We start from the raw sequence: 72,089 nt of genomic DNA on the forward strand, positions 1-72,089 counted from the left end.
TTCCTAATAAGTCAGTGGGTTTTAATTGAAAGTATGAGGAGTTTTGCAATGAGTAAAGGGCAGGAGCCTTATGGACTTTGTTCCATCTATTTTGACTGCTCGGAGGCTTTTTTTTTTTTGTTATTGCCAAGTTCTTGTGAGGAAAGGTGAGTGAATTAGTGACTAGAGGGCTAGGTTTGGAGTCAGGAAAGTACTCTTCCTAAATTCTTAATAACTCTGTAAAATCTGGGCAGATTACTTAATTCTATTTACCTCAGTTTCTTCAGCCTGAAAATTAGCTGAGAAGAAAACGGCGAACCACACCAATCTCGTTGACAAGAAAAACCTGAATAAGGTCATGACAAATCAGAAATGACTTAAAAAAAATGACTGAATAACAAGTTCTTGATGGTGTTTGCGATACTCGAGGTTTTATCACAGAGGAAGCCTCTAAATATGTGAGTTATTACCATATCCACATCAACATAGTAACATTAGTCTGGACAGTCGACCAGGTGATGGGAATATCATCCTTATATAGAAATGAACATCATAATGGTCTTTATTAAACTGAGATCCCTGGTACCCATAAAATCTATCAGATGATGTTCAGCTAATACCAATAGGTCCTTCTACTAATCCTATGGCATAGGTTCCAAAGATGGTATGCAGAGCACTCTCTGTGTGTGATTTGTGTTCTCATAGATTTGACTCACTTCTGTATATATTTGAGAAATAAGGCTCTGTGAAAGATGGTCATCTTTCTGAGAATCTTTATTTATGACCTTTCTTCAGATAGATATAGATAGAAAAGGAGTACATTCCTCCAGAACAATATTCAAGGTTTGTCTATGTTCCTTGTCATACTAGATTAACTTGGTATATACATAAAAATAAAATTTAAATGAATTCCTCTTATGCTTTATCACCTTGCTTTTCTGATTGGTGACTGATTATCTCTGTAGGCAGTTAGGTGGAACAATGAGTGAATTGCTAGACTTGAACTAAGTACAAAACTAGAATCAAATATTTACAAGGTATATGATTCCTGGGCAAGTCACTTAATCTCCAAGTTTCTCAGTTTCCTTATCTGTAATATAGGTAGAATGACAGCAGCTATCTTGCAGGGTTGCTGTGAGAATAAAATGAGAGTATTAAGTACTTTGCAAACTTAAATAAACGTAGTTATTATCAGAAACATTTTCAGAAAAGTCTATCATGTGCTTTACTTTCCTCTGTCCTCTTCAGTCATCTGAGCTACACCTTTCCAATCACTTAATGGCCTCAGAGCCTGTGGCTCAGAAAAACTTCCACCCTAGGATTCTATCCTGTTCACTCCCTCCAAATCCTGAAATCTTAAACAATAATCAAAGAAACTTGGCCATTGTTCTTAGGTGTCTCAGTGGATAGAATGCTGAGCCTACATTCTGGGAGACACATTTTTCCAAGTTCAAATCTCATCTCAGATACTTTCTATATAAACCATGCTGGTCAAGTCACTTAACTGTGTTTGCCTCAATTTTTTAAACTGTAAAATGAGCTGGAGAGGGGAAAGGCAAATCACTTCAATATTTTTTTCCAAGAAGCCCCTATTTGGATCACAAAGATTTGGACAGGTCTGAAATGACTGAATAATAACAACATAGTACTTGGCATATAACCCTTTAATAACTGAATTTTTATTTATTCATTCACTCATTCAATTTAAGGAAAAGGACAAAGGGTTTAATTACTGCTTAACTACTTGATGATTTATTAAAAGAGATGAAAAATTACTAAGCAATGTAGAAAAAATAAGCCTGGAAAGAAACAAAGAAAAATATATTTGGAGTAGAGAAACAGAAATTAAGTAAGTGGGAAAAGATTAGCATAATTTAGCAGAGAAGGGCTGATATAGACTCCTTGATAACAGGTATTGTCTTTATCTTTCTTTGTATCCACATTGCCTAGGGTCTTGATGGTGAACTTATGGCACACCTACCAAAAAGGGCATGCAGAGCCCTCTCTGTGCCCCCGTATGCAGTCCCTTGCCAGAATTTGTTACTAGAAAGGCAGAGGGACTTGGGGTGGAGCTGCTCCCCTCCCCATCTCCATGCCCCTGGGGACATTCTTTGCTTCCCTGGCACCTCTGCTCAGTGTTTCCTCCTTCCCCTGTCTGGGGTAAGGAGGGCGGGATAATTGGGGGGGTGGGTTTTTTGGGGAGGTATGGCACTTGGTCTGGGGAGGGATGTATGGGGGGCAATGCTCCCTTTCTAAAACGTTCTCCATCACTGACTTAGGGTTAGCTCACACATTGCAAACAAAATAAATTCTATTAATGGCAACTGAGTAGCAAAATGAATAGAATGTCAGACCTGGGGCCAGGAAAATTTGTCATTCTGAGTTCAAATCTAACCCCTGATACTTACTAACTGTGCTACCTGGGGCAAGACACTTTATCCTATTTTCCTCAGTTTTCTCATCTGGAAAATAAGGTAAATAAAGAAATGAAAAACCACTCTAGAATCATTGCCAAGAATAGAGTCTTAAAAAGTTGGCAATAACTGAAACAAATGAAAATGAAAAATGGATGGTATTGGGACAGTTAGGTAGCTCAGTGGATAGAGAGAAAGACCTAGAGTAGCTATGGTGAACCTTTTAGGGACCCCATGCCGGGACCTGGACATGCCCAGACTTTGTGCCTTGCTCAGCCTGCCTATGTTGGAGGGGCAGGGCTAGGCTCCCAGGCCTACCTCCTCCAGCCACCTCCTGGGGCCATGGGGATCTGTCCCTGCACCTAGCTGCATGGGGGTCCCAGAGCTTGGGAGGCAGGCTGGCTCCTGGCTGCTTGCTTTGTTAAGGTCTGGGTTTTCACCCACCACCAAGGAAGTCTGGACAATGTAATCAAGCAAGGAGAAAGCCTTTATTGGGAAAACTTATATGCGCATCAGTGGGAACCTCTACCATCAGAGTTCCAAGTTGCTTCTGACAGGCTGGGGTTTAAATACTTTTTCATGAAGAACCTTTGTTGGAAAGTTGCTTTTTGCACCTGGGGTCTCAGTGCTGGAGTTTATCAGGGACCTTGGACAGGCCCCAGCACAAGCCTGGAGCTTATCTGTCTGTGGGGCCTTGGCATTTTTCCTCGTTGAATTTCTCTGGGCAACTTCCAATTTTGATCTCCCTCATTTCCAACTTCTTTTCCTCTTAGGGGGGAAGAGGGGGTGCCTACCCACTGAGGCTAGATCTCCCTCAGCTTGGGGTGGTAGAAACTCACCCCCACATCCAGCCTCCAGGGGACTGCCAATTGGTCTTCAACCTACCTACATGGGGGTGGGATGGGAGATGGAGAGAGTATAGTCGCCTTTGTGGGGCAGGGTCACTAGTGGTGGGCTGGAAAGGAAGGAAGGAAGTAGAGATCTTTTAGGGGGTGGGGCCTCCTGGGTGGGGAGGGAGGAGACTCCCCCTTCCCCCATCCCTCACCCTGCCCCCAACTCCTAGTCCCTGATGGGGAGATAGAAAGGAAGGCCTTGAGAGCTCAGCTGGGGAGAGAGTAAACCCAGAGGGGCAGGCATGGGGAGGCGTGGCAGAGAGGGGGAGGGGAGCAGCTGTGCCCACAGAGATGCCTCCAAGTGCCACCTTTGACACAGGTAGTTCTCCATCGCGGGCCTAGAGACAGGAGGTCCTGGATTCAAATTTGGTCTCGTACTTAGTATTGCTGCAAAGACAGAAGGTAAGGGTTTTAAAAATAAATGCTAGTTTACTGATGGACTAACTTGTTTTAAGCAATAGATAAATCTTCTCAGGTAGAGTAGGTGTACCTTCTGAGGAAGAGGCAATAAAGGCAACTCTTCGGCCGAACAAGAAAATCCACATTTTCCCCGTAAATCGCACAGAAGTTTTATAATTATATGCACTCAAGCCTCCTCACTATTTTGGTCAAGACCCATTTTGTTGTTGTTATTGGGGTAGGAACTTGCATAAAGCATTTCCACTTTCCAGTGTCCATCAGCTGTTGGCTATGGAGCCGAGAAGTTAAAGGACTTGTTCAGGGTCCCACAGCCAGTTTGGCACAATCTGAGGGCATGTTGTCTTTCTGACAACTGTATATGGGATAGAATGGGTGACTTGTTGAGGCTTATCTACTAATACCAATTAATGTTTTGTTTTGTTTTTAAACCCTTACCTTCTGTCTTAGAATCGATAATAAGCATTGATTCCAAGGCAAAAGAGTGGTAAGGATTAGGCAATTGGGGTTCAGTGACTCACCTAGCATCTCAGAGCAAGGAAGTATCTGAGGTCAAATTTGAACCCAGGACCTCCCCTCTCTAGGCCTCAATTTACTATGCCACCTAGCAGCCTGACCCATTCATGTTCAAGAAAATACTATTACTATTAAAAATGCCTGGAGTGTTTTTAATTATTATAAAATCCCAAGGACAAAAGTAGAGGCATATGGACTGAGATTTCTTTTTTTAAAATCTCTTTCTTTTCTTAAAATGAAAGTTTGGGGATTTCAAGGAGAAAGGAGAATATGGGTACAACAGTTACCTAAGTAAATGGCACTGAACAACAGGGTGCTTAATATACTAGATTGATAGGGTTGTGAAGGTGGACAATACATCACAGGAGGACTGAGAAGAATGCTTTTGGCCTGAGACTTCCAATCTGATCAACAAGGTTTTCACCTGAAAATGGAGAAGAAAAGAAAAATGCCCAGAAATAAACTGAAAAAGAACATACTAGTGGAAAGAAGGAGAAGCAAAATGGTGGGGGATGGGGGGGATGAGAAGGAATGACTTTAACTATAGTGGAGAAGAAAAGGCAGTTGGTCTGGGCAGCAGCCCATCAGCCTGTGGGGGTCCTGAGAGCTGGGACTGTTTTCTTTTTTGTTTGGTTTGGGTTTCGCCTGTCTCTGTGCCCCAAATGTTCAGCATAGTGCCTGGAACATAGTAGGCTCTTCCTGAATGTGACTCCAGTGATTGTCTTTTTTAAGTATCTCTGACAAAAGAACTAACCTAGTTATAAAAGCAGAGCTAGCTCAGGCTGGTGTTTTGAATGATAGAAAGTAGAAATAATTTCTCAGGCACTTACTTCTCTTTCTTTTGCAAAGAACTGAAGACACGAACATAAAAGAAAGACAGTCCCTGCCCTCAAAGGATTTCCAATAGGAAAATATAAGATGTGCTGAGAAGTTGTGACCAGAAAAGGCAGATTATACTAAACTACACTAACTACATTGTCAGGAGGAAGAATAAAAGTACTGGGTGAGAACCACAGTGTGAAAAAAGTCTTTAGCTCTGAGAAATATGACTGTGGATGACCAACCAAAACTATCCATTGCCTCTATTTCTAGCTCCTTTGTTTTTGGAGAAAAGGAAAAGGGGGGAGTGGGGTAAAGAATTAATATAGTGCTTTCTGTGTGCTGAGCAGTGTTAGCCATTTTCTTTTTTAAACAAATACTATCTTATTTGGTCCTCACAATAATGCTGTGAGGAAGGTGCTAATACTACCATTTTAGAGTTGAGTAAACTGAGATAAATAGAATTTAAATGGTTTGCCCAGGGGGGAAACTGGGTGGCTCAGTGGATTGAGAGCCAGGCCTAGAGATGGGAAGTCCTAGGTTCAAATCTGGCCTCAGACACTTCCCAGCTGTGTGACCCTGGACAAGTCACTTGACCCCCATTGCCTATAACTTACCACTCTTCTGCCTTGGAGCCAATACACAGTATTGGTTCCAAGACAGAAGGTAAGGGTTTTAAAGGGAAAAAAAATGGTTTGCCCAGAGTCACACAATTAGGAAATGGCTGGGGCTGGAGCTGTACTCAAGTCTTCATGACTAGCCCCAGTTCTTTATCCATTGTACTACCAACTGTCTCTATATAATACATGAAAGCTAACACCACCACTTCTTAATTATTTTTAAACCATCATAGGATCTAGGGATAGAGAGGTAGTATATTTAAACGTTTTCTTCCCTTCTCCTCCTGCCAAAACTAGTAAACATCTAGCTCCCATTCCTCTAATCCCAACTCCCTCTAATTGGGAAGGTGAATCTGCTGTGAAAATCTGGTTTATTTGTTATCTCTCTTTGAACTCTCATACATAGCTTACTGGGCTTATTTATCCCTCTTTTTTACCTCATTTACCTTTTTTTGCCATCAGAAACTACTCAAGAAATTTTAGTTCTTTCTAGAAGACACCAAATTTCTGATTCTCCTTTTTAGTTCAGGTTTCTCTTCCATTCCTCATGCTAATCCCAAAAGAAGACAGGTTCAGCTCCTCTACTTCTGCCAATAATTGCAATCACTTCTTTCTCTTTCAAAAATTTGTCACATTGATCCATCCTTCCTTATAACTATGTTTGGTTTGAGTTTTTATCATACTTAAAAATACAAAATCAAAAAAAGGAAGCTATCATTTAATCTTAAAATTCTGAGTCTTGTGTTTCTCCTTTCCAAATCAAATTCCTTAAAAGTGAAGTTCAGATCTATGGCTTCTCCTTTCTTACCACCTATCTTCAATGCCTTATAATCAGGTTCCTGAACCAACACTAATAAAACTGATCTATTCAACGTTATCATAGAGTAGATAATATACAGTCCATAGATTATAAAGACCAATTAGATGAATGATTGTCATTGAATGAATAATGTTGAAAGTATCATCCAAACTGAAGTCTCTAAAATAATGCTACAAAGTTATATATTGCTCGTTGTTCTTAAGAATGGATTGGATAGAATTATAGACAGCATGCTGAATACTGAATGAAAGGAAGGCCAGTTAACATGTTGGATAGCATAGTCAAAATGCAAAAATAACTTGATATCCTGGAATAATGACCCATACCTAATTAGATGAAACTAAATAAAGGCAAGTGAAAACCTTTCTCCTTGAGATGATGTGGTAAACTGGAAGTACAGGTAGAATTTGGAATCAGAAGACTCCCTTTTGAATCCCACATCAAACCTTTAAAAGAAGAGTCACTATGGTCAACTACTTCAGTTTTGTGAACCTGTTTCCTTTTCTATAAAATTGATCTCATTCCTTCTTAGGATTCATTTAGATGACTTAGTGGCTGGATCTATAATCTGTAGTCTTTGAGTTTGAATATGACTTCAGACACTAGCAGTGTGACCCTGGAAATTTTACTTAAATGCTACTGCCTGAGTTTTTAGATTTTTAAAATGAAGATGATAAAAGCATCTACTTCCTAGAGTTATGAAGATAAAATGAGTTAATATTTGTAATGTTCTTTGCAAACTTTAAAGCACTATAAAGTTTTTTTATTTTATTTTATTATCATTTAGGAGATGATAATTAAAATAATTAAATTACATTATCAGAATAAACTATATAAATATAAAACAGCTATAGTTTGATTACAATTTGTATAAAAAACACTGCGTTCTTGCCATACTCAGGCCACATCTAGAGAATTATGCCTAATAGGGAGCATCGCATTTTAATAGAGAAATCAGTGCAATCATACAATGAGATGGCTTAATGGTTATACACTCAAAAGAGCTAGTTCAGAGTTGTATAACAGACTGGTATTTATATGACTAAGATGTGGGACATGATTGTTCTCTTCAATCATTTGAAGTGTTTTCAGGGGATTCAATTTATTTTATGTGTCCCTAGTGAGCAAAACTTGTACTAGTGAGCTTAGCATTTTTGCTAAAGATAAGGAAAATCTTTATAACAATTAAAGATATCGGAAATGGACTGTTGGGTGTAATTAGATGGCAGAGTGGATAAAGTGCTGGGCTTGGAGTCAGGAAGACTCATATTTATGAGTTGAAATCTGGTTTTAGGTACTTTTTGGCCATGTGACTCAACACAAGCCAATTAACCCTGTTTTCCTCAGTTTCCTCATTTGTAAAATGAACCAGAGAAAGAAATGGCAAAACACTTCAGAATTTTTTTCCAAGAAAACCCCAAATGGTATCATCAAGAGTTGGAAATGACTGAAAAAAAGACTAAATAATAACAAAATGGACTGTATTGCCTCATGAGTGAAGCAGAACTTGAATGATGAAGTAGCAAATTGAAGAATGATTTCTTCCATTAGGTGAATGATTGGATTTCAAGACCATTTTTTCTTAAAGCTATTTATGATTCTATGAATGAAATGAACCGTGTTGGCCAAAGGAAGAAGGAGGATACTATTTTCTCTCTGTGACTGTCTGTCTCTCTGTATCTATCACTGTCTCTCACCTCTATCAACTCATGAATAAATTTCTTATTCGTCTTTTGCATTATAAGAAATGGAGCCTTGTACACAATTTTATTGCATCATATTGGGCTCTGGTGTTTCTATTATAAGTTGTACTAACAGCAATCGATAGTGAAGAAGATTGATATTGGGTGACAGAGTTTGTTAGCCTTAGATCACTGCTTCAGAATGAGCCTGACTTGAAAATGACTGTCATCTCATAACTGTTCTCTTCTATTCCATAAGCAGTAAGTAGATGTGGCTATTCCTAAGGGACAGGCTCCTACAGGAGGTACATAATAATAAATAGAAGTCAGCACAAGGGAGGCTCTGGATAGAATGGCCAAAAAACTGAACTCTGTGATTATCCCTAGAAGTGGTCCCATCTGTTCTCTATTATATTTACTGTGCTATAGGGAAAAACCTTGCATGCCTTTATCTACTTGATAGCTCTACTACACAGGGTATGCTTTCCTTACTGAATAAATTCAACAAGAGACGGGGCCCTGGACAAGAAATAGAAATCATGGATCCTGTCATATTCTTTTGTTTGTCATCCCAAAGAATGCACCACTCATTCTGTTTTCTCCATGGGAACCTGACTCCTAAAAGTTGGCTTATTACTTCAGAATCACCAAACCAGTTATTTGAGTTACTGATAATGCAGATAGGAGAAGGGCTCTATCTTTTGAATAATATGACCATATAGAACTGCTAGTAGATAATATAGAGTCATCAAGGTTGATTCAGAAATGTGTTACTTTTATCTTCCCTAGGAATTAGAGGGATTTAATTGGATTCAAAATGCAGCAATTAATAGTTTAATGGAAACTGAGGAAGCTTCTAGTGATCCCCCAGGGATCAGGATTGGACCTGTTCTTGTTAATATTGTTATCATTGAATAAAGATATAAATGAAATCTTTCCAAATTTTCACATGAAACTAATTTATGAAGGAAAATATTGAATGCCATTGTCAGGATCCAAACAAGTTGATCATAAAGTTTTGAACATAATTAAATGAATATGTGAATCAGTTTGGATCAATGCCAGTTCTTTTGATTTTTTTAATAAAAATGCATCCTTAGAGGTATAAAAAAAGGGGATGTGTGGCTTGATAGCAATTCATATGGAAAAGATCTAGGTCTTTCAGTGGATTCTGATAGGAATGTTAGTCAACAGTATGATGTGAGCCTACAAAACAAATGAAGTATTAGGCTGCATTAAAAGAGGTGTTGTGAGAACTAGGGAGGTGATAGTCTCCTTATATTCTGCCCTCATAAATCATATATTGATTATTGTGATCAGTTCTGGATACCGCATTTTAGGAAGGACATTGATAAGAGAGAGAGCTTTTGGAGAAACAACCAAAACAAGAAAAAGCCTCAAGTTTATGCCATATAGAAGTAACTAGACATATTTAGACTGGGGAAGAGAAGACTTTTGGGAGACATGATAAGGATCTTCTATAGGTACACAATGGGCACCAAACTTGGGGCTCACAGGCTAAAAACAGAATCCTCTACTGTGGTATGAACCAGATTATAATGTAATTGGGATATATTTAACAAAATGAATAAAAACCTAGATGTTTATGCTTGAGTTTGAGACAACTGGCCTAGATGACTCATTGGGAATATTGTTGAGAGATTTTTCTTTAGTTATGAGTTAAATTAGATAGCCTCTAGAGTCCTGACTGGCTTTGAGAGTTTTTGTTTTTTTTTTCCTTGTACTTAATCTTTCTTTTAAAAAGATGGCAGGTAGTATGATAGAGGTTGAACACGTAGTATCACAATATATATTTTCATGTTGTGAGAGAAGACACATATTGCTTATATGGAGGAAAATTCATGGATAAAATAAAGTGAAGAATAGTATGTTTCAATCTTCATTCACACTCCATCTGTTCCTTCTATGACAGGAATATTTTTTTATCTTGAAATTCTTGGAGTTGTTCTTGATCTTTGCCTTACTGATAATAGTTTAGTCATACGGCTATGGATAGTTTTAATTTCTACATCAGAGAATAACCTGTTCATATCCTTTGACCATTTATTAAATGGGGGATACTTAATATTATTATAACTCTGACTCAGTTCCCTATATAATTGAGAAATGAGTCTTGTGTCAGAGACATGTGCTATAATTCCACCCCCATCCCACCTTGCCATTTGTTGTTTTCCTTCTAATCTTCATTGCATTGGTTTTGTTTGTGCAAAAATTTTTTTTATTTTATGTAATCAAGATTGCCTATTTCATTTTTTGCTATGTTCTTTATATCTTGTTTAGTCAAAAATTCTTTTCTTTTCCATAAGTCTGACAAGTAAACTTTTTCACGTTCCCCAAAATTTATTTATGATTTCACCCTTTTTTTTTCCTAGATGAAGGATCCATTTTGAGTTTACCTTGGTGAGTGGTGTGATAAATTGGTCTATGCCTGGTTTCTCCATTTTGCTTTCCAGTTTTCCTAGTAGTTTTTGTCAAATGGTGAGTTCTTCCCCTAATAGCTTGGATATTTGGGTTTATCTAATACTAGGTTATTATGATCACTCTCTGTGTTGATTTCCTGATCTATTCCATTGATCTACTACTCTATTTCTTAGAGAGTACTAAATTGTTTTCATGATTACAACTTTATAGAATTCTTTTAAATCTGTCACTTTCAGGTTTCCTTCCTTAATTTTTTCCATTGATGTTCTTGACTTTTTGTTCTTCCATATGAATTTTGTTATTATTTTCTAGTTCTTGGAAATGATTTTTGAGTAGTTTCATTGATATAATACTGAATAAGTAATTTGGGTAGGATTGTCATTTTTTTATTAGATTGGCTTGGCCTATCCAATAGAAATAATTTATTTTTCCAGTTTTTTAGGTTTGAAATTTTTATGATATTTTTGCTGTGTTCATTTTGGTAGGTATTCCTACAGTTATTTTATATCATCTAGAATTATTTTGAATGGAATTTCCTTTTCTATTTCTTGCTGTTGGACTTTGTTGATGGTAAGTAGAAAAACTGAAGGCAATCCTTCATTTTCCAGTTCTTTTACCACCATAAACAGTGTGGCTATGGATATTTTTGTACAGGTATTTTTCCTTATTATTTTTCGGGGTAAAAACCTAGTAGTGGTATTGCTGGATTAAAGAGCATATGTAAGGAAGATATTGTAACACAAGACGGATTTGCAAGAAAAAGCAAGAGATTAGAATTTTGGTGAACTGCCAATCAACCAGATCAAGAGAAGATTCCAATAAAATCTGGATGGCGAATTGGGAAGCCCAGCAGGTTGTCTTCACTTTTGCTTTCCTCTGAGTGTGGGAAGGATGCGGGATAGTCAGTTTCCCTCTTGGTCATTGATTGTTGCCATGACTAAGTACTGAGAGGACTTTTGAAGTCTAGCTCAGAAGGAACTTAGTCAAACCTGTTTCCTGTCAATATCCCCCTTTAGAGAAATTAAATTTGTTTCCTGAGTTGAATACCTTGTGAAAATCTTCAATCAACAGGAAATCATAGGAGATTAGGGAAACCTATTTTCCTCTTTCCCCCACCCTCTCTTGACCTCTTCTCCTTCAAAGAATAAACCCCTGTAGTTAAAAGATTTAAATTGTAGGATTGCTTATTGGGGAAACACTTGAAGCTTACTATTCTTGAGAAGATCCTTTAGATTCAGTTGGGGAAGGGACAGGAAGTAGTGTGGGGAGGAGTGTAAGATCTAGCCTTGCCCCTTAGCTAGCTTCCTGCTGTCCCTGTCCTTATTACCACAAATATCCTAATATTGCCCTCTATTACACATATAATCTTTTAAAGCCCTTTGGGCATAATTCCAAATTGAATGGTTGGATCAATTCACAACTCCACCAGCAGTGTTTTAGTGTCCCAATTTTGCCACATCCCCTCAAACAATCTTTTCCTTTACTGTCATATTGGCCAATCTTTTATGTGTGAGGCGGTACCTCAGAGTTGTTTGGATTTGCATTTCTCCAAACAGGAGTGATTTAGAACACTTTTTCATGTGATTATTGATAGTTTTGATTTCTTTATCTGAAAACTGCCTATTCATATCCCTTGACCATTTTCTAATTGGGGAATAGCTTGGTTGCTTGTACAACTGACTTAGTTCCTTATAGATGAGAGAAATTAGACCTTTGTCAGAGATTTTTGTTATAATTTTTTTCCCCAATTTGTTGCTTCCCTTCTAATTTTGGTTGTATTGGTTTTGTTTGTACAAAACCTTTTCAATTTAATATAATCAAAGTAATTCATTTTACATTTTGTAATGTTCTCTATCTCCTGCTTTTTCTTATGTTCCTGCCTTTCCCATGGATCTGACAGGTACACTATTCTGTGTTCACTTAATTTGTTTATATTTTCCCTTTTTATATTTAAGTCATTTACCCATTTTGAATTTATTTTGTTATAGGGTGTGAGATGTTGATCTAAACTTAATTTTTTCTAATACTATTTTCCAGTTATCCCAGGTGTTTTTGTCAAATAATGGGTTCTTGTCCCCAAAACCGGGATCTTTGAGTTTGTTGAACACTATCTTGCTGAGGTCATTTAACCCAAGTCTATTCCGTTGATCCATACTTCTATCTCTTAGCCAGTACTCTATTGTTTTAATAATCATTGCTTTATAGCACAGTTTGAAATCTGGTACTGCTAGGTCTCTATCTTTCATGTTTTTTTTCCCATTATTTCCCTTGATATTCTTTATCTTTTGTTCTTCCAAATGAACTTTGTAATAAATTTTCAAATTCTATAAAAAAGTGTTTTGATAGTTTGATAGGTATAGCACTAAACAAATTAAATTAGATTATGTAGGATTGCAATTTTTATTATATTACCTCATCCTACTCATAATCAATTAATATTTTTTCTAATCATTTAGATAGTTTTATTTGTGTGAAGAGTTTTATAATTATGTTCATATAATTCCTGAATTTGTCTTGACAAGTAGATTCCCAGAGATTTTATATTGTCTAGAGTGATTTTAAATGACGTTTCTTTTTCTAATTCTTGCTGCTGTGTTTTGTTGGAAATATATAGGAATGCTGATGATTCATGTGGGTTTATTTTGTATCCTATAACTTTGCTATAGTTTTTATTTATTTCCACTAGCTTTTTAGTTGATTTTCCCAGATTCACTGGGTATACCATCATGTCATCTGCAAAGAGTGATAGTTTAGTTTCCTCATTTCCTACTTTTACCCTTTCAATTTCTTTTTTTTCTCAAATTGCTACTGCTAGCAATTCTAGTATTAAATAGTAGTGGTTATGATGGGCATCCCTGCTTCTCTTCTGATCCTATTTGGAATGCATCTAACTCATCCCCATTGCAGGTTATATTTGCTGATGGTTTTAAATAAATAATGCTTATTATTTTGAGAAAATGTCCTCTTATTCCTATACTTTCTAGAGTTTTCAATAGGAATGGGTATTGTATATTGTCAAAGACTTTTTCTATAGCTATTGGATAATCATGTGGTTCCTATTAGTTTGGTTTTATATGGTTAATTATATGGTTTATATGGTTTTTATATGGTTTTCCCATTATTGAACCAGCCTTGCATTCCTTGTATAAAATCCACTTGGTCATAGTGAATAATCTTTGTGATAACTTGCTGTAGTCTTTTAGCTAGCGTTTTATTTAATATTTTTGCATCTATGTTCATTAAGGAGAGTTGTCTGGTTTTCTTTCTCTGTTTTTGATATTCCTGGTTTGGTAATCAGTATCATATTTGTATCATAAAAAGAAATGGGTAAGACTCCTTCTTTGCCTATTTTGTCAAATCATTTGTAGAGTATTGGGATTCATTGTTCTTTAAATGTCTGATAAAATTCACTTGCAAATCTATCAGGCTCTGAGGATTTTTTCTTAGGGAGTTCCTTGATGGCTTGTTCAATTTCTTTTTCTGATATGTGATTATTTAAGTATTCTATTTCCTAAGTATTCTATTTCTTCTTCTGTTAATCTAGGCAATTTATCTTTTAAAATATCCATCCATTTTGCCTATTTTGTCATATTTATTTTCATATACTTGGGCTTAATAGCTCTTAATGATTGCCTTAATTTTCTCTTCATTAGTCAGATCTCCCTTTTCATTTATGATATTGTTAATTTGGCTTTCTTTTCTCTTTTTCTTAGTTAGATTAACCAATACTTTATCCATTTTATTTGTTTTTTTCAAAATACCAGTTCCTAGTCTTATTTATTAGTTCAATAGTTCTTTTGCTTTCAATTTTATTTATTTCTCTTTTGATCTCTAGGATTTCTAATTTGGTCTTTATCTGAGGACTTTTAATTTATTCTTTTTCTAGGTTTTTAGTATATGCTCAATTCATTCACGTTGTCTTTCTCTTTTTTGTTAGTATAGGTACTCAGGGATATAAATTTTCCTCCGAGAGATATGGCTTTGACTGTATCCCACAAATTTTTATATGTTGTTTCCTCATTGTCATTCACTCCAGTGAAATCAGTAATTATTTCTATGATTTGTTCTTTAACCCATCACTTTTAGAGAATCAAATTATTTAATTTCCAATGAATTTTTAATTTGCCTCTCTATGTACTCTTACTAATTTTTTATTTCATTGTGATCTGAAAAAATTGCATTTTTTAATTTATGCTTTACTGCATTTGTTTGCAATGTTTTTATGCCCTAGTTCATGGTTGATCTTTGGCAATGCACCATGAGTTGCTGAAAAGAAGGCATATTCATATTTATTACTATTCACTTTTCTGCACATATCTGTTAACTCTAATTTTTCTAACATTTAATTCACATCTCTTACTTCTTATTTATTTATTTATTTAGGGGCAAGGGTTGATGTCTCCCACTAATATAGTTTTACCATCTATTTTTTCCTTAAGATCCAATAGTTTTTCCTTTAAAAATCTGGATACAGGGGGCAGCTGGGTAGCTCAGTGAATTGAGAGCCAGGCCTAGAGATGGGAGGTCCTAGGTTCAAATCTGGCCTCAGACACTTCTCAGCTGTGTGACCCTGGGCAAGTCAGTTGACCCCCATTGCCTATAATTTACCACTCTTCTGCCTTGGAGCCAAAACACAGTATTGACTCTAAGATGGAAGGTAAGGGTTTTTTTTTTTTTTTTAACCCTTACCTTCTGTCTTGGAGTCTGTCTGTATTGGAGTCAATACTGTGTATTGGCTCCAAGGCAGAAGAGTGGTAAGGGCTAGGCAATGGGGGTAAAGTGACTTGCCCAGGGTCACAAGGCTGGGAAGTGTCTGAGGTCATATTTGAACCTAGGACCTCCAGTCTCTAGGCCTGACTCTCAATCCACTGTGCTACCCAGCTGCCCCCTGGAATGTAAGGGTTTAAAAAAAAACCTGGATACTATATCATTTGGTACATATATGTTGAGTAATGTTATTTCTTCATTGTGTATATTGCCTTTTATTAGGATGTAATTACCTTCCCTGTCTCTTTTAACTAGATCTATTTTTACTTTGGCATTTTTAGATATCATAATTAGGACTCCTTCCTTCTCTTTCTTAGTTGATGCCCATTAAATTCTGCTCTAGCCTCTTACCATTATCCTGTTTGTGTGTCTACTTTCCTCAGGTTTGTTTCTTATAAACATCATATGGTTGGGTTTTTGTTTTTAATCCACTCTACTATCTACTTCTATTTTATGTGTGAGTTCATTCCATTCACATTCAGAGGTATGATTATCATCTGTTTATTCCCCATTTTGATTTTGATTTTGATTTCATAGTTTAATCCTGCCCTTTCTTCTATCACTATTTTCCTTTTCACCAGTGTTTTGCTTTTAATCAGTCCCCCTTTTGCCTACCCTTATTTTACCCTCCTTCCCACCCTTTCCTTTTTTTTCCCCCCTTTTATTTCTCTTTAGGATTTTTTGGTTGCCATAGTTGGGGGAGAAGTAGTCCCTTGTACAACTTTTCTCCTTTATAGCATGGGGATCCCCTTTCCTTGCCTACCTTTCACATTGTGTCCAGTAGAAGAACCCTTTTACTAGTCCTGTTTTGACCTCTGTTCTTTTGAGAAACTTTGTAATGATTGGTTTGGAAGAAATTTCTGAGCAGCTCCAAGTTTTTCCTGCTACTAAGCCACCACATTAGCTCTACCCTGGGCATAATAGATTCTGTTTCAACTCTTTACTTTTACTTTTTTATGTCTCCCTGCTTTAAATGTGTTTCCTGTAGACAGCATATATTAGGACTTTGTCTTTTAAACCACTCTACTAAATTTTCAGTTTTATAGGTGAGTTTATCTCCTTCATATTTACAGTTGATTACTATGTATTTCTCACAATATCATTTTCCCTCTGTTTCCCATTTTCTCTTTCTTTTTGGTCCTTCTCTGTTCACAAATGTTTTGTATCTGACCACCAACTTTCATAATTTACTCTGCTTTTTGTCCATCCTCTACTCCCTTCATTCCTGCATCATTTCCCCATCTCCTCCTCTTACATATGAAATAATTTACCAGTTTCATTCTTTCCTTTTCTCTTCTCCTCATTTATTCTTCTCTCCTGTCATTTGGTTTTTTTAAGGGAGATATTAGCTCATTCGATTCTGCTTGCTTTCTTCTTTCTTTCTATGTATAATGGTTCCTTGGTACTTGTAATTAATTAATTCCAGAAGACAGGTTGAATATCAAAAATGTAGAGTATCAAATTCATTTTTCCCATAAAGAATAAAGTACATTAAATTAATCTATTTCAGACACCCAGGAATTCATATTTTATTAGGCAGTCTATGCATTTATTTATTGAGTTGCATTTTACTAAGTAAACATTAATAATACATAGATGTAAATAAAAATATAATTAGATTTAAATAAATAATCTTAATTTTACCTATATTGAGAGGAGCTGAAGGCCTAAGGGGAAGAAATGTTATTGTATAGAAAAGGAGTCCCTTTCTATAATATCTGAGGACAACTGCCCTTCTAGAGTTTTTTCCTCTTTTCTGTCCCTTATCAAATCTGAATCTTGCTTGAGATTCACAAGGTGTAAGTTTCACAAGAAACCTATAAATAACCCTATCTAATGATTGTTTTTGTCTGATTTTCAAAATTCTTGTAAAGCGGGAAATGGTCTGGCCTTTTAACAAATTTACAAAGCTTGTTAAAGCTTAGTTTGGGTAATATTTTTCCACAAATTTTTGTACTTCCACTCATTTTGCACACATTTCTTTGACTGATGAAGTGGAGACATCTATCCCCTTCCTCCTCACATGAAGAAAACTCCCCAGCACTAGCTGTTGCTACTCCCTTTAAGTTCCTTCAGCTTCTCAGTTTTGACCTCCATTTTATATTCTAAATTAACACTTGATTCTTCACGTTGGCTGGTGTGGGCATATGCTTCCCAAGATCATGATGCCAACAAGTTATAGCAAGTTCATTGAGTGCCAAGCAAACATCAAATACTGTGGCAATTTTTTCTCATCCAAATGCATCAGATACCAAATTTGATGATTTCTAAAACTGTTGAGTATCAGTTTTACTGTATCTTGCTGCTTATTGTGCTACTAGTGATCAAGTTCTTAGGTATCTTAAGGATTTTCGATATCTTAAATACTTAAAGCACCTTAAGTATTTCAAGTATCATAGATATCTTAATTATTTTAATTATCACTTCCCAGGTATGAATGTACTCAATTCAACCTTATTAAAAACCCTAAATTTTCAGTTTTCTGTTTACCTTTTTATGAATTTTCTTTTTAATTTTTTTTGTCAGCAATACTTAGAAGTCTTCTATTTCATTAAACCTCAGTCCTTCCCCACTTCCCAAGGAGTATATTCAGTTTATCTGAGTATGTAATTATGGGGAATAGCCCTAGGTTCTTTGCTCTTAGGAATATCACATTCCATCTATTCTAGTCCTTTAATGTAGAAGCTTCTAGATCATGTGTAATCCTGACTGTGGCTCCACAGTATTTTAATTGTTTTCTTCTGACTACTTGCAGTACATTTCACTTGGCCAAAGAGTTCTGGAATTTGAGTACAATAGTCCTAGGATATTTTATTTTAGGGTCTCTTTCATGGGATGATAGGTGGATTTTGTCAACTTCTATTTTCCCCTACTGTTTGAGATCAGGCAGTTTCAGTTTTTCCTGATTATTTATTGTAATATGGTTTCCAGGCTCTTTTTTTCATCATAGATTTCAGGTATTCTGATGATTCTTGGGATGGTTATTGAGCTATTTTCTGGATCCATTATTTTTCTATTGAGGCAGAGCATATTTTCTTCTATTTTTTTTTTTGCTTTTGTCTTACTGTTTCCTAATGCTTTATTAGTTTCCATTTGCTTAATTCCAATTTTTAGGAAGTTATTTTTGTCCTTAGTCTTTTGTGTTTGCTTTTCCATTTGGTACATTCTAGTCTTTAGAGAATTGTTTTCTTCAGTCGTTTTTTTTGTTTTTTTTGTTTTTTTGTTTTGGCTTCTAGTACTATTTGACTCATTCTAGTCTTTCGGAAATTATTTTCTTCACTAATTTTTTGGTCTCTATTTCCATTTTCCATTCTCTTGATTCTTTCTCTCATTTCTTTTATTGCTTGATTTCTTCATTTCTTTTCAAATTCTTTCAAGAGTTCTTTTGGGACCTAACATCCATTCTCACTTTCCTTTGTGGCTTCACATGTTTCCTTTTTGCCATTGTTGTCTTCTTCTTCATTTATATTTTGACCTTCCTTGTCATTAAAGTAACTTTCTTAGGTTAGGTTTTTTTCTTTGTCTTGATCTTTTTTTTTTTAGTTATTATTCCTCTTCCCCCACCCCCATTACATTGTCTATCTGTTGAAATTCTGTTCTGTTCCTGGATTAGAAGGGATTCTATTTCAAGATTGTTGCATAGCCTTCTATGGTACTTTGGGTTGACAGTAATGTGTTTGGGTCCCTCAGTGTTTACATTGAGGAAGTGACCTTGCTGGCTTCTTTTGGGGAGTCTTCTAGCTATTTGTCCAGCTGGATTCCATTCCCTCTACTTTTGTTTTACCTATAGTCTCCTGTACTAGGTTGTTCCCTACTCTGCTTGTTTATTGACTCAGGGCACATGGACTGTCCCCCACTCTGCTGTTTTGTTCCTTCAGGACATATGGACAGATATAAGATTTATAAGGTTGGCATTAAACCACTCCTCCATTTTGCCATTTTTTTACCTCAAGTCTTTGGCAGGGTGTTGGATGGCTTCCCCTCTGCCCTTTCATTACCTCAGGGCACATGGAAGCATATAGGACTGGCATTGGAATGCTCCTCAATACTTCTGTTTCCTTTCCTCAGGATATTTGGCAGAAGTATTGCATGTTTTGCTGGTCCCCTTACCTCCACTCCCTGCTCAATGACACACTCTTTGTGCTCCTATATCTTGTCAACCCAGAAAAAGTATATCCCCCCTCATTTCCTTTGTTTGGAAGCATTTCACTATCTATTTTTGCATGTTTGGAGGGTTTATATGAGCTGAACTTCTCATACTCTGTCATCTTAGCTCCTAACATGCACCTATGATTTAATTCTTATTTACACATGCTATTATTATTCTATTTACACATGAGCTCTTGAGTCAAAAATCCTATATTGAAATATCATTTCTCTTTTTTACTACCAGTGTGATTTCAGACAAGTCACAACCTCCCTGGACTATGGATTCCTTATCTTTAAAATGAGGGAGGGTTTGTTTAAATTTCACTTTGAAAAAAAAAAAGGCATTTTTGTGTCATTCAACAGTGACAAAATAAGTTTTATTTAGATATGGCATAGAAAGAATATTTGAGAAGGATACTTCAATACTTGGATGGATGTAATCTTTCAAACCCCCCATCGAGTAGAAATAAATCTGTTATAAAGGCCAGAGTATGGCACCTCACATAGTCTTAGGGAATCTGTGATATCTGAAGAGCCTTAACTGAATGCTGGTGGGACTTTTTATGTACTTAGATAACCAGGAAGCCACAATAAAGTCCCCAATTTTTGATAGCTTTGTGAGTTTTCATAGAAATACCAGCCTACAAAATGTTACAGAAGGATAGGAAAAGTCTGGTGTAGACTAGTCCCATTATATACATCTTTTTCACTCATCTGTCATGAACTCTTGAAGAGAAAATTGGTTTTCTAGCATTTGTTCTTAAAGGAAAATATAATAATCAAATCTAGGTTGTGGGAAGGAGAAAGCTCCAGATTACACTATTGTAAATAAAGTGCATATTAAAACAAACGATTAAGCCAAATAATGACTATTAAGTACCAGAATGAATAGAACCTAATATTATTAATCCAATCTTTAATGGAAGTTTCCTAGGCCTAGCTTTGTCTTTGTGGTCTTTCTTTTTGGGACTTTTTATATAATGGTAACTTGAGCTACAGAACACTGAGTCAGTTTCAGTATTCATGTAACTGGATGCAAAAATCTTTGAAACATGAAGTTCTAGCTTTTCTGCCACACAATTAGTACAGTGTCTAACATATTTCTAGTTGCATATTTGAATATTCCAGCTATGTTCTGAAATATTTGCTCAATTAACTAGATATTTACCTTTGCCTATCCAAAGGAAGTAGGAAGCTATAGAGAGCTATTGCATAATATTAAAGTTTGTGTTATGACTTCAGAAATAACATGTCTCTGAAAACATATGAATATCAGCCTTTCCACTGTAATAAAAGACGAATAGCAGAAAGCATAGGAAACAGTAGTGAGAAACCCTAATATGACTAATACATTCTCTTTAGCATAGGGGATGCTAAAGTACAAAAGTAAAATAGAAGCTAATACTTCTTTCACCTAATAAAAATGGTTCATTTAAAAAAAAAGGTGGAAAGGGTTCATTACATCTCTGATCTACTTATTCCATTAAAGAAATTATTAAAGATTGCTCCGGGATGTGACCAAAGTAATGAGGTACTTGGCTGAATGTCTTGTAAATGCCATTCATACAAATAACAGCTTCTGAGTAGCCATGTTAAATATTAAAGCACTCAAAGCATCTTTTCGTGCACATTCATACTGCCTCCTTTGGGGAAAGAGGGGGCATCTTCATTAAGCAGTCTGTGTCTATATGTGCCTATGGATTTGTATGCCAGTGACTCAAACATGAATACATCATCTGCTATCCAAGGTACGTCCCCTTATAGCTAAACTGTAACACTGCTTTCAAATTTGCAATAATGGGTATCTGTCTCTTGCTACATAGAAAGTGATGTTATCAGTAGGGATCCATCCAGCTGTAGGCAATCTAAAGGAAGTTAAGATAGTGGACTAGTTTGACAATCACTCAGATGTAAAAATATTCACATAAACACCCATGGAGAAATTGAGTGCTTCACATTTTAAGACTGTGAACAATTTCATCTCTGTGTTCACCTTTAGCCCTTCCGTATGATCTCTAGAACGACTAGTAGATGTAATCTGAGGACCTGGATTTGAATACCAACATTCATAGTTACTACACAGGTTAGTTGGGCAAGCCATTTCCCCATTGTTGGTCTCTGATTTCTCATCTGTTAAATGAATGTGTCAGAATAGATAATTTCTTTTTTCCATTCCAGCTTTAATTCCTTTGGTCTGATGATATTTTCTCCATTTGATCATGGTACTAACTCCAGGTTATGATCAAAACAACTTACTTCTGCTTTTTAATTCATTGTTCTATTTACCTAGCAGTGGATTCTGGCTCTGCATGAGCAATTCAGTGCTCCTGTCTCCTCTGTGAGTGGGAAACATCGTTCTTCTTTTTCTCTTGTCAAGGATTGTCGAGGAGAAACACTAGCCTGTTCTTTAGATAAAGTCCTATTCTGATGTGGCATGAGGATAACTAGTTTATGAATGCAACTGCAAGTTCCAGTGTATCCAACCAAGTTGAAAAAGCTTTGAATACCAGTTGAGAGTGTATTATAAATCTGTATGTAGTTCAAAGACTGTGTATGAGGGACAGTTAAGGAGCAATATGCTGTATGAAGAAGTAAATTTGGGAACTTTCCAAAGAATAATTAAGAGGGACATGGTAGTCCTGGGCAGATTATTCATAATGCTTTAAAAGAATTATACATCCAGATCCCTGCAGGTCACACAATGATTTGGAAAAATAAATCCTTTAAATGAACATTATCTATATTTGATTATAATTTCATTTATTTTGTCAAAGATTTCCCAATTCTACTTTAGTCTGGTTCTGGCCACAAGTTTGATACCTATAATATCAATTATATGAATGGCCGATAAAGATAACCTTGTCATGGAGCTAGAATGGGATATAACCAAAGAAGTACTTATATTCTCCATTTATATCCTTTTGATGCCAAAAGAACATGGAGATGGTCCCTGGGAAGTAAGGTTGATGTCATTTGCCAAACTTATAGGAGAACATGGATAAGAAGGCTATTTGGCAGTCATGAATAGATTGTGATCTTCCTTTGAGATAATATCATTGCAATCCTGGAGTTCTAGGACCAATCTGATTGAGTACACAGAGGCTCATTAATAGAATTTTGGGGGCTAGTTAATGAGTATTTAGTTCATGATAACTTTTAGTCATCTCTTAAAGTACAAAGAGAGGTTTCAATTGGCATGAATAGTGGGATGTAACTTTTTTGAGGTATCTGAGAAGATTATATGCCACTAACTTATGGCATCCATCCATAAACATCATGCAACAGTATGACAACACAGTCATTTGACTGAAATGGCAATAGTGAACCATGTGAGAAATGTATTGACATTTTTAGAATCTGTTCATGGTTAGGGTAAGATCCTTCTCTACAGTTTCCCAGCTGTTCATTTTCTATATATAATGGACATCTCTATTTGTCTTTGTGTCACATAATTAACATCACTTCACTAGACTGAGGAATGATCAGCTATCATGAGTCTCTTTTATCCAAATGGCATTTTCCATGTTCATTCTGGAGAATCAACATGTACTGATAACCCAATTTCATGTCATTTGCATGAATCTCAACATAATGTATATTTTACAAATTAATTTGAGTAATACTTATAAAGCTCTTTAAGATTTATAAAAAGCTTTATAAATGTCTCATTGCATCCTCACAATAACAATGGGAGATAGGTGCCATTTTACATTGAAGGAAACTGAGGCAAATAGAATTTGTCTAGGATAACTCCTGACTTCAGTTCATGCTGATGTCTAGCATACTAACCACTGTATCACCTATCTACCTCTAAAATTTTGAAAAAAAATACACCTGGACTTGTGACACACATATTATATCTAACCCAAATTATTTCACCAGGATTTAAAACTTGTTTGTAGCTTTTGTTTAAGCACTAAGATTACTCAGGCCCTTTCAGAACTGCCCATAACAGGTACTTCTCATACATTAAATCAAGACAGGTTTTTCTGAATATAAAGTATGTATTAGAAATATGAAATTATATGATAGTAAGCCAGATAAAACATCAATTTACCACTTTTCCTGTCTATGTTAATAAAAGCTTGACTGATAGGGGATTGTGATTTAATTCCCATACGGCTTTCAGCTTAAGAGGATAAGGTAGAAATAAACCACTCTGACTATTCATGATGGTTATTAATCTTTCATTTAACAAATTTCCTAATGCCAATATTTGTAGTACTGTTTATTTTATTAATCCAAAATTCACAAAAATTATTACTATAGTCTAGGCCTTACTTGTTAAAGGAAAACTGTGCTTAATATTATAAATTATGTATTAGTTGTAATCATATGGAAAATGACTTATGAAGTACAAAATGAAAGACTTCAGTGGAAGTGTGAAAGAACCATGGTATTTTAGAGCATAAATGGTATTTAGAAATCAGTGAGTTCAAAACAGGCATTTAATAAAGAAGAAGCAAAAAAGAGCCATAGTTGAAATAATAGGTGGCAATTTGAATAGGTTGCAGATTCAAAAAGAAGTTACATTTATTTACCTTAAAGCTGAGGGAATTGCTTCATCTATTTTTGTCTTATGTAAGAGATATCCTATATCTCTATACCAAGTTACGAAAATTAACAAGATATTTAGTAGCCTGACACTTTTATCTGGTGAAATGCCTCATTCATTGAGCTACAGAACCAAGAAATCAAAGTTACAAACTAGATGTGGACAATGAATCTGTCATTGAAACATATAAATTTGGTTCAAATTGAAGGAAAGCAGATGTCACCACACAGGAAATGTCTTGTGGTTGGTTGAAGAGAATCAGTCACACCCTGTGGGGCTTGGATAAAACAGCAAGTCAATTTGGAATCTGGCATTCTAATAGCTGGCCAACCTTATGGTGGAGCTGCTCCAGCTAAGACCCTGAAAAAGAATCATTCGAGTAGGGATGAGAGGAAGCCTGACTCCACCTCTTTCCCTCAACTAGAATCTTTCTGAACCTGAAAAGTTTAGAAGATTTAGACATTTCATTGGCAAGCAGTTCCCCTAGGATTCCCCAGGATGATGACAACATGAACAGTATCAGGATCTGAGGCCAAATGACACTAAAGGATGTAGGCTTCAGTGTTCTACAAGAGAATTAAGCCTTAGTGGCTTTTAGAAAACTATATACACCAAAGAAGAACTTAATGGAAATTACACAAAAGGAAATAAAAAAGGACTTCCAAACCTCAGGAACTGTATTATTCAGTCTTTTACCATGTATACTCACCATGAACTCATTCTTCATAGTGACCTTGTATATGCAAAAATATATTGTGCTATAGAAATTGGGGGGGAGGTATATCTATTATCGATTGCCCCTACTCTACCAGCTAAATAAATGCCTATTTGGAAAAACTAAGTAAATCATTAGTGGAAAGCATACCTTATAAAAACTCAGGTGCTTCAATACTTGAAAATCACTCCTGACTTTTCAGAGTTATCCCAAATGCCTTGATGGGAGATGTTGAGGGACCTCTCAACACTGAGGGAAGTGTCGAGACAGAGATGCCAAAAAGGATGTTGCATTGAAGAATACATCCTCTCTCTTGAGAAATTCTCACCAGACTTTGTATATATTGCAAAGAATAAGCATAGAAATTATTAGAGAGCTATATTCCAAAATATTTGGGACTTGCCAGGTAAGCATGAAAAAAAAGGATCTCAGCAGGTTAAAAGAATGAGCCAAAATATATTGAAAGGCACAATGGTATAACAATAAAAAAATAATTGGCACTGGAGTTCATAGAACAGGATTGAGATTTTAACTTTGCCATTTAGCTACCTATATTAGGTTAGTCAAGTTATTCAATTTCCCTGGGCCTTTGTTTCCTCATATGTTTAAAAAAAAAAGGAGTCTAGGATAGATGACTTCTGAATTTAGCTCTAGTATGTTATTTCATAAAATGCAATTAATTGGCACAAGTTTAAAGTTCTGTACTTGGGTTATAAATGTCAACTATCCAAATACAATATGGACTCTTTCCCCACCCACTCTTGATATGGACAATGTTATACAGGAGTTCATGTGAAAAAGAAAAAGACTTGAGCTTTTTAGAAGTCTGAAAAGGCAATAGAATCCAACAGAAACCATACTTACCATCCCCTTCTCTCTAAAAAATATGATATTATGTAGTTGTTACAAAAGAATAAAACCTAAAATGAGGGAGTGAGCTGGTAAAACCACTGAATCTAGCCTTCATAATGCCACATTATCAGTATTATATAATTCTGTGTGCCACATTTTTTGAAAGACTTTGACCAGATGGATCAGTTTGTTGAGGAGATTTGAATCATGCCATTTGAGGAATGTTACATGTGACTCAAGTATTTGTGATCAGTAGTGATAAATGTATGTGGATAGACTCCAGGAAATCTGAGAGATCAGAATGTGGGTATATATATATATATATATATATATATATATATATATATATATATATATATATATATATATATATATATATATATATATATGTCAGCATTTTCTCTTTGGTATTATTTCAAGATCATGCAAGATTAGATAGTGGAGTATTACTGGGATGGAGAGTAATCTAAAGTGGTGGGATTTTGAAAAAGATCCCCATTTTTCTAATTTTGCAGCAAAATTTGTTGTACATGTGATTGTAGCTTGTTTTGTTTTGTCTTACTAGATAGATTCATTTATTAGGAACCTTTGATTGAGAAAGGTTTGTTGGAATTTTTGGCAAAGACAACTTTTGAAGACAAGGATATTGTTTTTGAATTAAGTCTGAACTGGGGTTTAGATAGATAACACCCTTTTTAACCAGTTTCCTTACAAGACTATATTCTAGTTATAATGGAGAAATGCACAAACTGCCCCATGACATTTCATTAACTCCTTCCTCCTTTTCTTATTAACAGTATCAAACACTGTTTAATCCACACTCCTTGATTTTTCAGCTATCTTGAGAATGGACAGAACTGTCTGATTCAAAGCATTAAACAGACTTTTGCTGCAAGGATAGGCTTTGGTTTCCTTGCTCACAAATTGCCATGGGAACATAAGTGCTGCCAAGCGATTACATTTTTCATCTGAAACATTTCAAGCAATTTGGCGCATCTCAAACAATGACATTCAGAACCTTCCAAGCATGAAGGACCAGAATGGTAAAATGAGATGGACTGCCTACCTCACAGTTTTGCCACATACAAATTTTTTTTCAGAATCCCAAATTTCATAAATAACCTCCTTTACAGAAATTATATTTGAATCAATTATGTATTCTAAAAGTCTAAATGACATACAATGTGCCATGAGAAAAGGAATGATGTAAGCAAAGCATTCTCACTTGAAAGCCTAGGAATGGAGTACCATTTCCAAGTCTCATCAATCTTAGTGTGAGAGAAAAGCCTGTGGTCCATTATTTGTGTCCCTATGTTAGCATGCTCAACATTGAGACATGGATCACCCCAATCAGGAAACAAGATGGCAGAGACAACATATGAAATTGACTCATTCCACAGTTATGTCTCTTCCTTGGTGACAAATGTCAGAGAAATCTTAGAAAAGGAACAAGTTTACAATTATTAGATATTATGGTTAACTCGAAATATGAAAAATTTAATCTTTGCCATATTTTAACTATATGTCTGTGTGCATGATTGTATGTGTCTGAATGCATGTGCACAGTTATATTTACAAATGACAGTCAAGGTGATTTGTCTGCTTCTTCCTTCTCTAGCTATTGGACACCACTCATGTGTTTTATCTGAGTTTATTGCCACACTGCCAAACACTTCTGTTTCTCAGGCTGTTCAGTGATGCATATTGAGCTTTGGACCAGGGTGCATTATGTTTCATGAGTTCCAATGTGTCTATGTTCATTCCTCACTTTGAGGTCTCCACTGTTGGAAGCTATTTCAGTCTGTATGGAGGGATGGGGAGAATGGCTTACATTTTCAAAATCAGTCTCTTTCCACAGAATTAAAAGGGTATTTTCTTGTTTTCCTTCCCTTTAACCTGGCAATTTTCTTTGAAGGGCTATTTTGAATATGCTTTAAGATTTCTGAAGAAAAAAATGTTTCTAGGATTCCAATTTTCTTATAAATCAACAAACAAATCTTCTGTTAGGTTCCTTTAAGTTGTTCATATTTGACTTTTTATTAGCCTTACTGTTCCATTTCAAGTCATTTCATATTCTTCATAGGAATTTAACCAGCACATCACTAAGTACAATTGCATCATAATAGTGAAAGTGTGCATGTGTGTGTGTAAATAAGGCAAAGACAAATTGCTGAAGGGGAAAGAAAACTGAATTTAAAGCCAGGAGATATAGAAGCTCTATTCTTCAGCAGAGAACACATTGATTTGTGACCATGAGGAAGTCACTTAACCTCTAAGAGACTCAGAGGCATGGTCTAGAAAATGGACACAATAACACCCAAATTTGTTAAAGTGATTGACTGAGACAGTACATAGTATGAATTCTGAACCCTAAGCTGCACAGATATCAGCTTTTATCATTCAATGATCACTTTACAAGTGTTGTACAAGTGACAAACTAGTAAGCTTGTCAAAGACAGAGACAATATCCTAGTTCTGTTATATCAAGATCTTGGCCTTGTACCATAATGAGCACATAGTAGATATAAGGCAGTTTGATGGCATAGTGGATAGAGTGCTGGATTTTGAAATTAGGATGATATGAATTCAAACCCTGATTTAGATATTCACTGATTACATAATCCTGGGCTAATGACTTTCATCCCATTTGTGCCTCGATTTTCCTATCTGTAAAATGTGACTATGAGCACCTAGTTTATGGTTTTTTGAGGACTGAATATACATCATACATATGTGTTATATATAGATTTGTGCATTTACACAGATATACATACACATGAATATCTATATCTAGTGCTTTGTAAACTTTAATGTATTATAGAAATATTAACTCATTCTTTAATAAATATTTCTCCAACCAATGAATTAGAAATTGGCCTCTTAATTATGCTAGATTCCTCTCTTTGAGTTACTTTCAATCCCCTTTTTTGGTCTTTCTTAGGGATTAATGACCAAAATGATAAAATTTTAGGCATATACAATATAGGGAAAGTATTCAGAAAGTGTATCATATGATATTTTTAAACTTTTTCCATTAAGGATTTAGTGAACGTATGTATTTACTTCTTCGGGAACCATAAAAGAATACCCAAAATAATTTTTATCAATTAATATTCTTTGGGAATATATTTTCCACTCAATTATGTAGCGTTACCTACTTATATATAAAGATGAAAAGATTTTCTCTTTTCTTTTCATGGAAGAGCTAGATCTAAAGAGAATTTAAAGCTATATACATTTTAGTCTTAATTTGTTCCCAAAAATGAACCAGCAGATGCTGTTAGTAGGTTAAATGATTTAATAGTTTTCCTACACATAAATTTAAATTATTTCATTTTAATTGCTTCTTCAATTGCCTATTCACTTACAAAAGAACTCAATAAAACTTATAGCATTATGAATGAGAAAATTCAGCTGTTAATTCATCAATTGTGAAAAAGGGGAAATAATTTTATTTTCAGTAATCTGAAAAGAATGATAAATATTGTTACTAATAATTGGAGACATTTAATTTTAAATAAAGTCATTGAAGAATACTGTTGCAAAAATGTCATTCAATAGTGTTTACTATTTATTTTCTTTATTCTTAAAGAGCTACTACAAAGCCACCTTTTAGAAATCTACAAGATGGAGTGGATTATGATCTAATAAAGGTAGACTTCCTGTAAACCTCAAGCAGTTAAAGGGATCAGAGGATGAAGGGCAGGAAAGGTATGTGACAGTGTTAGTTGATTCAGACTATATGGTCAACAGGTTGAGGAGTGCTACTTAAATTTTGCATTATTTCTCAGAAGTATACTATCAAGCATTTCTTATTAAGGTGCAGAGGATCTCAAATTTTACAAAAACATAAGAGTTTCTTGATGCAAGTGATTTTATACTTGTTAAAAGTAATTTTGGTCAGTATTTTTAAAACATTTCCAAGTATCTAATTCATTTAAGAATACTTAAGTAAGTATTGCATGAATGGCAGACAGATTAGGTTGAGATTGCAAAGATAGTTAAGAGGCAGACCCAGGCAAGGGCATTATAATATAATAGAAAGAGGAAGACTGATTTATAAGCAACAATGACTACAGGAAAATAAAATATAAATGAGTCCAGCAAAGACCTATAAAGATTGTGGAAGGAGAAATAACCCTTATTTGGGAAGGAGAAGCAAAGTCAAAGAATCTTTCAATGAGAAGGGGTCCTTAATTTAGAAGGAAGAGAGGTATTTCAATAGGTTAAAGTAATAGGAAGAGATTTGATTCTATTAATGAAGAATGAAAAAATAAATAAACCAAGGACACAGAGATAGGAAAGTTTAGTAGTTGAAAGAGGAATGTAATGTAATGTAGTTTTTCTGGAATGGCTAGTAAATTCATAGTAGTATGAGTTATGAGTGGAATATAGGCCAGGATATAATGGTGGATTGGTTATACTCATTTTATAATTCCTTTATTGCAATTGAGGGGTCACTGTAGTTTTTCTAATATATTTTCTCTTGCATTTTTTCTACTGCTTCAAAGAATCAGATTACTTGGAGAAAATATGAAGAGTGGATTTCAGAGGAAATAGAATAGAATTTTAAAAATACTCATAGACTAGAATAAGAATCTAAGTAGATGAAATGAAAGCCTAAAAAGGTTTGTTGCTCTGAAAGTTGAGAGGGAGTCAAATGTGAGAGATATGGAGGTATAATCAATATCTTGGTATACAAAATTAGGGAGAGAGTTGAAGATAGCTTTAAGGTTACAAGTCTATGTGACTGAATAATTAGTGTTACTTTCAAAAGAAATAGAGACATTGGAGGTTTTGGTATACTTGTTTTGAAACATATTGAACTAAAAGTGTCAGACCATTCAGAAGAAAATATTTAAAAGTCTTCTAGATATATAGAGAACTGGAGAGAGATGAGTGTTGGAGTTTGAAGGCTTGGGAGTCATCTGGATAGAGGTGATAATTAATGACATAGTCATAGATGTAACCGCTAAGGAAGAACAGAAGAAAAAAACAATTCTGATGGCATATTCAAGATTAAGTAATTTGAGGGAGGAAGATTAGTAGTAAAAGAGCAGCTAGGAGCACAGTGGATAGAACTCCAGTCCTGGAGTCAGGAGGACATAGATTCAAATCTTCCTAGCTGTGTAATCATAGTCAGGTTACTTAAACCCATTTGCCTAGTCTTTGCCATTCTATCTTTAAAGTTGCTACTGAGACAAATGGTAAGGGTTAAAAAAAGATTAGTAGCACAATAGGAAGGAATAATAAGGGGGTTGAAAGAGGATGATGAGGATACAGTATCATTGAAGCCCAAATTGAAGGAATAGAGGAGAGCTTGTTTTACACTGCTGTCTGTGGTTAGCATTTGCTCATGGCTCCCAAGACTTGCATTTTTTATATTAGAGTTTTATCAATTGATGCAGTGATAGTAAAACCGTGATAGTGCTTTTGGATAACCATTAAGGGCAAGGAGAGACTCATCTGGACTACTCAATACCCTTATATCTATTCTCATTGTTATCCTTTCCCTCTCAAATGGAAGTATTCCGAATGTTATCAAGCGATCAAACTCATGTATGACAGTAGATGACTACTAGGGAGCTGCTTAGGGTAATATATCAGTTGTTAAATGTGGGATTTAAGCCCAGATCCTCATTGTACCAAAACCAATACTAAATCAAACATGTCACCCTATTCTCATGTGCCCAAGATATATTATTCCCTCTCATATAATTTGTATTTACAAGTTATCTTCTCTGTCTCTCATATAGGTCATGAAGTAAAAATCCAACAGTCTTTTCCTAACACAGGATGTTTAGTTTTACTGATATGGCACAAAGGAAGGGACACATTTCAAAATTACCCTTCATTACACATTCCGATCTCCCATGACCAATAAAATGATCATATTCTCAGTATATAGGATCATAGATCTAGATCTGAAAACAAGCCAGTGAAGTCATTTAATCTAACCCCTCATTTTATATGTATTAAAAAATACCCAGAGAAATTAAATAATTTATCCAAGATCACACAGGGAGTACGTTATATATAGGGAGCATTTATTGTGTTCCAGCTGTTTCAAAATGCTGCAGATGAAAACAAAACAAAACAAAACAAAAAACTCAGTTCTAGACATATAAGATCAGGCAAATGTTTAAGAAGGAACTTAAGCCCAGATCCTTCCGAATGCCTTATCTTTTCCAGTGGCTCATCATCCTGTGTATCTAAATGTTCACTCTCATGCTTGAAGAAGGTTTAGTATATACTTGATGAAGTTCAAAAACAAGATGAAGGGCTAGAATAGAAGTCAAACAGGTGTCTTCTGGTTGTATAATACCATGACTGGAGAACTCCAAGATTAATCTCTAATTGGACTTTCAAAGTATCTAGAGAAATGTCAGAAAGACATTCCAAAAGACAAATTATACGGCATCAAAATGCCATTCTCATTTGAAAACCACAAGACTAAATAGCTGAGTAAAAGCTGGCTTTTGAAAGATCCTTTAAAAAAATTGTTCTACCTGGCCAATACATAAATATCATCCTGAACAAACTTTTGCTTTCCCTTTTTAAATTAACAAAAGCAATCCATTAATTTTGCGATGTACAAAATATAGTAATAAAAATGAATTATATGCCTTGAGAAGAATGTGTCACCTGCTCATTTATATGACTGTTTCATTTTTAATCAAGGCTTTGACTCAAATGATTTTTTTCAGGGTGACAGAACAAAAGAATGGTTAGAAATTGACCTTGGTTATTGCATTTAGAAAATGAAAAATTTTAGTGGTGACAGGATGACAGACTTGAACAATTAGCAAAGGAAAAGCAGAATTCCTATGAACTTGACACACTTGGAATTGACTTTTTCATAAGCATTGTCATTTTATCCCTAAATAAAAGTTAATATTAGATTTTGATAAGGGGAAAATACAACTTTTTGAGAGTATACAACTCTTCTTTTGCTTGAGATAATGATCTTGTGAAGTTTTGCAAATTTTCTTGGAGGTGATGCAGGATGAGGTCAAGTTAATATAGGAAACATAACTGTATTAATTTGTGAGGTAAATACTAAGATTCAGAACTGTAGGCAGAGGACACAGAAGGTTTTTCCTCAGAATCAGAGGGACTGTGTAAAGACATAAATTAAATAGAACACGTATCACTTAATGTTTTGCAGTCATCTGAGTTTTATTCTTTTTGTCATGCAAATAATAGATGCATTGAATTATATATTATAGCAATCTGTTTATTACCCAAAATGTATTATAGTATTAAGACAAAAAAATTCAGTTCGATCCCTGAGGATTAGCCATCCTAAGTCACATTCACTGACATTTTAACTACTAGGTTGCCTTAGGAACTCCATGTAATAGTGGGCTGGAATTTCATTTTATGAAAGTATGTATGGGAATAAGAGTATTATAACTGTCCTAATTACCTGTCAAAACCAATGACACTGAAAAGTTCTTGGGATAGCTTTATGATTTTGCCATTTGTCCTTGTTATTGTAAGAATAGTCACTTCTTTTTTATGCCTTGATTGGACCAATACACCTTGAGAGAACCTGGAAAGGTCTAATTAGTCAATAATAAAATCTTTTCATGATCTGAAACTGTGGCTAGAAGTATGCCATGATTACTTTTAGAGATGAATTAGCTTTGATGGGATAACTCATGTATGATTCCTCATTCTTAGTAATTCTTGTCCACATCTTAACATAAGCTCTCCATATTAGAGCCTATCAATACACCAAAAATTGTCCTTTGGATCTTTTAAAATATTTTATGTATTACAGAGCTTTACTGGATTCAATTGAGATTCATTGATTTACCACAAATTCAATTTCCAAATATAGAATCCTATGCACACAGAGGATTCTAAGAATCACAGAATTTTATATCGAGAAGAGATTTCCCAATGTAGACCTCTAATTTTACAGATGAAAAAGCAAAGGCCCAGGAGATTAATTGACTAGCTCAAGACTTCACACCTAATTAGTGATTTTGCTTACTGGCTCTCTGTCCAAGGCTTTTTCTGATAAACCAAACTGGTTCTGTGGGTAAGCTATGGGAAAAAAATTGAATAGTAATTGACAGAGAAGAGATAAATGTGAATAATTACCTACTAATTAAAGCATTTGTCAAAGAAAAAATATTAATCATGAGATTATAGAATTAGAGCTGGAACTAAAACAAATATGCTCCTCAGAATAGAAACAGAATTTGGCAGGGAGGAGATAATATTACAATCATTGTCAGATGTGGTTACTCTATCAGTTGGTTTTGCATAATTATTTTTCCTTCTTGTAGGCGGGGGAGAGAAGGGGAAAAATGATCTTCAACAAAAAGCTAATTTTATTAAAAATAAAAACAAAAAAAAAACACAGAGCTAGAAGGGGTCTTAGGTGCCATCCTATCCATGTGCCTCATTTTAAAGAGAAAATCTAGGAAGAACATATGCTTTGCCTAAAGTGCTTAATCTTCTAAAAAGTACATGTCATAAAATATTAAAACTGTGGAGATTTTGGATGCCATACTTGGAGGACCCATAATAAAATTAGCTTTTCTTTGTACTGCTCCGAAAATTATATCCTCAAGGCTTCCTTTTAATCATCATTATCATCACCCTCCTTTTCCTCAACAATGTAAATTTCTGGATTTACATTCTCTTGTTGCAACTTCTTATTAGAATGCAATTTATTCCAGGGAAAGTGACATCACCAATATAGGTACAAGATTCACAGCCCCTGGTTTCTTTTAGGTATTTTTGGCATCTTAGGTGAATTAGTATAACATCTCAGCTCTATTTGTTATTACTTCTTTTCAGATAATCTCATGTTTTATTCATTTTCTTTCCCTAAGGCAGTTATTTAAATTCTTTATTTCTCTTCCTATTCATCTCTGCTTTTATAAGCATTCATCTCATTCATTTGTTGATAGATATTTGGACAAAAGAGCTACTAACCATTGCCTTTATTTCTAATTTTTCTGTTGTGTGGCCCAAGACTTTTTATCCTTGATTTTAGTATCTTTGGATTTTCTCATATGAAATTAAATGATTTGCATATTTTATTAATCTTTTAAATATAAATTCAGTTTTATTTAGTGCCTCTTCATCCTATAAGTCTTTTATTCAGTCATCAAATTGATTTTCCTAAATTTGTAAATGTGGCCATGCTACCCACCTACTCAATCCATTCTAGAACCTCCCTATTATCTCCAGGAATTCTTCACACCCTTGATTCTTCCTCTTTATATGATTTGTTCCTTTAACAACCAATACTCTAGAAATTTGTTTTTTAGGCTCCTCTTGGTTTTAGTTCCTTTTGTGTGACCTTCATTTAATATAATTTAAATTGCATTGTGTTCAGTATCTAGTTTACATAGCAAAGGATAATTTATCCTTTATTTTTTTGCATTTGAGTTTTTTCTGTCTTAAAGACAGGTCCTAGGACATGAGCAGTTTTTTATAGAGATACCATATGTATATTTCTTCCTATTTTTATCCAATAATAACCAGAGTTCTACAATATCTAATTTTTCTAAAGTTCTGCTCAGTTCTTAATTTCCTTATTGTTTATTTTTCATTGAGAGCTATAATATACATTCAATTTAGATTCAAATTAGTTAGTATAAGTCCCCAAATTGACAAATGCTATAAATGTGTGGATAGGAAGTTCAAAATGTGAAGAAACCCAGACAACCTATAAACATGTGAAAATTACATTCCTAATCACTAATTTTTAAGGAAATGCAAATTGAGGCAGTTTCACAATTCCACTTTGTACATATCAAATTGACAAATGTAACCAAAAAAGGGAAAATGAGAAATGTTGGAGGACCAGTGGTAAATGAGCATATTGACATACTTTTGTTGTATCTATAAATGAATACAATCATTGCAGAAAGTAATTTGGAATTATGCACAAAAACTTAGTGAGTGAATACCCTTTGACACAACAATGCTACTGCTGGGCTGTAACAGAAAGATTTAGAAGAAAAAAGAAAAGGTCCTACAATTATAGAAATATTTGTAGCTACATTTTATGGCTGAAAAAACACTCTGAAAACTAAAGAGATTCACATCATTTGAGGAATGACTGAATAAATTATAGAAAATACTTATGGTAGATTAGGATTATGCTATAAGAAATGAGGAAACTGAAGATTCCAATGAGAGATAGAAATAAATATGTATATAAATGGATACAGAGTTAAGTAAGCAGAACCAGAAGAATACATTATACTAAAATATCAGTATTATAAAAATGAACAATTTTGAATACTTTTATAAATTAAGAATGAAATGGACAGGGTCAGGAGAAATTTATTTAACAACAGCATTGTAAAGAGAGACACCTTTGACAGCTCTGAGAACTATGATCAATACAATAATTATCCATGATTCAATGGAATCAATGATAAAACATGCTATCTACTTCACAGAGAGTTAAGAGACAGTAAAGAATGAGACATGCAGACATATATATACAAATATGTATACACACATATATGTGTATATATATATATATATAATTTTTGTATGTCTAGTGAAGGAATTTGATTTTCATTATTATGTTGTTGTAAGGAAGTTCCTTTTCCATTTCTCTTTTTCCAGTTATGAAGGAAGTAGAGAAAATAGATTTCTGTTGATTTAAAAAATGATTAAAATAGAATGTTTAAATTAGGGTCCTATAGATATGGAATGTTGCATGCACTTTCAGAGGAAGTTACTGTATTCTTAGATTTGCTTAATTATTTTTCTTTGTTCCCAGAGACTTCTGAAAAAGTGAGGGTTGTCTGTACATCAATAAAAATGAAATTAAAACTATGTCATGTATTGTTGTTGTCCTAGTTTTACAGAGAATGAAAATGAGTTAGAAAGAGGTTAAGTTTTCCAAAATGAACTGAGTTCCAAACTTGGAGTCAGAAAGAAGTAGATCCAAATTTTATACCCAACACTTATTAGCTGTGTGATCCTCTTTGAGTTATCTCTTAGCTCAGAGTTTTTCTCTTGTAAATCGGGGACAGCAATAATTCTGGCATCTACCACAAAGGATTGCTGTGAAGCTCAAAAGAGATAAAATACATCAAGTGCCTAGCAAAGTTGAAGTCTCTATCAATGTTACTATTTCTGTTAGGAAAAAAAGAAAAAGAAAGAAGAGAAAAAAGAACCAAAGAAAATAAATTTAAAAATTTAATCTTTCCAATTTTCACCTTTCCTTAATACCTCTTACTGGAGAAATAAAGTAATCCCCTGTATATTTGCAGATAATACCACTATAAAAATAATAGTCAATCAATAATTGAACCATTGCTAATTACAAGAGAACTCAATATTTATTTACATTGTTTTTTAAGTGCAGTTTTATACAACCAAATGCACTCCACAACCTATAAGAAATCATAAATCTTTTAATGACGTATCATTTTCCAGGATATCAGATAACCAGAATATATAAAGGATAATTGGGGGCATCAGGGAAGTTTTATTGGAGGTACAGATTGTAATAATGTCCATTATGAACATAGTATAGATCTGTTAATAAAATATATTTTGTCAGATGCTATCTGAACAATATTAAAAAGTAAAAATGTTAGCACATTTTTAAGTGTAATGCTCTTCAGTTATATGGTATCAGTAGATAAGATTATTGCTGTGATCACAATGTGGGAACATGATACGGCAAAACAAATCTATTAATTATACTTGGTTTGGAACATTTCTGACATTAATTTCCATTGCAGGTAGAAATTATTACATTTTCTTTTGCTTTTTACAATTTTATACATATATTAAATAAGGTATTTATTCCCTCAAAGAGAAAAAAGATGATGATTCTAAAACAAAGTATACAATTAAGTTTTACTGTACTAGCATTTTTATATTTGTATTTATGAAATGTGCAATCAGATACTATATCAGAGATAATGAAATACAGTGTTTCTCTGAAACATTTATTATTTTCCCCTTTAATAGATCAGATTTTTAAATGAATAAGAATAAATTACTTACATGAAATTCCTAATACAATGCAAGGAAATATTACAAATGATTATGCTTTTATTATTGAATTTTTTTTGTTAATTCTACTAAATGTCTTAGGCATTAAATATAATTACAAGTTTAAACTTGCATTGTATGGTACAAGAACAGGCTTCTTCCTTCTATTTGTGTGTATGTTCATGTACATAAATATGTATGAGTGGGTAGGTAGAAATGAAGAATGACTAACAAATAATAGATCAAGTTTAGATGGAGGTTTTGGTATTTCAAATTATGGAAATGTAGGAGGATGAATGTCTATTTTAGAAGCTACTGTGGGTAGAATCAAGTTGAGCAAGTCTAAGTGTACTAAGGTCCTTCTTTTCCTTGGAGAATAATGGGGTCTACTGATTGAATCCCCTAGAGAACCTTAATCATAGTTGACCCATTTCACATCATTCCTACTATTAGCTCTTTAAAGATGCTCACTTCTTACCTTTTGATGATTAATAGTCTGAGTGATTAAATAGTTCTTCCTGAAGTCTATGTAAATGACACTTCATTTAGGCAAAGCCTTTCCTTGAAACATTGGCATTTATTTCTGTACATAGTTTATAGATTAGAGAATATGAATTTACTACCCTGGAGACAGACTTTTTGAAAGTAGATGTTTGATGAAAAGTTATATTTATTATTTAGAACTGAAGTTCAAAGAAAAATTTTGAGAAAACTACATTTTGTATAAAAAATTTCCATCTCTTGCATATCAGCCTACTATAAACCTTTAAGGAAGCAAAAGGATGATCTTTACCAATTCTTTTATTTTAATCACAATTCTTTTCATATGTAATATGAAGTGATGCAAAGTGAAGTCAGTAGAATAAGGAGATCATTGTACACAGTAATAATAATATGTTATGATCAATTGGGAATGACTTAACTATTTTAACAAGGCTAGAACACAGGGCAACTCCAAGGTATTCATAACAAACAAGGATGTCCACCACTACAAAAGGAGCTGATGGATCCTGAATGGCAATTAAAATATGGCATTTTTGATGCTAATGCATTGCTGGTGGAGTTGTGAATTGATTCAACCATTCTGGAAGGCAATATGGAATTATGCTCAAAGGGCTTTATAAGATAGCCTGCCCTGTGATCCAGCCATACTACTAGTGGGCTTGTACCACAAAGAGATAATAAAGGAAAATGTTTATACAAAAATGTTTATAGCCACCCTTTTTGTAGTGGCAAAAATTGGAAAACAAGGGGAATGGCTGAACAAATTGTGGTATCTGTTGGTGATGGAATACTATCGTGCTGAAAGGAATAATGAACTGGAGGAATTCCATGTGAACTGGAACAACCTCTAGGAATTGATGCAGAGTGAAAGGAACAGAACCAGGAGGACAATGTACTCAGAGACTGATATATTATGGCACAATCAAATGTAATAGACTTTTCTACTACCAGCAATGAAATGATCCAGAACTATTCAGAGGGATTTATGAGAAAGAACACTATCCACATCCAGAGAGACAACTGTGGGAGTAGAAATGCAGAAGAAAAACAACTGCTTTATCTTATGGTTCGATGGGACTATTATTGGGGTTTTGGCCATAAAAGATCACTGTATCGCAGATATGAATAATATGGAAATATATTTTGAACAGTGATATATATGTATAACCCAGTGGAATTGCTTGTCAAATCCAGAAGGGAGGAGAGAAGATGATGGAAAGATCATGAATCATGTAACCATGGGCAAAAAAAAAAATCTTCTAAATAAATAAATAAATAAAGCCATACCATTCTTCATTAAATAAATAAATAAAGCCATACCATTCTTCATTTTGTTTCCTATATTAATTTTTCTCTAGTATAAGCAATGTGTCTTGCTTTACAACATGAAAAACAGGGAAATATTGATTATTTGATAGTATATATTCAACCTATATCATATTACCTGCCATATTGAGGAGAGAGGTAAAGTGGGATGGAGAGAGAAAAATGTCAAAAAGTGAACATTAAAAAGTGTGTAGATACACAATTTTGAAAAATTAAAATTAAAATATAATAATAACAATTAGCATTTCTGTATATTTTTGCAGTTTGCAAAGCACTTTTATTGTTTATGTGATTCGTTATACAAAACAATTCCAGAAAGAACTTTATTATCTCCTTTTCCCTATGAGGGAACATTGATAGAATTTAAGTGACCTGCCCATATTCATATAGTTAGCAAATGTATGAGACACGTTTTGAACCTTGAATTTCCTGATTCTGAGTTCATCACTGTATTCATTATGCTATCTAGTAGAGTCAGTTTTATAGGCTGTTTTTTTCTAAGAATAGTACAATATTTTGAAATTACCTTAGAATATTTTTTGCAACCATAAAACAAATACCTAAATTATAAACATGTGAACGATTTTTCCAGATTGTCTATCCAGGTCATATTATTTTGAGGATTTTTAGAATTTCTTACATTCTACCTAGTTAGATACATCATCATGCTATGGAGATACTCATGGATTTTTCAAGGCTATTATAGTGGAGTACATGCTCTGATGGGTACAACTGAACTAAAATACAATAATTTCTGAGTATAGTCCTGATAGACTCTGCATTCGTTTTTCAAAGACCAATCTATTTAATTTTGATGTGAATCATCACCAAAAATGTTTTTTAAAAAATTTTTCCATCACTTTTTAATTTCAGTCATTTTTCATTAATATTGTCCACAAAGGGATGGAGTTGTTATAATCTGTGCTTGTGTGTATGTGTATGCAGTTGTTATAATCTATGCATGTGTGTCTATATAAATATATATTCATATATTTATAAAGGTAGGTATAAATTTCTATATATACATGTGGGTATATATGTGTGCATGTTTGTTTGATGTGAAGATCAAATGAATTATTTATGGAATGTTTTAATACAGCTAGAGCCACAAAATAGGCACTTAATAAATGCTTATTGTCTTCTGTATAAATGAAGAAATTGGTCTAGTTAGCTTCTGGGATCTCTTCCAGATCTAATTCTATGACCCTATGATTCTTTTAGGATGAGAAAGAATGTAAGGTCATGTGCTTGTGTGCATGTGTTTATATTTACTAATATGGACAAAAGTTGTATGCAGGAAAACATTAACAAAATACTGAAAATCACCAAGACTTAGTTTGCAGTAAATCTATAATGAGCTAAAAACTAAATAAAGGAATTCCATGAGAAATATCTGAAATAAACAGGAAAAGAAAACTTTAAGTAAAAAACATGAAAGAAAGAAAGCAATAATAGGAAATTGGATGGAGTTGATTTGCCCCATATGTAACAGACATAATAGGCAAAAGAAGATACCATCTTCCAAAGATGCCTTTGAAAAAAAAAAAAACTGAGACTTCAAATAAGACAGAATCCACTGAGATTCTTAAGTATTCCATAAAAAGGACAACTAACTCCTGCAATTTATAGTTGTAAAGATTTAAATTAATATCCAATACTCCAAGTATTATATTTAATAACATTTATTAAATATTTATCTTGAAGTATAAGGAAGTATGGCTAGCAAAAACCAAGAGCTGCTCCTCCCTCCTCCACAAGCATCTACCCAGACAGAGAGAGAGAGGGGGGAAAAAGAAACTCCAAACCTCAATCAACTTAACTGGACACATATAGGAAAAGGAAAAGGGAACTGTGGGAAATGTAGTCCCTAGTATTCAAAATTCCAATCAATACATAGTAGAATATCTAATATTGTTTCATATAAAAAAGGTATACTGAATTGAAAATGCCCAATGGGCATAAAGCAAATGGAAGCTTCCCTTATTATGGGTTTTTACCACTGCCCAACATTTCTCAAACCAAAAAAGTATTTCCTCCATATCTAATCCTCCTTCTAATGTCATTATTTCTATTAATTTATTTTGGGCTTCCCAAAATGAAAATTTTTGTTTTACCTATGATTGTTTCCTTTTCTCTAATTCATAAATCAAAAAAAACTGTAGCATGACATGATAGGAAAACAAAGAAACACAATAACAACGCCATTATTAAAAATGAAACACTGATATCAAATCTGTAAAACAACTAACTCTGACTCTTCTATTTTTGTGAACTTGGGGAAGTCATGTTACTACGCTGAACTTCACTTTCCCCAAATGTGAAATAATCTAAAAATAACCACTGTCTATTTTAGAGCATTGCTGTCAAAATAAAAATGGAATAATATGTTGTAAATTAGAATCAGTGAGGCATTCCATAATGCAAGTTATCATTACAGTTATTATCCAATCAGCCACCACCTCTATTTATTCTACCTCACCACTCAATAACTGTATCTTTCATTGCCACTCCACCAACTCATTCTCTTTCAACTGTACAATTTTAATAGCCTCTTAACTAGTATCTATTCTTTTCCTATTCCTATCCTAGGCATTTCAGTCAAATTAATTTTCCTCGTGTATAGTTATAGTTACTAAACTTCTCCACCCAAAGATATTCTATAATTTCAGACTGCTTGTGAGGTAAGTCCAAATTCCTTATGTTCATTCATTTTTCAGTTGTATCCAACTTCTCAAGACTCCATTTGAGGGTTTCTTACCAAAGGCACTGTAGTGATTTTCCATTTTCCTCTTCAGCTCACTTTACAGAAGAAATTGAGACATCATTTAATGAGGTTTAATTGCTTTCCCAGGGTCACTCAACTGATAAGTATCTGTGCCCATATTTGAACCCAGGATGACGAGTCTGTCTGTCTCCAGGACAGATATACTATCCATTTTTGCACTTTGCTGCTACTTCAAATTCCTTTTTTCTGTCATTAAAAAAATCTTCCACCAACTGAGTAGATACCCTTTCCAAACCATCTCTCACCTTGTTGGCCTTTGCATTTTCCATAGTCCAATATAAACATCCCATTTATTATTTTATTTTGATAAAAGACCAAATAAAATAGCATTTTTATATACCAAACAGAAGAGGAAGACTAGAATTAGGCAACCAACTATGTTTCTATGGTCCTCATGATTTGACTTCAGCTATTTCCCTATCCCTGGAATAAGTCCTTCCTGATTTCTTTATTTATTAAGCAAATGATTCTTAAACATCTATTATGTGCAAATCATTGGCAAGGTTCTTAGGCTGGATGGGATAGATAAAAAAGCTAGAATATAGCTCTGGCCTTCAAGGATCTTAGTCACTTTGGGGCCAAAATGCAAGGGTACTTTTGATTTGATTGAATTAGATGATTTCTGAATTCCCTTCCAGCTTTGAGTTACTGTGATTCTGTTTCTGAAAGGCTTCACAAAAGGCATCCTTGTTCCAAAATCTTCATTTTTATATGTTAAAAAAAAAAGCTTTATCTCAAGCGTGTGAAAAACTCCTCTCTTGTGTTCAAAGATACTTTACCATTTGCAACTAATTAACATTACACCTAGATTTGGGGGTCCATTGATTTCTCTGAGAATCCTCTCATATAAGGACAACTGGAGCCTCAGAACCATGCAATCCAAAACTCAGAGCACCAAGTCTTTTCTTGCTTTTAGATATTAACTTTGCTGCATAGTAAATCAAAAGTACTCTCCAGTCACAAAACATTGCTAGGGAGCTACTCAGTTTAGAAGCAGTCTTCAAGGACCTACTCAATTCAGTACTGAATTACATCCAACTGAAGTAGCTCAGAGATTCTGATCTCAGATATTCTCCCTTGCTTATTCTCCTTCTTAACCTTCTGCATCTTCTTTTTTATTCCTGTATCAGAACCCCATTTTCTTCTGCTAAATAAATTATTTAGTAACTATTTCAACTCTGTGACTCAGTGATTATATTTTCCATTACTGTGTGTCTATAGAACTGCTCGATATTTTTACAGATGTGTGTGTAGAGGTTTCCAATTTTGAACAGTTCAATTTAATTCAGTCAGCTTTTGTTAAGGGGCTAGTAATCAAGAGCCTACTATGTGCCAAGCACTGTGCTAGTTTCTGTGGATACAGACAAAAAAAAACCCCAAAACAAAAAAAATGTTTTTCCCCTCAAGGATCTTATTTTCAGAAAACCTAGTCTTCCCAGAACTGCTGTTTGCCTTCCCCAAGGGTTCTAAAACCTAATACAATGGACCCCTTGCTGGGGAGTTTAAAGTGATTTTATCTTATTATAACCTCAGTAAAAATAAAGAACTCCTTTTTGTGTTAATGACTTTCCCATAATTAAACACTTCCATTAGTCACCCTCCAACTGTCTCTTATCAAGGCTAAATAGTCATCTTGCCACTTCCTTTGGTTTACTGTTGGAATTTGGAGCTTTTGGGTATCATTCCTAAGTGAAATATTTCGACAATAGAACTTAATCACTCAGTGTGTGAACACCAAGTTTTCAAGGGTGCCACAAATTCTAGAATCTATACCTTATTACAAGGCTGTTTAAAGAGTATGTTATGGAACACAATGTATAGTATTTTCTGCTTTGTCAAACCAGCTATTCTAAATAATGCAACATATATTGTCATGATTATCTATCCCATTTACCAAAAAGGGATGTGAATAAATGCAAAGCATGAAATAATGGCTCCCTTTTGAGAATCAAAAGCATAAAAATTCTTAGTATAATCAACTGGCCAATTTGTATAGAAAACTGCAGCATTTACATTAGCATGGGTTTTGTTTACTTCTCATTGATAACTGGTATGTTTCTATAGAGAAACCATTTCATTCTTTTTTTAATCTAACCAGAACCATGCAAATTTTGTCACTAATGGTTTAGAATTTTTATTTTAGCCCTCTATCAGATTGAAATGCACATAAGTATAACTTCATTCCTAGCTAAGAACTTGAAGAGCGGTGAGGTAAGTGGTTATTTTAGAAAGTCACAAATAAAATATTGAAAAGATAATTAACAGAAAGCCTTTTTTTTTAGTTACTAGGGAAAAGTAAATGGGGCTGAGCTCCGTAGTGGCCTTGGAATGGAAAGATAAAGCAAACTAATGCATCTTCCTGTACTCTCAGAACAAGTGCACTCTGTCAAAGGATGTTCCACTCTTCAGTAATACATCACCTATACTCAGCACATGAGTGGTGGTACCTTACCTCCTTCACTGTACACTCTGTGCATTCAGCTCTCTGCCCTATGTTTCTTTGTTATGGTTGAAATTTTATATTATCTTTAAAAGGGAATGGGACTTAAAAAAATATCATTTGTTCTTTAAATGCCCCCAGTTCATTCCAGTAACTTATCTTTTAAAATGCTGCCATATTGTAGCCATTTTAATCTAAGAAATATTTCTGCATTTCATCATATTGCCTATTATATTCAAGTTTTAAAATGTCTGCTAACTGCTTGGTTTGAAGAAAGCTTTTGATTAGACATTTAAACCATCTGCCTGCATTCAAACTCTAGCTCTTTAATTACTGTGAGACCATGGGGAAGTCATTTTATATGCATAGGCCTCAGTTACCTTTTCTATAAAAGAGATTTGAATAGATGCTTTCTAAAGATGCTTTCACTTTTCAATTTGATGACTTATAAAAACAGATAGAGGTTCTAGTGAAGAGATCACTGGTTCTGGAGTCAGGAAGACCTGAATTTAAAGCTCAACTCAGCTACTTGCTAGCTCTGTGACCCTAATTATGGTACTTAATTTCTGTTTGCCTGAGTTTCCTCGCCTATAAACCAGGAGTAATAACAGCACCTATATTGAAGGGTTATTGTAAAGATCAAATGAGATAATATTTGTAAGATACTTAGCACAGTGCCTGGCACACAAAATACACTATATAAATGCTTATTACTTTCCCCTTTTCACCTTCTTCTTTCCCCTCATATGATTAGGAACCCTCATGGTCTTTGCAAATTATAGACATTTGAATTGCTTCTCCTTTTTATAGAGATGTATTCAGTGGTGGAAGGTAATGTTCCTATACATTTCTAAAGATAGGTTCATTGCATAATTGAAAATCTGTTACCCTAAAAAAGAACTACATTTCCTGGGAGCCCACTGACTTCCTGTCATTGCATATTTCCTGTAGACATAGGATATTAGTGAAGGGATGGTCCTCTTGGGTCTCTTTGGTATAATGACAGTGAGCTTGTTGGCCATAAGGTAGGTGTTTGAACTGGCTGATCAGCCATGGGCATGTGGTCTTTATTTTGTATCCTCTCTATTCCTTTGTTTCTAATGATATTTTAATAAATCTCCTAAAAGGTAACATTTTTATTATTTGACATTAATTTTAACTTTTACAGTGATGACAACTACTAGTAGGAGAAAAACCTTTCAATTTTTTAAGATAGCCAAGATACAATTTTTTTAAGCCATGTTTCTCCTGTCAAGGCTTTTCGCCCACCCCATCCACCCTCGCAAACTCTGAAATCTCTTTGGAGCTGCTGCCTTTTTCTTCTTCTACTTTTTGCCTGGTCTCTCTACCTATTGGCTGGACTATTTTTATCTGGGGGACTCTTGGAAAAGAGGATATAAGTCACTTATCTCACCCATCTGCTTGAGCCCATGTTCCTCAGTTCCTCGTTGCTGCCTCTGGAGTTGCTGATATGGCTGCTGATCCAGCCTTCTAGGTTGTCCCAGCCATCTGCTCCTGACCTTCTTGAACCTGATCACTCCTCCTCCTGCTCCTGCTCAGAGCCCCTAGGCCCTGACCATGGTAGCTGCCCCTGTTGCTGATCCTTTTGGTGTTGCTAATTGCTCCCACCAAGAAGCTGGGAGTTCTTCAAGCTACTCTTCAGGCAACTGGTAAAAAGACCTGGGTGTGCTTTCCCTAGGCAATAATTAACCTCCACATGGCAGAGGATCTCAGGGGGGGAAGGAAGAAGGAAGTTACTCTTCTAAACAGGAAGTAAATTACAAGCATGACACATTCTATGAAAGAGTAGTGCATTACCTATCTCAAACAGCTTCCAGTTTTAATATGTTTTTTCCTGAGTGCATTGATCCTTTCAATTATCTTGCCTAAGATTAAGGGGAGATATTTATCTCCCTACAACCCTTTGCTTTTTGGGCCTGTCCAGTCTCTAAGATTCATCCAGTTTGAGATTCCTCAACCTCATGTTCTCCCTCATTATAGGAAATCCCACAGTTCTGACAAAAGGAATCTGAATGGAATTGAGAAAGTTAAGGTAGAAAAGGGATTATTTATAAAAGGGTTGGACTGGGTTATATTTAAAATATAGGGTTGTCAGGAATTTGGTTTATTAATTCCAAAGAGATTTATTTGCAAAATATAGAATGAGTGAAGTAAGAAAATCAGAGAGAGGTTAGGGTAAGATATCTAGGCCAAGAACTAAGTAGCTTACTCCTGGACCTTGGCTCAACCCAGGCAGGGAGAGTTAGTTCTTGGGCCTCAGCAAAGTCAAGGACCTGGGGAAATCTCTCTCAAGAGGCTAGCCTCTTCAGAAAATCCAATATGAAAGGAGTCAGCCTTTCACTCACCACATCTAGAGTCTAATTAGTAGATTCTCCACCAGCCTCCATTCTAAGTAGAACTATACTCAGGAAGTTGTCAATCCCTTTTAAAGATACTTTCTCTTGCATCACTTCCTGTGCCATCTCCTAATTCTATGTCTACCAATCACACTGCTTTAGGAGTGCCCAGGAGGCAGTCAATCAATTCTGATTCATCATCTACTATAGTGCACATGTGGGCCACTGACCTACCCCACTCAAGTGTGAATGGAATTTTTACACCGTTGGTGATTAAATCTAAAAATGGACAAATCTTCCCACACAACTTTAAGTAGGGTGTTTACACTTTTGGTGATTAAATCTAAAAATAGGCAGGGGTTACAATTTAATATTCACAATCAGAGGAGAGTTAATTATTTTCATTTTCATAATCAGGGGAGAGTTAAATTTAATCTTCAAAAAAGGAACTTTAAAGTGACAGGAAGTGAAAATTTTAAACCTTTTCAGACTCCATTGTTGTATGAAAGTCTCTGTATTTTATTGTATTTTGCTGATTGGTTTAAGATTTAATTTTGTTGTTTTAAGTTCATATATTAATGTATTCATTTCTATTCTGTTACACTGATTCAATTTAATCTCCTGTGTTTTAACTATTAGATATATTCTGTTACTTTCCCCCTATAACTACTGAACAAAATATTGTAAAATATTGTAAAAACCCAGCCTTGACTTCCATTTTGGCTTTGTTAAATTGTCACATAGGTGATGATGGATTCTGTCAACCTGGTTAACAACCTTTAGAGAATTTAATGAGCTAAATATCTCAAATTGATTTTAAGGGGTCTTCAGACATAAAATTTAAATTTTTTCAACAACTCTGCTCATTTTGCTTGCCTCTGAGTTATTTGGAAGAAGAGGTAAAGAGTCCATTTTAGTATCTGAAGTGAAGCACTATTATAATCCCCACTTCTGCATTCTTAAAGAATGGATAGGACATAACAGTCTCATAACAAAGGAACTGGGAAGTTGATTCCAGGGCATGGTACCCCTGGATGGCTCTCAAGAAGGAGCATCATTCATTTGTAACACTTCTGCTTATTCTACCCTTCCACCAAATGATTTAGATTCTTGGTTACATTTTTAGACTCAACATCAACAGGAGAGAGGTTTGGTCTTTTTTTAGACTCATCTGCCACATTTTTAATGATGGGAGTATTAGATTTTCTTAAAAAAATATCTCAGCCAAGGTTGAAATGTTGCTACACCTGAAAAACTTGTGACATGTACCCATTAGTTTTAAATGTAACACAGCAGACTCATGTTAATCATGACGATAATGGGTTTGTTTATTATTGTAATTAAATGGGCTATTATAACTTTGGGGCTTTTGATACTTTCTGAATGGCCATTACCTGTTGCACTAATGTTCTTTATAAAATAAAAACTGTTAGTGGATCATAGCCAAGTTTGAAAAGGAAATATTTCTCATTTTTGGGTGAGAAACCTTTGTACAATACCTTTCCTCATTGTCACAGTGTGTCAATGATTGTAAGCTATATATTTTTTATTTTAAAAACTTTTATTATTGTTTTTGCTTGCATGTGCACATACTACTTCAGTTTTAGTTTTTCTCTTCTTGTATTTGAAGCACATGTCAATAGGATTGAGAAGCTTTTTCTTTAATTTTTTTTATTTTGCAGTAATATATGTTTAAAATATATTTGTTCTAATATTAATGAATACCCAAAAAGCTTTAGACTATAAATATGATGCCATCGATTGTTTAAAAAATATATGCATTTGATTAATGCTTTTGTCTGATTCCAGGAGAAGTACAAAAAAAGGCATTGTACAGTGCCAAAGAAGCACAAAAATAAACTGCATAGTGCCAAGTGAGCATAAAGTCAACGAAACCAACCAATCTCAATGGGATTGATGAAGTTTTGAGCCAAGACAAGAGGAATTGAAATTGTTTGGGGTTTGAGGTTGAGGCTGTTTTGACATATGTCAAAGGCAGATCTTCCTTGACCTACATTCTCCCAAGTATCTCAAATTTGGCTCCTACATAATTCCTATAATCTAGTCCCTACTCTGTCTTTCATTGTGTTGCAAAACTTTCTGTAGTCCTGACTGCTGATTGGGAAAGTGCATAATTACATGAATCACTTTAATTGGGCCATGATTCAAGCATCTGTTATAAATTTAATTTTCTTTTACTTAAATTTTTTACACATAAGACTTTGATAGTCTATATTTTATACAGCAGTTATCTTTTTTCTTTTATTTGAATTTTTTGATGTTTTTGATTTCTCTTGCCAACTGATGTGATCCCTGTGTTTTTCAACACCCACTTAAGGGGGGAATGTATCATTATTCTAAAATGCAAAATTTAAATTCTTTTTGAGAGTAATTTTAGGATAAGAAGTCACTATGTAGATACGTCCACAGACCACACACTGCACCAGAAGATACGGAGTGAACTTTGGGATGTGGTGATTTGAACTGTATGGGGTTGAATGTGTTTGTTTTTGTATGTATACTCTTATACTGAGGGGACTGCTCCCTAACTTGCTCTTAGTCAATGTGCCTAGCATTCATTGGTTTTGTTCTCTTTTCCTCAAATTATTGTAATTTCAAAGTTGGTTATGTTTACAAGATCCATTGTATATACTAGTCTTTCATGGATGTCAGGGGTGAATATATAATTTAACATCTGTTACCCTAAAAAAGAACTACATTTCTTAGGAGCCCGCCAACTTCCTATTGGTCTGTACTTCCTCTAGACAGAGGATATTAATGAGGAGACTGTCCTCTTGGGTCTTTTAGGAATGATGACAGCGAGCTTGGTGGCAGTAAGGCAGGGGTTTGAAGTGGCTGATAAGCCAAGGGCACCTGGTCTTTATTTTGTATCCTTTTTATTCCTTTATTTCTAATGATCTTTAATAAATCTCCTAAAATATAACATTTTTTATTATTTGACATTAATTTTAACTTTTACATCACTGAGCTAAACTTCAACTGAGTTTTAAGATATTTTATTAGATAACACCTGGTTCCCTTTGTTTTGATGATATGTATATAATCTTGGTGAAGAATTCACTTTGGATTACTCATTGGCCCCTGTTTTCTCTTTAGTGGAATGAAGTTTTCATTCCAAGGTTTACTCAGAATCTAAGTTACTCTTTGCATTTCTGGACCCATGAACATTCTGAAGGCATTTTTCATTCTTTGTAGATAGACACAAATATTTAGAGTTTATCTTTTCCTGCTTTTCCTTTGAGGATAGTATTGACTTTTCATCAAAGGTCACACAAACTGTCTATAGACACAAGCTGGTTTGAAGAAGACAGGGAGAAAGGCTAAAGAATTCAGTCGAAAAAATGTATCAAAAAACTAGTTAAAACCACACATTTGAATTCATTCAAGTGGACGTTTAGAAAATGTCCCAGCATTTGATTATGCTTTTTTTCCCCTTCAGGTTTCTAACTTTGTGCATATGTATGCACACACTTGTGTGTATGTAAACCCTGGCATATAATAGAACATGTAATTTCTTCTAAGATGAAATATTACTGCTAAGGAACAATTGATGTATTTGTTTAGAGCATTTGCAAATTCACATTTGTCCAGATGGGGTGATGACATTATATATATATATATATATGTGTGTGTGTGTGTATGCATACATTCATTCATGCATGCATATACATATACATAGGTATAAATCTTGTAAAACAAGTGTTAGGGTGTTTTCTTTTTCTTTTTTTGACTTTTTAAACATTATTTTATTTGGTTATTTACAAACATTATTCATTAGAAACAATGATCATTATCTTTTCCTCCCCCCGCCCCCCTCCCACCACTTCTTCCATAGCCTGCACACAATTCCACTCGGTTTCACATGTGTTCTTGGTTCAAGCCCATTTCCATTTTGTTGGTATTTGCATTAGAGTGTTCATTTAGAGTCTCTCCTCAGTCATTTCCTCTCAGTCCCTGTAGTCAAGCAGTGGCTTTTCATCAGTGTTTTTACTCCCACAGTTTATCCTATGCTTGCGAATAGTGTTTTTTAGATCCCTGAAGATTGTTCAGAGACATTGCATTGTCCCCAGTGGAGGAGTCCATTACCTTCGATTGTACCACAGTGTATCAGTCTCTATGTACAATGTTTTCCTTTTTCTGCTCCTTTTGCTCTGCATCACTTCCTGGAGGTTGTTCCAGTCTCTGTGGAATTCCTCCACTTTATTATTCCTTTAAGCACAATAGTATTCTATCACCAACATATACGACAATTTGTTCAGCCATTCCCCAATTGAAGGGCATCCCCACATTTTCCAATTTTTGGCCACAACAAACAGCGCAGCTATGAATATTCTTGTACAAGTCTTTTTCCTTATTATCTCTTTGGGGTGCAAACCCAACAGTGCTATGGCTGGATCAAAGGGCAGACAGTCTTTTAGTGCCCTTTGGGCATAGTTCCAAAATGCCCTCCAGAATGGTTGGATCAATTCACAACTCCATCAGCAGTGCATTAATGTATTAACTTTGTCTCATCCCCTCCAGCATTCATTACTTTCCATAACTGTCATGTTAGCCAATCTGCTAGGTGTGAGGTGATACCTCAGAGTTGTTTTGATTTGCATCTCTCTGATTATAAGGGATGTAGAACACTTTTTCATGTGCTTATTAATAGTTTTGATTTCTTTGGCTGAGAACTGCCTGTTCATGTACCTTGCCCATTTATCAATTGGAGAATGGCTTGATTTTTTGTACAATTGATTTAGCTCTTTGTAAATTTGAGTAATTAAACCTTTGTCAGAGGTTTTTATGAAGATTGCTTCCCAATTTGTTGCTACCCTTCTGATTTTGGTTACATTGGTTTTGTTTGTACAAAAACTTTTTTAATTTGATGTAGTCGAAATTATTTATTTTATATTTTGTGACTCTTTCTAAGTCTTGCTTGGTTTTAAAGTCTTTCCCTTCCCAAAGATCTGACATGTATAGTATTCTGTGTTTACCTAATTTACTTATAGTTTCCTTTTTTATGTTCATGTCAGTCACCCATTTTGAATTTATCTTGGTGTAGGGTGTGAGGTGTTGATCTAATCCTAATCTTTCCTACACTGTCTTCCAGTTTTCCCAGCAGTTTTTATCAAATAGTAGATTTTTAAACCAAAAGCTGGGATCTTTGGGTTTATCATATATTGTCTTGTTGAGGTCACTTGCCCCAAGTCTATTCCACTGATCCTCCTTTCTGTCTCTTAGCCAGTATCAAATTGTTTTGATGACTGCTGTTTTGTAATATAGTTTGAGATCTGGGACTGCAAGGCCCCCTTCCTTTGTATTTTTTCATTATTTCCCTGGATATCCTTGATCCTTTGTTATTCTAAATGAACTTTGTTATGGTTTTTTCTAAATCAGTAAAGAAATTTTTTGGAAGTTCTATGGGTATGGCACTAAATAGATAGATAAGTTTGGGGAGAATGGTCATTTTTACTATACTGGCTCGTCCTACCCATGAACAGTTAATGCTTTTTCAATTGCTCAAGTCTAGTTTTAGTTGTGTGGAGAGTGTTTTGTAGTTGTGTTCATATAGTTCCTGTGTTTGTCTCAGGAGATAGATTCCTAGGTATTTTATTTTGTCTAAGGTGATTTCTCTTTCTAGTTTTTGCTGCTGAACTATGTTGGAGATGTATAGAAATGCTGATGACTTATGCGGGTTTATTTTGTATCCTGCAACTTTGCTAAAGTTGTTGATTATTTCAATTAGCTTTTTGGTTGAATCTCTAGGATTCTTTAAGTAGACTATCATGTCATCTGCAAAGAGCGATAGCTTAGTTTCCTCCTTGCCTATTTTGATGCCTTCAATTTCTTTTTCTTCTCTAATTGCTACTGCCAGTGTTTCTAGTACAATGTCAAAAAGTAGAGGTGATAATGGGCATCCTTGTTTCACTCCTTATCTTATTGGGAATGCATTTAGTTTATCCCCATTGCAGATGATATTGGCTGATGGTTTTAGATATATACTGTTTATTATTTTTAGGAATGACCCTTCTATTCCTATGCTTTCTAGTGTTTTTAATAGGAATGGTGTTGTATTTTATCAAAGGATTTTTCTGCGTCTATTGAAATAATCATGTGATTTTTATTGGTTTGCTTGTCGATATGGTGGATTATGTGGATGGTTTTCCTAATATTGAACCAGCCCTGAATCCCTGGTATAAATCCTACTTGATCATGGTAGATGACCCTTCTGATCACTTGCTGGAGTCTTTTTGCTAGTATCCTATTTAAGATTTTTGCATCTATATTCATTAGGGAGATTGGTCTATAGTTTTCTTTCTCTATTTTTGGTCTGCCTGGCTTTGGAATCAGTACCATGTTTGTGTCATAAAAGGAGTTTGGTAGAATTACCTCTTTGCTTATTATGTCAAATAGTTTGTATATTATTGGGATTAACTGTTCTCTGAATGTTTGATAGAATTTACTAGTGAATCCATCAGGCCCTGGGGATTTTTTCTTAGGGAGTTGTTTGATGGCCTGTTGGATTTCATTTTCTGATATGGGATTCTTTAAGAATTTTATTTCTCCTTCTGTTAGTCTAGGCAGTTTGTATTTTTTAATATATTCATCCATATCACCTAGATTGCTGTATTTATTGCCATATAATTGGGCAAAGTAATTTTTAATGATTGCCTTGATTTCCTCTTCATTGGAGGTGATGTTCCCTTTTTCATCTTTGATGCTGTTAATTTGCTTTTCTTCCTTCCTTTTTTAATTAGATTGACCGGTACTTAATCTATTTTGTTTGTTTTTTCAAAGTACCAGCTTCTTGTCTTATTTATTAAATCAATAGTTCTATCACTTTCAATTTTATTAATTTCTCCCTTAATTTTTAGGATTTCTATTTTGGTTTTCTGCTGGGAGTTTTTAATTTGGTCACTTTCGAGTTTTTTATTTGCATTTCCAATTGATTGATCTCTGCTCTCCCTATTTTGTTAATATATGCACTCAGGGATATGAATTTACCTCTGATTACCACTTTGGCTGCATCCCAAAAGTTTTGAAAGGATGTCTCACCGTTGTCATTTTCCTTGATGAAATTATTAATTGTTTCTGTGATTTCTTCTCTAACTAAATGATTTTGGAGTATCATATTCTTTAATTTCCAATTAATTTTTGATTTGGTTTTCCATGTGCCATTATTGATCATTATTTTAATTGCCTTGTGATCTGAAAAGGCTGCATTTATTATTTCTGCTTTTCTGCATTTGTATGCCATGTTTCTGTGATCTAGTGTATGGTCAATCTTTGTGAATGTGCCATGTGGTGCTGAGAAGAAGGTGTATTCCTTTTTGTTCCTATTTATTTTTCTTCATATGTCTATTAATTCTAATTTTTCTAAGATTTCATTCACTTCTTTTACCTCTTTCTTATTTATTTTTTGATTTGATTTATCTAAATTTGATAATGGTTGGTTCAAATCTCCCACTAATATTGTTTTACTGTCTATTTCTTCCCTCAATTCTCCTAGTTTCTCCATTAGAAATTTGGGTGCTATGTTATTTGGTGCATACATATTGATTAGTGATATTTCCTCATTATCTAAAGTCCCTTTTAACAAAATATAATTACCTTCCCTATCCCTTTTGATCAGGTCTATTTTTGCTTTGGCTTTATCAGATATCATGATTGCAACTCCTGCCTTCTTTCTATCAGGTGAGGGCCAGAAGGTCTTACTTCATCCTTTAATTTGGACCTTGTGGGTGTCTACCCTCCTCATGTGTGTTTCTTGAAGACAACATATGGTAGGGTTTTGGATTCTAACCCATTCTGAGATTCGTCTAAGTTTTATGGGTGAGTTCATCCCATTCACGTTCAAAGTTATGATTGTGACTTGTGAAGTCTCTGGCATTTTGATATCCTTCCCTAATTCTAACCTTTCTTCTTTAGCCCTAACCTTTTAATCCAGTGATTTACTTTAAATCAGTCCCCCTTGTCCCCTCCCTTGATATGTTTCCCTGTCTAGCCCCTCTGTTATTTTTCCCTCCCCCTCCCCTTCTCCTTCCCTCCCCTTTTTTGTTTTCCCTCCCCCCCCCTTGATTTTCCCTTCTCCTTACTCTTGTTGGTAAGATAGAATTCAAGATCCCAGTGGATCTGGATGTTTTTCCCTCTTAGAGTTGATTTCCCTGAGAGTAAGGTTTAAGTAAAAACTCTCTTCCTCTCCTTCTTAAAGGAGTTTTCTTCCCCTCCCCTTCCCGTGTGAATCTTTGTGCGCAAAAGATTATTCTATTTGGTCTTTCTTTTCCCCCTATTTACACATCACATTTTCCATATATTAATATATAGAGATTGATATAAATGTTGTCCTTATAGAAGAGAGTTTGAATAAATGAAAAGATAATAATTTTCTCCTTTTCCCTTTCCATCATATATACCTTTTCAGGTATTCCATGCTCTTTGTTTTTCGATATCGAACTTTCCACAGAGCTCTGGTCTTTTCTTTAAAAAAAGTTGGAAATCTTCTATTTTGTTGAATGCCCATACTTTCCTTTGGAAGTATATAGTCAGTTTTGTTGGATAGCTGATTCTTGGTTGAAGACCCAGCTCTCTTGCCTTTCTGAAAATCATGTTCCATGCCTTACGATCATTCACAGTGGAACTTGCAAGGTCTTGTGTGACCCTGATTGGCATTCCTTTATATCTAAATTGTCTTTTTCTGGCTTCTTGTAGGATTTTTTCTTTTGCTTGAAAGCTTTGGAATTTGGCAATTACATTCCTGGGAGTTGTCTTTTGGGGATTTAGTGTAGAGGGTGTTCTGTGAGCACTTTCAGTGGCCGTATTGCCCCCTTGTTCTAGAATCTCTGGGCAATTTTCTTTGATTATATCTTGAATTACGATGTCAAGTTTGCTGTTTATTTCTGGATTTTCTGGTAATCCAATTATTCTTAAATTATCTCTTCCTCTATTTTCCAAGTCTGTCACCTTGTCAGTGAGATATTTTATGTTCTCTTTTAATTTCTTGATCTTTTGGCTTTGCTTTATTGATTCTTGTGCTTTTGCCTGCTCGTTGTCTTCCAGTTGCCTAATTCTTACCTTTAAATCCTGGTTTTCCTATTTAGTTTGGTCAAACCAGTTTTGAAGTTGGGTGAAATTCTTTTGCATTAATTCCCACTTTTCCTGCCAGAAGGCTTCCATCTTTTTGATCATTTTCGATTCAAATTCTTCAAAAGTTTGTGGAGAGTTTCCATTTCCTTTGGAAGGTTTCGGAGCATTTGCTTGTGTTTCCTCTTCTATCTCCTCTGTATTTTGTATTTTTGCTCTATAAAATGTGTCCAAAGTTGCCCCCTTCTTGTTTTTCTTGTTGTTTTGAGGCTTTTTTGCTTCTGTGCTGTTTGCCATCTGTATCTGAGTGAGGGGGGCTGGCTCTTCTGTTATCTGTCTGGTGTTCAGTGGCTTTAGCCCCAGGCAAATTGTCTGTCTTCCCCAGGAAGCCTGGAATTGCTGGTGTTTTGGTGTTTCGGTGTTACTACCCCCCTCAGTTCCCTCCTGATGCTTCTCTGTTGCCTTACTTCTCCTGGCTTGACACTCTCAGATGTATTTCAATGCCTTTGCTGGCCAGAGGAGCCTGCACTCTGAGGGGGGAGGGGCCATGGCTTCCTGGAGCTCCAAGGGCTGGTGATAGGATTAAACTCAGACTGAGTATGCCCTGAGGCAGGGACCTTCCGTGAGACTTAGATGGAAGGATCTGGTCAGGGGGCCACAGGCTCCTCTTTTCTCTCTCTGTTTCCCTGCTGTCTGGGTGCCCCCTCAACTGGGTCAGGTTGTTTTCAGGATGTGGCCTTCAGAATAGCTGGCTCCTGAGGCCCTTTTGCCAGCCCTGAGGGTTACTGTTGTTTCAGAGGTCCCTGCACTCTGAGGGGGAGGGCCCATGGCTTCCTGGAGCTCTGAGGGCTGGTGATAGGATTAACTTCAGACTGAGTATGCCCTGAGGCAGTGACCTTCCGTGAGACTCAGATGGAAGGATCTGGTCAGGGGGCTACAGGCTCCCCCCCGTCTCTCTCTGTTTCCCTGCTGTCTGGGTGCCCCTGCGACTGGCTCAGGTTGTTTTCAGGGTGAGGCCTTCAGAATAGCTGCTCCCAAGGTTCTTTTGCCTGCCCTGAGGTTCCTGCTGCTGCCTCGGATTCAGCGCTCTGGGTGTGGGAGGATGGGTCCTGGGACCTTCTTTTTGCCTACCCCTTAGATCCAAGTGATCTCGTGTTCTGACTTTTGGGGGGCCGTACCTTTTTATCCAGGTCCAGGAGGAGTGTTCCCAGAGTCTATTCTGTTGTTTGTTTTGAATTTCAGTGCCCTAGGAGCATTCAGTTTGAGATTGGCAAGGAAGGGTTTCTGGAGCTCTGAACTTTAGATTTCTCTAAGCTGCCATCTTGACTGGAAGTCTAGGGTGTTTTCTGAGGCAAAAGAGAGGTTAAATGACTTGCTTAGAATCACTGACCTGGTAAACATTAGAAGTAGGATTTGAAACATTCTAGTTACCATATCTACACTGCTTCTACTTATCTTGTGGTGAAGGTGTGTGAGATGGTGAAGGGTGGCTTAGAATCCAGAAGACCAAAATTCAAGTCCTGCCTCTGACATATATAGGTTATATAATCTTGGAAAAATCACGGGAAGGAACTAACATATACTGATAGGTGGAGTTTCCACACCTGATAATTTAAGTATAACAGTGAAATATATACTCAGCTCATTTAATTGTTTTCTTGTTATAGATATATCTGATGATATACTTTATGTCACTTCTGCATTATTCCTGAATTATAATGAATGACCCCTCAACTACCCTTCAGCTCAACCTCCACAAGGTGCCATTGTCATTGCCAGAAATAGTACAATTTTTAAATGTCCTCTTAACTATTTGTAATCCCCATCTGACTCATTCCAAAATACTGACCTACATCAAAAATTGTAAGAGGTGACAGAGGAAGAGGATAGCTAATTTGTAGGTTAGTTTAACTGGGCATCTACTTGTAAATGGAACAGGACGTTCCAGTGATATAATCATTTGTTGTTATGGGGGAGAGGTACATTGACAGAGACAAAATTTTTATTTTTTTTACTGAGGCTCACTTATTACTCTGCTGCACCATCAGTCCTATGCTCACTTGTCAGAAAGGAAGACAGACAATGATATAGCAACTCTTTTGATTTTTAATTAAAAGGTAACATTTATGCTATTCCTTTGTACATATTATTCTAATGACTTGTGGAAGAGAGAAATTATAAGGCATGCAAAAGGACAGAAGCAATGGCTGAGTGATGACCTGACTGTCAATCAAAGGAAGATTCTATTTGGAATGTTACTAGGAAACAGTTGAAGGCAAGAGCCAATGGCTAAATGATTTCTGGGCTTCTTGGCTAATGGTGGTGACTTTGAAGGAAGAAGCTGTGTTTATCTCTGAGACTTGGGATGATCAAGTTGGAGGTGGCCCTGGAGGTCTGAAGGCCAAAGAAGAAAGATAATAATTCATAATCACTTGTTCTGTTCATGGTAGTGACTGAACTACCATCTCCCTCAGTATCCTCCACGACCTAAGACTTGCTGTAGATAATAGGGAAACCTCCAACCCTCTTACCTCCATTCTCTTCCCTTTCCTGTCTTCCCTAATAAACCCCTTACTTGAGATAAAATAAGATAAAGACTATATTATTTGAAACATCATAGCTCAACCTGAGTGACTTAGAAGGAGGCTGAAGAAATAAGGGGGAGGGGAAGAAGAGGAAGGCTGAAGAAGAGGGAGGCTGGGAGAAAGGGAGAAATGAGAGGGGGGTAGGCAAAAGGAAGATAACTGCCTGATTTATTAGTTATCATTTATCCATCAAATATACCCCCTCAATATTATCTATTACATACTGCATGTGTCTAGCAAAAAAATATAGAAAAATAGTATTCTTCAATTTACTTGGTCAAACAAGAAGCTAGGAAAAATGTGAAACTGCAAATATACTTATTTTCTCTTTAAAATATTTTGCCTTTTTATTTATTTATTTATTTATTTATTTATTTATTTATTTTTTGGTGCACAAGAAAGAACCTTGATCTGAAAGGTTGGATATCTGGGTGTGCACACTAGCCTTGTAAGTATCTACTGTTTTTTGTTTTTTTTTTTAACAACTGAGTCAACTCTATGTTGCTATTTTTGCTTTATATATAAAATTAGCAAATTAGATTATATGCTGCTTGATATTTCTTCCAATATTAAACTCCATAAGCATTGTGGTCACCTGAAACCATTAATGAGATTTCAGGGAAGAAGTAGGTAATGAAATTGGATCAGTCACAATTTTGGGTACTTCATAATTTTATTCCTCTGACATCTAGTCACCATCCCTATTCATCACCTAAACTATATTGGTTTTACCAAAGATTATTTTGGAGTGGCCTTAGTCAGGATAGCTAGAATTTAGGGATTTGGGTTACAGACAGATATCATAGGGTGATACTTAGCCTCAAGAAAACAAAGACAGGCTTTTGTAAGCCTTTTAGCTTGTTGGATGGATTAATGCTACTAGTATCAGGGAACCACCTCCTCCCTCCTCCCTATTCTATTTCTTGTTCTATATAACATATTTAATCTTTTATTAACTTGATAAGAGAAGTCACATTGCATTATTAAAAATATCTAGGTCTGAAGGCAGCCATTTTGGGCTTTCAGCCTGGTACAGACAGAGATACAAGACTTTCAACCATAACATCACAAGATGTGTTAATATCCACATCTTTCACTTTCAAATAATATCTCTAAATATGTGAGACAATGACTCTAAATGAAGGCATTAAGTTTCGATGATCTTGTTTAATTTGTCTTATCTGCCTTATCTTCAGTTACTTTATTTTACATACTTTCATTTTTCCTCTAGAAAAACTGGACCATATTCTTTGTAAATGTTTACCATCATATCTTTAATGCACTCCTGAGTAATCTCTATTGGCTGATTTCTTTACCATCGATTGGGAATTTTTTCGTAGGGAGTTCTTCACTGGTTTGTTCAATTTCTTTTTCTGATCTGAAATATTCTATTTCTTCTGTCAACCTAGGCAATTTACACTTTTGTAAATATTCATCTATATCACCTAGAATGCCGTATTTATTGCCAAATAATTGGGCAAAATAGTTTTTAATTATTTCCTTAATTTCCTCTTCATATCTATATCTATATCTATATCTATATCTATATCTTTTCATATTTGAAACTGCTAATTTGGTTTTCTTCTTTCCTTTTTTATTAGATTAACCAGTATTTTATCTATTTTATTTGCTTTTTCAAAATTCCAGCTTTGAGTCGTATTTACTTATTCAGTAGTACTTTTATTTTCAATTTTATTAATTCCTCCTTTAATTTTTAGAATTTCTAATTTAGTTTTGTTCTAGGGATTTTTAATTTGTTCTCTTTCTAGTTTTTTTTTTAACTTGCATGCCCAATTCATTGACCTCCCTAATTTGTTAATATATGTACTTAAGGATATAAATTTTCCCCTGAGTACTGCTTTGGCTGCATTCCATAGATTTTGAAAAGATGTCTCATCATTGTAATTTTCTTCAATGAAATTATTAATCATTTCTATGATTTGTAGAATCATATTATTTACTTTCCAGTTAATTTTTGATTTGGCTCTCAATGTACCCTTACTAATTATTATTTTTATTGCATTATAATCTGAAAGGGTTGCCTTTATTATTTCTGCTTTTCTGCATTTGTTTGTCATGTTTTTATGCCCTAGTACATGATCAATCTTTGTGAATGTACCATGTGTTGCTGAAAAGAAAATGTATTCCTTTTTGTCCCTATTTATTTTTCTCCATATATCTATTAACTCTAATTCTTCTAAGATTTCATTCACATCTCTTATCTCTTTATTATTTATTTTTAAATCTGATTTATATAGATTTAATAGTGATAAGTTCAGGTCTCTCACTAGTATAGTTTTACTGTCTATTTCCTCTTTCAACTCCACTAGTTCGCCCTTTAGAAATTTAGATGCTATCCGATTTGGTGCATACATGTTGATTACTAATATTTCATCATTGTCTATACTGCATTTTAACAGGATATAGTTACCTTCCCTAATCCTTATAATCAGATCTATATTTACTTTGACTTGTCAGATATCATGATTGCAACTCTTGCCTTCTTGCTCTCATTTGTGGCCCAATAGATTTTGGTCCAGTCTTTAATTCTAACCTTGTGAGTTTCTACCTTCCTCATGTGTGTTTCTTGTATACAACACATGGTAGGATTTTAGTTTCGAATCCAGTCTGCTATTTGCTTCCAATTTATGGATGAGTTCATCCCATTTATATTTAGAGTTATGATTACCACCTGTGTATTCCCGATCATTTTGATTTCCTCTCCTAGTCCTGGCCTTTCTTCTTTCACTATTTCCTTCTACTCTAGGTTTTTGCTTTTAATCAATTCCCCCTAATCCCCACCCTTATTTAACTTCCCTTTATACACTATCCCATCTTATTTCCCCTCTTATTTTTCTTTAGGGTTTATTCATTTCCCTCACCCCTTTTTTCCATTTCTTTTTTCACTCCCTGTCCCATTCCTCCCATTGGTTTTTCCCTCTCAATTTTCCCATAGGGTAGGATAGATTTTGACACTCCAATGTATTTAGATGTTTTTCCCTCTCAGAACTGATTCCACTGAGAGTAAGGTTTTTGTATTACCTAGTAGCTCTCTTTTCTTCTTCTTCTTATAATAGTATTCTTCTCTCCCGTTCCCATGTGCCTCTTTATATGGCATAGATTATTCCATTTTAATTATTCCTTCAAGTTTCTCTTGATGCCATCATCTATTTCCCCCTCTTCCTTTTTTTGTATATCATCTTAAACCACTTAATACCCCAAACTCTACCTATAAACAATTCTTCTAACTACTATAAAAATGAAGTCTTAGTTGTAATTCGAAGGTTAAGTCTTTCAGTATAGAGAGAGATAAAAAGAGTGGAGATGTCCCTTCTCAAAATGGGGTTCAGGGGAGAAAGAAGATATAATGGAGAAAAGATTTGGGGATAAGGATCTAGAAGAAGACAGCTGATGTTTAGGGTTGGCTCAGAGAGAAAAGAGGGGGTTAGAATATTTCCTCCCTTCTGCCTTCTCTCCTTAGCTTTGACTGCTTTCCCAGATTTGCTCTTGTTCCTCTTGTCCCCCCTCCATTACTTGAGACCAGAGGGTTTCTTCTTAGGAAGATGTCTCTCCCCTAGATCTTCTCACTCACACTTGATTCACAGCTTGGGGAAAAGTAACTACTTTAATGACAATTAAATCAGGGTAAATACAAATTAATAACTGGTATAAAGGATAATTTAAGCTTTGTGACCTAAACTATATTAATTATTGGCCGCCATGGATATCCCAAATAACAAAAGAAAATTTACCCAAGTCAGTCTGGAAATTTATGGTGATTTAATTAATATAGTGGAAAGAAATTTGAGAAGGAAAAGGGTTTAGGATTTCTCCCACTTGGCTCGTGCCAGGTGGGAAGATTAGAGGCTCTATGTAAAAATTAAATTATTTAACTAGCAATAAAAGTATTATATTTTATGAGGTTTATCAAAGATTATTAGAAATCAAGGAATAAAGAAATACAAAATAAGAAAACCACATGCCTAGGGCTTATTAGCCCTTTCAGAGCTTACTTACTACATCTTGCAAAATGGCTGAGCAGTAGAAGTGAGAAGTAGGCGTTACTGCCAGTTTAAATACTAATTGCGATCTCACCCAGGTGGAGACTCAGGTGAGATTATAGGGAATTCTGGGAAGCACCAAGGACTTCTGGGGATTGAAGTCTAGGGTTCAAAATCAACATTTTACTTTCCCTCCCCAATGAAGCCTGAGGAAGACTAGTCTCCCCATTGGGTCTTATAAACATACCAACTTTGAAATTACAACAATTTGAGGATAAGAGGAAAAGAGAATAAAACCAAAAATTGCTAGACGCATTGACAAAAAGCCAATTAGGGGGAAGTACCCTTTGGCATGAAAGTATACATATAAAGAAATGTTCAATCAACCACACCCAAAGTTCATTCTTGATCTTCTTGTGCAGCTTGTAGTCTATGGAGGCATCTTTCATGGTGTCTTCTCCAAACAGTTCAGTTTCTGGATTCGGAGAGGTAGCATGTTTCTTAACCTAAAATTTCTCTCTCAAGGAATTTAAACTTTGCAATTTAAAATAAAAATAATTATACATTCCCCCCCTGAAGAGGGTGATTGAAAAACACAGGGATCACTTAGGGATGCATGGCTGAGTTATGAGGTATATGAATCAATTGGTAAGAGAATAAAAAACATAAAAAAAATCCAAATAAAAAAGATAATTTCTGGATGCAATATAGACTATCAAAGTCTTATGTGCAAAAATTCCAAATAAAGGAAAAATAAATCTCTAACAGATTCTTGAATCAGGGCCCAATTAAAATGATATAAGCAATTAAACATTTACCCAGTCAGTAGCCAGAACTACAGAAAGTTGCCACATTATGAAAGACAGAAAAGGGAATAGATTATAGGAGCTAGGTAGGAGCAAATTTGATATACTTATCTGTAAGTATTTTCACAAAGAGCGTGGATACAAAGAAGGCCTACGTCTTAAAGTATGTCGTGTCAAAACCTTGAGTCTCACACTAGGTTCAAGTCCTTTGATTTGGCTTAGATTTTTCATCAACCCCTTTGGGATTGGTTGGTCTCTGACCTTGTGCTTGATTGGCACTGTGCAATGGCTCTTTTTGTATTCTCTTGTCCTGGAATAAGACAGAATCATTAAGTAAAGTCCCATAATTTTTATCAATAAATGGCATCATTTTTTTATAGTCTCAAGCTTTTGGGGCATGCATTGACATTATAGCAAATGTATTTTAGACTTATAATACTGCTAAATCAAAAAAGTTAAAGAAAATCTTAATACTGTTTGACATGTGCTTCAAATATAAAAAGGAGAGAAAAAACAAAAAAAAAACTGAAATAGTATATTGCACATGCAAGAACAATATAATAATAAAAGAGTTTTAAAAATAAAAATATAGCTTATAATCATTGACACACTGTGTCAGCTAAGGAAATATAGAATACAAGGTTTCTCACCAAAAATGAGATCCATTTCCTCTTCATATCTGGCCATAATCCACTGTGATCACAAGCAAATGATTTTTACAAAGTAACAGTTTTTTATAAAGAACAGTAGTTCAAAATCCCCAAATTTCTCAATAACCCAATTAATTACAATAGCAAACAAAATCACTATCAGTTTTTACATGAGTCTGCTGTATGACATATAAAGAAAATGGATACTTGTCACAAGTTTTTCAGGTGTAAAAATGTTTCAACCTTTGGCAAACATTTTTTAACAAAGTAAAACTTATTTGGGTCTAGAACATCGTCAAGAAATCTAGATGTCATTCTGGTATAAGTAAAGTGAGCTGAGGAGTTATAAATGAGAGATGCTCCTCTTTTGGGAGCCATTGAGGGGGAAAATGCCCTGGGATTAACTTCCCATCTCCTTTGGTATGAGGCTGTGATGTCCCATCTGTTCACATTTTTATAAATGTAGGAGGTGGGGATTATGATTATATTTTACTTCAGCTACTAAAATGGACCCTACCTCCTATTAGAAACAGGCAAAATGACCAGAGTTGTTGGGAAAAAAATACAAAAATCATGTCTAAAGACCCCTTGAAATAAATTTGAGATATTTAGCTAAATTAAAATTTCCAAAGGTTGTTATACAATTTTAACCAGTTTTTTATGAAGTCGATCCATCCTTTAGGTGACAATTTACAAATTCAAAACAGAAAAAGGGCTGTTTTTATATAGGCTTATTCAATAGTATGTATTCAGTATAGTTATAGGGGCAAAGCAACAGAATATAAGGTAGTTAAAACCCAGTACATTGAAACATAAAAGTGTAACAGTATAGGATTGAGTGCATTGATATATGAACTTAAAACCAACAAAATTAAATCTTAAACAAAACAATCAGCAAAATGCAATAAAATACAGAATTTTTATAAAACATTGGAATCTGAAATGCCTTACAATATAACCTCCAGTCTCCTTAAAGTTCATTTTTTTTATCCATTAAGATTCCTATTGTCAGAAGGCAGAAGATTGGTAAGGCATAGGCAAAGGGGTTCAAGTGACTTGCCCAGGGTCACACAGCGAGGAAGTGTCAGAGGCCAGATTTTAACCCAGGACCTCCTGTCTCTAGGCCTGGCTCTCAATCCACTGAGCCACTGAGCTGCCCTCCCATACTGAGTTTTTGAATCTCAACACATGGCAAAGAGTTGCAGGGATATGGATTTCTCTCCTGAATCTCAGTTGAGATTAATAAAAGGACCAGTGCACTCAAAAGATATTCTTTGAAATACACCATGCTTGTAATCAACTTCCTGTTTGGAAAAGTCTCTTCCTTCTCCTTTTTGCCCCCCCACTCCCGTGGTTCCTTGACACGTGGAGGCTAATTGTAGCCTAAGGAAAAATTTTTTTTACCAGCTGGTTTTTTATTCAGAAGACACAAGGGACAGCTACCAGCAGCCTGGATCCTGGGGCTGGCCTGGGCGATAAGCAATCTGGCTCAGAGGCCAGAGTTACTATGGCTGGGAATGGGGCTGGGCCAGGTGAGCGGGCAGGGCCAAGCAGGTCCATAGCAGATGACTGGAGGCAGGAAGCAGGCAGCAGGAGTGAGTTGAATCTGAAGCTTTGCTGAAAAGTCTTGGAGAAATGTGGCTTTAAAAAATTATCTAGGTGGTTGTTCCCTCTATAGCTGATCAAAATAAGATATTAAAAGCTGAACTTATGGATAGTCACAGTAGAGAAAAGTTTAGGAAAGTTAAGAAGATTGAGGTTATTTCATCACAACCGAAGTGGTCAGCCAAAATTGTAAAAATTAACTTAGTTAACTAGTAATAAAAGTACTATATTTTATGAGGTTTATTAAACATTATTAGAAATTAAGGAATAAAGAAATACAAAATAAGAAAACCATGTGCCTAGGGCTTATTAGCCCATTCAAAGCTTCATCTTGCAAAATGACTGAGCAGGAGAAGAGCAAGATGTAGGTGTTACCGCTAGTTTAAATACTAATTGTGATCTCACCGAGGTGGAGACTCAGGTGAGATTATAGGGGATTCTGGGAAGCACCAAGGGCTTCTGGGGATTGAATTCTAGGGTTCAAAATCTCCATTTTACATCTAGAAGGTAAGATTTTTGGAGAGAAAAAGAGGAAGGAATCAGCCTGAATTCCATGAGGGCTCAGCCAAGATGCCTGAACCTGAATTAGCTCAAGGGCAAACTCACAGCCAATACCCAGACAAATAGCTGCCACCAATCCAAGATATTGGAAAGCTTAGCACTTGATCCTTGAGTATGGTGCAGACATTCCTGACCTTGTTAAACTAAGTAGGGTGGAGAAATGTAGAGTTCCCAAGACTTGATTCTGTTAAACCAAGTATCTCCATTGTTACTAATCAGGAGATAACTAAATCAGATCTTTTAAAGTATGGTCTGAGTAGGGAAGAGTAGTTTTAAAATTCACACTGGCAGGGAAAAGAATGGGAAAGGAAAGTGGGAATAATGGGTTCCCTGTCTCTATCTAAAACCCTTTCCCCTCCCTTTTTGAGTTTGTGGGGAACTCAGGCCTTGGCAGCCTCAGCCCTCTAAGAGAAAGTCAGGTTTACTCACCCTGGATTTGGCCCCTTGGCCACAGTTCCGACCCAGGGCAACAAGAGCTGGTAAAGTATGACAGAGATTCAAAATGCCTTTTCTCAGGTTTCTCTTTTGAGTCCATTCAAATTAGGAAGTGTTGGGGTGAGGTTCCCATCACAAGCAGGAAAAAATGGGTAACCCTCAGGAGAAAGTCTTATTCAACCTTCTCTCTTCGGCTTCTCCCAACTGAGATACCAACTGCTTTTCCAGACAGAATCTTCTCCTCTCCTCAAGATTCCCTCCTCCTTGGACCCCTCCCCCAATGAGATGATCAGATACATACACTCTTCCTCCTGGCACTTTTCTTGTGTGCCATCCTCTGCCACACTACTATAATAATAAATATAATTTTTGCCAGTTACAAATAACATTTTTCCATATAGGAATATAAACAATTTGGCCTTATTGAGGCCCTTATAGAACAAAAAATAAGACCCCCTCTTTCTTGTTTACCTTCTCATGTTTCTCTTCGTATTTTTATTTCGATGTCAAATTTTCTGTTTAGTTCTTGTCTTTTCTTTACCAATATTTGGAAGTCTTCTATTTTTTTGAATGCCCATACTTTCCCTTGGAAGTATATAGTTAGTTTTGATGGGTAACTGATTCTTGGTTGAAGACCCAGTTCTCTTGCCTTTCTGAATATTGTATTTCAAGCCTTGTGGTCTTTTAATGTGGAGGCTGCCAGATCCTGTGTAATCCAGATTGGTGTTCCTCATTATCTCGATTGTCTCTTCCTGACTTCTGACTTCTTGTAATATTTTCTCCAAAGCTTGGAAGCTCTTGAATTTAGCAATTACATTCCTGGGGATTTTCTTTTGAGGATTTAATGTAGAGGGTGATCTATGGATTCTTTCAATGTCTATTTTGCCTTCTTATTTATGAACATCAGGGCAGTTTCCTTGGATAATTTCTTGTAGTATGGTGTCATGGTTTCTGTTTATTTCTAGGTTTTCAGGTAGATCTACAATTCTCAAATTGTCTCTTCTAGACCGATTTTCCAGGTAAGTTGTTTTTTTCAGTGAGATATTTTATGTTTCCTTCTATTTTTTTTCATTCTTTGGATTTTGCTTTATTAATTATTACTGTCTTGTGAGATCATTATCTTCTACTTGCCCAATTCTGGTTTTTAAAGACTTGTTTTCAGCTATTATCATTTGATTTTCCTTTTCAGTTTGGTCTATCTTGCTTTTCATGGCTTTAAGCTGTTCAATTCTGGTCTACATTTTGCCTATGATTTCATTTGCTTTCTGGGCTTCTTTTTCCCAGTGAGAGTTTCTGTCTTTTAAACTCTTTTCTTTTTGTACTATTCCCCACTTTTCTTGCCAAGATTTTTCCATCGTTCTAATTTGGTTCATAATCCCAAATCTGAACTCCTCAAGAGCTTGTGACCAATTTCCATTTTTTTGAAGGTTTGGATATGTTTACTTGTTTGTAACCTTCTGCTGTCTCCTCTGTGGTCTGGAATTTTTCTGTATTTCTGTATCAAAATTATCTACTGGCAAGGTTTTTTCTTAGTTTTGAGTGGGTAGTTGTGGATTGTAGTTTTTGGTTATTGGTGGCCATTGCTTTGTGCCTTCCTGGTTAGAGTTTGAGTGAGAAGAGAAGGTATGTGATCTTTGTACTGAGCTCCAGAGAGATTTTTACCCTGAGCCCATTTTTCGAGTCTCAGCAGTGTCTGCTTTGTGCAACCTCCTCTGCCCAATCTCCATGCTTAATCTCCACATTTTCTCAGCCTCCTTGGGTCCCAAGTGTCCCAGATCTAAGGATTAAGTCTGTGGTGTCCTCATTCAACCCCTGAGAACCTAGGATTTACCTGAAGAAGTCTGAGTGAGAAGAGTACTCAAGTCCTTTTTTTGAGTTCCATAGAAGTTTTTACTCTGAGGCTATTTTTCCAGGCTCTGTGCCATCTGCCATGAGTAGCCCCTCTTTGTCCAATCTCCTCACCCAATCTCCACATTTTCTCAACTTCCTGGTCTCAATTCTTGCTACTCTCTGGGTGTAAGTCTGTGGTATCCTCAGCCAAACCCCTTGAGAATCACCCTCACTACAAGTCTGCCACCATAGGTGGAATGGGGGAGTAGTGATGTGCTCTTGCCTTGTTGGGAGTGATTTTGTACCCTTTTAGTATGGAAATGCCCTGACTCTGCCTACCTTCAATACTACACCCTAAAGAAGAGCCCCTTCGCTCATCTGATCTTGGTTATTATCCTTTTGTGGCACCTTATAATGGTCAGTGGAGAAGAGAGGAAGAGCCTTACTTCTACTCTGGACTTATCTCATCCCTGAAGCCCCTTCTTTTACCTTTTCATTATTTTGATTTTGTTTTATTGCTTTCTACATCTCAGGTAGTTGTTAGCTTCCATTTGTCCAATTCTAATTTTAGGTGGTCATTTTTTTTCAGTCTTTGTATTTTCTTTATTAGGGAGTTATTTTCCCCTTTATGTCAGTGTATTTCTTTCTTTCTTTCTTTCTTTCTTTCTTTCTTTCTTTCTTTCTTTCTTTCTTTCTTTCTTTCTTTCTTTCTTTCTTTCTTTCTTTCTTTTTTAAGGAACTAGTTTCTTTAAGCATTTTTTTTGTTATAAGCTATTGGTTTTTCTCTCATTTCCTTTTCTAAATTTTTCTTCTATGTTTCTCATGATTTGTTTTCCTAAACCTTTTTGGAGTTCCTAGGGCTTTACTTTAGACCTAACATCCTTTTTCATTTTCCTGAGGCTTTATATATTTTTGTGTATATTTTTGGACCCAGTAATAATTCTATTAGGTTTATTTCCTAAGGAAATCAAAGAAAAAGCAAAATAAACTATATGTTCTAGAATATTTATAGCAGCTATTTATAGTGGCAATGACAAACAAGATGAGTCATACCAGATTATCACAAAGAAAACTTGGACTTACATGAAGTGATGCAAAGTGAAGTAAGCAGAACCAAGAGAACATTGTATACAGTAACAACAACAATGTATGATGAGCAACTGTGAATGACTAAATTCTTATCAACTAGGCAAATATTTAGAAAAATTCTCAAGCACTCATGACATAAAAGGTTATATATCACCAGAGAAGGAATAAAGTAAAAATGCAGATTGAGACCTACCATTCTTCACTTTATTTTCCCTATGAATTTTTCTGTAGTACAAACAGAATGTGGCTTGTTTCACAGTATGACCAATTGGGAAATGCATTTATATAGTAATATATGTAAAGCAAAAATCATACCATCTGCCTTCTTGGGAAGGGGGTATGAGTGGAGGGAGAAGAAGAAAAATTGACAGAGATTTTTAGACACATTCAATGTGAGAATCTGTTTCTTTTGGATAAGCATATTTAAAAAATTTTATTATATATTCATAAAAAGTAAATGTATTAATTATACACATTATATATAAAAATAAATTATAATTTTTAAAAAAGAGAAAAATAATGTGAGGATAAGTTGCAACTTGTGCCACTGGATAGCATAACCATAATGATGCTTTGATAGAAATGCTTGAGCACAATATAGAAATGCTTGAGCACAATATATAGTATCACTATATTCTGATAAAAACAAGCTTTAACCCAATAAAATTACTCCAAAGCCCTAAGAAATAATTTAAACTTCTTGAAAACAGGTATAATCTCTTCTTTATGCTATATTTGTATTCATATCACTTAGTTCAGTTGATGTTTTAGTCATGTTCAATCATGCTTGACTCTTCCTAACACTATTTGTGTTTTTTTTTTTGGCAAAGATACCAGAATTTTTTCTTTTTTCAATTCATTTTACAGTTGAGAAAATTGAGAAAAATAGTGTTAAGTGACTTATCCAGAGTGTCTGAACCTGAACTCAAACTCGAGGCCCAGTGCTCTATCCAATGAATCACCTATCTATTTCACTTAGTATAGTGTTTAGTCCATAGTAAGGACTTAATAAATGATGATTGAGCACCTATGGTCTTAAAGACTCTTGCCTTAGTCATAGAGGAATCTTGATATGTATCTGTGGAGATTCTATCCATATTGGTAAAATTATAAGTGATTTATTGTGTTTACAAAATACCTATATTTTAACTGTTTAGTTGAAATGATATTGAATTTTTTTGTGTGAAAGGGTTATATACTTATTTGTAATTGTGTAAATGGACATATATATACATATATGTGCAAATCATTTATATACATAAGCCATATGTTATATATATATATATATATATAAATATTAAGGGAGTACATGTATTTACTATTTCTTTCAATGAAATCTTTTAAATTACATATTGTAGAAGAGTGGGACCTAGATATTTAGGGCTTTAGTAATAATGGTCATCACCATATTAATGAAGATAATAATATATAGTAATTTGTGATTTTCAAAGGACTTTTTATTATGCCACATTCATTAACTACTTTGTCAAGAAAAATGATTCTTTCACAATATAGCCAAATTTTGGTGATTTGTTTCTTTCATAATATATTTTCTCTGGCATATGAATATTTTAAGCATCATTTAAAACAATGATATTTCTAAACCCTGTATTCTTAACCTATGATCCATGAACCCCTAAGGGATCCACAGATACATTAAAGGGGTTTTTGATCTTCTATAGGAAAAAAAAATCTTTATTTTCAGTAGATTTTAGTTGAAATTTAAGATTTCCTTTATTTATTTAAAAATTTTTTCTTAGTCCTGAGACATCACTAGATTGCCCAAATTGCCCACAACAAACTCACTGTCTGTCTGTCTATTTGTCTGTCTGTCTATCTCTCTCCCCCACCCCCTTTCTGGACTCCTCTTCTCATTTAGGGCAGATTTTTTCTTTTTTCCTTTGTTTTTCATAGACTCAGTGATTAGCAAGGAGCAAAGTAGGTGTTTAATAAATGCTTATTGACCGATGGCATCTAAAGCTAATGCATAATTGAAAATCTGTTACCCTAAAAAAGAACTACATATCCCAAGAGCCCACTGACTTCCTGTCATTACTAACTTACTATAGACAGAGGATAAAGGGCATGGGCTTTGGAGGCTCCTCCTCTCTGATGTAGAGTCAGCAGTGATGGTGGTGAGTGAGGATGGCTAAAAATGGCTAACCAGCCATGGGCACATGGTCTTTATTTTATATCTTCTTTGTTCCTTCATTTCTAATTATCATTAATAAATTTCTTAAAATACAATATTATTATTATTGAGATTTAATTTTAACTTTTACATTGATGGCAACCACTTCTTGGAGAAGAACCTCTCAAGTTTTTATAATAGTCTAGATAACTTCTTTTAAGCCACAAGGAGCTAGAAGTCCTTGGAGTCACTCCTCAGGGCAGATG

This window comes from Monodelphis domestica, chromosome 6, assembly GCF_027887165.1.
Source record: "Monodelphis domestica isolate mMonDom1 chromosome 6, mMonDom1.pri, whole genome shotgun sequence".
Classification (NCBI taxonomy): domain Eukaryota; kingdom Metazoa; phylum Chordata; class Mammalia; order Didelphimorphia; family Didelphidae; genus Monodelphis; species Monodelphis domestica.